Source organism: Nicotiana tabacum, chromosome 3 (genome assembly GCF_000715075.1).
Source record: "Nicotiana tabacum cultivar K326 chromosome 3, ASM71507v2, whole genome shotgun sequence".
NCBI lineage: Eukaryota > Viridiplantae > Streptophyta > Magnoliopsida > Solanales > Solanaceae > Nicotiana > Nicotiana tabacum.
Window position 1 is genome coordinate 205983791 of NC_134082.1, and position 72089 is coordinate 206055879.

Consider the following 72089-nt stretch of genomic DNA (forward strand, 5'->3'; position numbering starts at 1 on the left):
CAAAATGCGGTATGGGATGATTCGTCGAACAACCATATAGTGAAGGGGCAGCTCCCCATTATATTCCAAAGACCTTCAAAATGCCACCACATTTGAAAATATACGATGGCAACATGGACCCGGAAGATCACTTAATCCATTACGTTACCGCATTAAAAGGTAACGATTTATCAAAGGAACAGGTGCCGTCTGTATTGCTGAAAAAGTTCGGTGAAACTCTGACAGGGGGAGTGCTGACGTGGTATTCCCAACTACCAGCACGATTGATATCCACGTTCGAAGAGATGGCAGACAAGTTCGTCACCACGCACGCGGGAGCGAAAAAGGCAGAAGCTAGGGTCAATGATATCTTCGCGTCAGGCAAACGACGGGCGAGAGAATTCGGGATTTCCTAGCCCGATTTAACAGAGTAAGGATGAGCCTACCAAACGTGTCAAAAGAGATGGCAGTAGCAGCCTTTCAAAATGGGCTAAACAGAAACGGGTCAAAAGCAACCAAAAAGCTACTCAGTAGACTCATGAAGTACCACCCTACCACATGGGAAGAGATCCACAATGCCTATTGCGCCGAAGTGAGGGTAGACGAGGATGACCTGAATGGCCCGCTTCAGCGATTAACATCAGTCCAGACCGAGACAAGAAGATATCGCCCCACGACGGGCGAAGGGATCGTCTACTACGTTTCAATCGAGAAAGACACCAGCCTTACATCCAAACATCCAATCCTCCACCTCCACGACATGCGGATGTCGCGCCTCCACATACCGCACCCTCCCAAAATGAAAGAGGTATGCCTTGACTACTATCTGCTCATAATTTTTGTGTTTCCCCCTCAGAAATAGTGTACGCATTGGAGAAGCTTGACACGAAGGTGCAGTGGCCTCAAAAGATGAAGTCGGACCCAAGCACAAAGAGGTCAAACGTCCTGTGTGAGTTTCACCAGGAAAGAGGACATAAAACCGAGGACTGCATAGGTCTGCGACAGGAAGTAGTAAGAATGCTAAATTAGGGATACCTGAAAGAACTGCTGAGTGATAGTGGATGAGCCAACTTCACTCGAGGGGGCGATCGACCTCAAGGACCTCCAAAGCCACCGTCACCAGCTCGTACCATACAAATGATCATTGACGGCGGCGATGACATGGTAATCAACTATGTGAAATTTGCCAGCACACATAAACTCAAACGGACAGTCGCCCACGAACGGTATGACGACCTCGAAGATAGTATCATCTTTGATAAGTCAGATACCGATGATTTGTCTTTCCCTCACTATGATGCTTTGGTTATAACTTTACGCATCGCAGATACCGATGTAAAAAGAATAATGGTGGACGATGGAAGCGGCGCGTGTATTTTTCACCTACGAGTTCTCATGCAAATAAGGCTAGAGGATAAAATAATATCGCGTTACATAATACTAACGGTTTTTAATAATGCAGTAGAGCGAACATCTGGAGAAATAGTGCTATCTGTCCTAGTAGGAGGGGTTACCCTGAAAATAACATTCTACGTCATGAACCAGGAAACGACCTACAATACCATCATAGGATGACCATGGATACACGTCATGCAACCCGTCCCTTCAAGCTTCTATCAAGTAATCAAATTTCCTACCCCATGGGGGATATCTAGTATCCGGGGTGAGCCACGTACTGCCCAAGAAAGCTACCGGATCGCCCAAGATTGCACACACACCAAACAATTAAAAAGGGAAAGTGCGGAAGTATAGCAATCAGCCATGTCGGGAACCAAACCCGACGTACAAATAAAGGCCATCAAAGGCCCGGATATCGTAGAAGCTTGCAAGGCAACCATAGAAGATCTCAATCCAGTCCAATTGGATAACATCGATAGCACAAAAAAGGCTTATGTTGGACACAACCTCTCGGAGCTAGGTAAGTATCGTGAGTTTTTAACTAACAACGTCGATTTGTTTTTTCTTTCCCACTCAGATATTCTAGGAATCCCAAGGGATAACGCCACACACAGGTTGAATGTCGATCCACTTCATCCGCCTGTATGACAAATGAAAAGAAAGTTCAATACCGCAATCAATGAGGCGGTCAGTAAGGAGGTTGATAAATTACTCGCCAATGGTTCCATCAGAGAATCAAAATATCCCCAATGGGTCGCCAATGTGGTCATGTTCAAAAAGAAGAACGGGAAATGGAGAATGTGTGTTCACTTTACCGATCTAAACAAAGCATACCCGAAGGACTCTTTTCCACTACCTCACATCAACCAACTTATCGATGCAACAACGGGGCACGAACTGCTGAGATTCTTGGATGCCTACTTCGGCTATAACCAAATCATGATGGCTGAAGAAGATCAAGAAAACACCACTTTCATCACTTATCAAGGAACGTACTGCTATAAAGTGATGTCGTTCGGGCTCAAGAATGCAGGGGCCACGTATCAAAGGTTGGTCACCAAAATGTTCAAAGAATAACTCGGTAAGACCATAGAGGTTTGCATCGACGGCATGCTAGTGAAGTCGACAAAGAAAGAGGATTACATCGGTCATCTAAAGGAAGCCTTCGAGATATTAAGGCAGTACAGGATGAAACTGAATCCCGAAAAGTGCACCTTCGGCGTAACTTTAGAAAAATTCCTCAGTTTCCTAGTGTCACAAAGGGGAATCGAGGTCAACCCTGATCAAATCAGGGCCATCAATGCAATACCAGAAATATTAACTAGCAAAAAACAGGTGCAGAAATTAACGGGGCGAATAACCTCCCTATCAAGGTTCATTTCACGATCCTTGGATAGATGTCACAAATTCTTCAATATGCTAAGGAAAGACCACAGGCTGCAATGGAACAAAGAATGCATCGATGCCCTGAGAAAACTGAAAACGCATCTATCCTCGCCACCACTACTCGTCAAAGCAGACCCGGGTGAATTTCTACTTGTGTATCTAGTAGTTTCCGAAGTTGCGGTAAGCGCAGTCTTGGTCTGTGAAAATAAAGGTACGCAATCTCTGATTTACTATATCAGCAAAACCTTAATCGATGTCGAAACAATGTACCCTCACCTTGAAAAACTAGCTCTGGCATTGGTCGTAGCTTCACGGAAGCTTAGACCGTACTTTCAATGTTACCCCATATAGGTGGTGACAACATTCCCCCTAAGAGGTATCCTATACAAACCCGAACTATTGGGTAGACTAGCCAAATGGGCCATAGAATTGAGTGAGCACGATATAACGTACCAACCGTGAACTGCCATTAAGTCGCAGGTGCTCGCAGACTTCGTCACTGATTTCAGCACTGAAATATTGCTTGAGGTAGAACAGGAATCACTCTGCACTTCCACACATACTAACCTTTGGGTCCTCTACACCGATAGTGCCTCTAATGCCTCAGGATTGGGACTAGGACTCGTCCTCGAAGTCCCTACAGGCAAAGTAATTCTCCAGTCCATAGAATGCCCTAAGATGACTAACAACGAGGCCGAGTATGAAGCTGTAATTACAGGTTTGAAGTTAGCCCTCAAATATGGCGCTCGACGACTCATCCTCAATTGTGATTCCCAACTCGTGGTGAACCAAATCATAGGGACTTTCCAAACCAAAGATCAGAGACTACAAAAGTATCAGTCGGAAATCCATAAACTACTGCCAGAATTCAATGAATGACGCCTCGACCAAATACCCATGGTATAGAATATCGAAGCAGATGGCCTCGCCAAACTAGCTGCGGCCACTAAAAATACCAACAAGGAAAACGTGGTCACCCTTCTCCATTCCGCAATAGACCACGTCGAGGTACATTCAATAAACTTAACTTAGGACTCGCGTAACCTCCTCATAGCATATTTTCAGGATGGAACGCTCCCATAAGATAAAAAAGAAGCCAAAAAACTCTGGGTACAGGCAGCCCGACACAGCCTTGTAAACGGTGATCTCTATAAAAGAACGTTCGGCAGCCCCCTAGCCAAATGTCTTGGGCTAAATAAAACATGGCGAGTACTGGAAGAAGTACACGAAGGGCACTGCGGCGCCCACATGGGAAACCGCGCCCTCATCTGATTCCTCATCCGCGCGGGGTACTACTGGCCTACCATGAAAAAAGAAGCCGCGGACTATGTCAGGATATGTGAACAATGTCAAAAGTACGCCCCTATAATACATCAAGTAGGGGAACTCCTTTATTCCGTCACTTCACCATGGTCATTCATAAAGTGGGGAATGGACATAGTAGGGCCCCTCCCAGCAGGACGAGGTAAGGTGCGCTTCCTTTTGGTTTTAACTGATTACTTTTTTAAATGGGTGGAAGCAGGTGCATACACTCAGATACGTGAGTAGGAGGTCATCACATTCATATGGAAAAATATAATATGCTATTTTGGCATCCCCAAAGAAATCAGCTGTGATAACGGACCTCAGTTCGTCGGAAAGAGAACGACTGAGTTTTTCAAATAGTGGCATATCAAACGAACACTCTACACGCCATATCACCCTACCGCCAATGGTCAAGCTGAATCTTCCAATAAAGTAATACAAAATATATTGAAAAAGAAGCTTGAGGATGCAGGGCTATGACCTGAACTACTACCGAAAGTATTATGGGCATACCGCACTATGCCAAAAACCAGCACAGGAGAAATACCATATTCACTGGTCTACGGGACTGACACAGTTATACCCGTCGAGGTCGGAGAACCCAGTTTGAGATACTCCAATGAGAGCGGGCCAAGCAACGACGAAAGTAGGCTACAAGATCTGGATGAAGTCAAAGAACGGAGAGGCATGGACCACATAAGAATGGTAGCCCAGAAGCAGCAAGTAGAAAGATACAACAACAAGAGAGCCAAGGTGCGACCGCTCAAAGTCGGAGACTACGTCCTCAAAGCTAAAACACAAGCATCGAAAGACCCTAATGAGGGAAAATTGGGAACGAACTGGGACGGATCATACAAAATCATAGCTGCAGCAAATAAAGGAGCATTCCAGTTAGAGAAAATGGGGGGAAAACTACTCCAAAACAACTGGAATGTCGCCCATCTCAAGTACTTCCACTTCTGAAAGAATCCATCACCTAAGTCATACTCTTTTTTCCCTCAACTGGGTTTTGTCCCAATCGGGTTTTCATGGGGAGGTTTTTAATGAGGCGGCAAGGAAAACGCCTCAAGGATCGAAGTGTTGTTCATTACCTCGACCCAACGACATAATCTCCGGAGCTAAGTAATGAAGGGACTGGATATAGATAATCGAATCTCCATTGTATGTGCAGAGTCGACATGTGATTCTCACAGGAATTTAATCAAATCTCCATCATATTTGCAGAGTCAACATGTGATTCTCACAAGAATTTAATCAAACCTCCATTACATGAACAAAGTTGACATATCTTCCTACGGGAATACGATCAAATCTCCAATAAGAAACAGCCAAGGCCATCAACGATAATATGAGTTCGACCTCGTTCGAACTATGACGGGATCCTACTTCGACAACAGTTCGAAGCAACATCCCAATGGCCAAGGCCATCGACGATAATATGAGTTTGACCTTATTCGAACTATGACAGGATCCTACTTAGATGACAGTTCAAAGCAAAATCCCAATGGCCAAGGCCATCAATGATAATATGAGTTCGACCTCGTTCGAACTACGATGGGATCCTACTTCGACGACAGTTTGAAGCAACATCCCAATGGCCAAGGCCATTGATGATAATATGAGTTCGACCTCGTTTGAACTACAACGGGATCCTACTTTGACGACAGTTCGAAGCAACATCCCAATGGCCAAGGGCATCGGCGATAGTATGAGTTCGACCTTATTCAAACTACGACGAGATCCTACTTTGATGACAGTTCGAAGCAACATTCCAATGGCCAAGGCCATCTATGATAATATGAGTTCGACCTCATTCGAACTACAACGAGATCCTACTTCGACGACAGTTCGAAGCAACATCCCGATGGCCAAGGCCATCGACGATAATATGAGTTCAACCTCATTCGAACTACGACATGATCCTACTTTGATGATAGTTCGAAGCAACATCCCAGTGGCTAAGGCCATCAACGATAATATGAGTTTGACCTCGTTCGAACTACGACGAGATCCTACTTTGATGACAGTTCGAAGCAACATCCTAATGGCAAAGGCCATCGATGATAATATGAGTTCGACCTCATTCGAACTACGAAGGGATCCTACTTCAATGACAGTTCGAAGCAATATCCCAATGGCCAAGGCCATCAATGATAACATGGATTCTATAAATGCAAGAAAGAACAAATCGACAAAATAAATTTTACATTACATCAAAACATTATTTACACTTGCCCTTACAAACAGGCTCAAGTATGCCCCCGCAAAAACTCTAAAACAAAAGAAAATACAAACAAAAACCATGCATCATCCCTAGTGGGGTAAGCATCTTCGTACCACGAATCTAAAGCAAGGCGGTTCGCATCATCAGAGTTGATATCATCCCCGTCAGGTGTAAGGGGGTCGTACCCACATGCCTCACGAGCTGCACGAGCTTCAGTGTGCACGGCCTGAAGCTCTGCCTCAGTTGTCCTACCTTCGGCGTAAAAAGCCTTATACACATCAAGCCGAGCCTTGGCAAGGACAAACAACTCATATAAACAATGGGGCATGACCAGATTAGCTGAGGCATGAGACGTAGAAGGCTGAGAATGTCAACTTGCATCCTCCGCCCTCAGCAAGGCCATTTGTCCATTTAACGCAGCCAACTCTGCCTCCAGTTCTTTGACACACCTCTTGAGAGCTGCAACCTTACAACCAGAGGTCTCCCTCTCTTCAATCATCTCCGACATGCAAACGCGGAGGGCATTCTCCAAAGATGCGGTTCCAGAAATAATTGCCGCCAACTTATCAGCGCCAATGATCAGCTCGCCCTTAAGCCCCTCTACCTTTGCTACCTTTGCATTCAACTCAGCGGTCAAACCGGCCACCTTTGCCTGCAGGTCAGCATTTTCGGCCATCACCCCCTACTCAACTCAAGTTCATCGTCCTTCACCTTGAGTGAAGCCTCGAGCTCACTATTGCGAGCAACATCCTTCATGAGATCCTCATCCTTATCCTTCAACTCTTCGATCTTACGCTCTAGTTGGTCCTCCCGCTATTTGAGCCCCTCACGAAATAACTGAAACTTAGGGTCCTGATGATAAATTTTGTCCATCGCACGGTGCTTAGCATGATACTATTGATATTTGGACGATATCTTCTCATAAAGGCCCATCCTTTTTCTCTTCCTACGCTCTCGCTCAATCTCCATGACGAGGGTCTGACAAAAAAGGGGAGAAGTTAGAAACAAAATGCAGAACGACGATTGCCACACAAACCCAACGACGAAAAGGGGAGGAAAGGCACCCACCTGCAAAGCCATACTGGCGACCTTCTAAGACAACTCCACGTCGCTCATCGCCCTAAGCACCTCGTCGTTCTCAGGGGCAACACATAAAGGAGCTAGAGCATACACCACTTGCTCGCAGTTCAGCAGCAAGTTGTAGCCCCTTAGAATGATTATATGACGATTGACCCTTTCGTTCTGATCTCCACATGAGTATGGCGAACCATGAACTCATTGACATCCTCTGGGTTGACATCCGAGCCTAAGCCGTCACCCTCAACATGGCGACCTCCAACATTGGATGATGCACCGCCCTCAGCTGAGCACACCGAGCCGGTTCCTGGGTAAGCGCCTTCCACTTGGGAAGACCTCCCCGACAAGATGGAATTAGCCATAAAAGTGGGCACGAGTGCCATCTGCGACGTCCTGCTTCTGTCAGCATCCACGACCACACCCTTCCGAAGTTCCATCCTTCTTCTTTTTCTCGATAGCGGCTCATCCCCCTTAGAGGACTCATCCAAAGGATGTGAAGCCGGTACTAAAGAAGCCTCCTTCCTTACGACCATGACTCGAGAGGGACCTTCTAATTGAAAAGGTTGAGGATGCCCCTCTCGTACAGACTCACTCAAAACAAATTGCGCGTCTGTGACAGCAACGACCTGTCGAAATGCAGGGACTGGAGCCCTCCGCTTGGAAGCCCCACGTCCTATCATCATGAAGGGTTGTATTAATAAACAAGGTCGTACGGACAATGAAGTGGTAAGGAAAGTATTTACCAGAAGAGACTCTAGAGTCGTAACATCTCACAAAGGCGGACCAATCACGAGTCTCTGTTGCATGAGGTAACAGACGGGCTACCCAACCCTTGATATCCTCAATAGGGCGAGGCGGATGTCCTAGAGCTACGAACAGGAAAGAAACAAACTTTAAAATGAATACAGATGAAGGAAGAATAAAGTGAGTGGTGACACTTACGAGTCTCATTCCATCGCTTCGGGAACCTGGCGGAATCAGAAACGACATATTCGGTTTTGACATAGAAGTATTTGTGCAAAAACTTGTGGCTTGCCCGGTCATCTATTCCGACCACCAGCCCTTTCATGCCACGAAGCCTCAAATGCACCATGGTACCCCTGTGGAAGACAGGCGTGAACAGGTGCAAAAGGTGGTGGACAGAGACGTTACACTCCGCCAACTCTACATACTTGGTCAGCAGTAGAAGTACCTTGAGCATATATGGCGAAATTTGTACTGGACAAACTTGGTAGAACCTACAGAATTCTTCCGCTAAGGGGAAGAGAGAAAGATTATAACCGATCATAAAATGGTACTCATAGAAAGCGCAGTACCTAGGTCTATGTACATCCACTTAATCTCTCCCTCCTGGAACCATTTCTACATGAGCAGGAATGCCATACTTTACACGAAGAGCATCAATATGAACTTGCTCCGTCTCAGAAAATACGGGGTCCAGAGTAGGAGGGGGATCTTTGAGGAAGTCAATCCGGGATGAGGGATGCCTCGATAGTAACTCCTCCACCGTAGGAAGGCTGTCACCTTCTTCTACCACCGTATCTTCACCGCCAGAAGGGGGTGTCGTGGATAACGGGGTGGCTTCTGGAATCTCTTCATGAGAACGACGAGGCCTTGGCATAATATCGTTAAAAGGAATGTTAATACAAAAGGAAGAAGGAAGAAAAAGCTTCGAAAGAAGAACGTAAGAAGAAACAAAAGGATATGAGAGCAAATTAGGAAGAGTGAAAGAAGGTATCAAAAGTGAAATGGCCAAAGTTTTTTGAAAAATCAAACCCCTCACCTATTTATAGGGTTGAGTGGTGCCAGAATCGAGGCGGCAAGTCACAAATCAACACATGAATTGAAGCATCAAGCCATCAATTCCTACCTTGAAAACCTGCGTGATGATGACACACGTGAAACTGACATCATTTCCTGGTAAAGTGTATCACTCGATGTATTGCCGAACACGTTGACCGTCCCTCGTTGGCCACGTCGTAATGTTTTAACGGATCAAATTTCTCCATAAGAACGCATGAAGTCCGCTCATCGAGGACGCACCCGGTTGCAACCCCAACAAGCGGAAGGACTAACTGTATGAGTCCAAATTTGACCGACCACGACAAGTACGACAAACGACAGGGTCTCTTTGAGTCGGCGTCCCGAGGGTGACGACCTTAAGGCAAAGAAAAAACTGTACGACCCTTGTAATAGTGTAAGCCCATTAGGGGATATTAGGAATATTCCGTCAAATATTCCTTGTATTTTGTCTTTTACAATTTAGAAGAGTTTCTCTCTTAGTATAAAAGGGGAACAATAACCTTGTAACAGAGGAGGGGGCACTTTAGAGAGATTATGATTCTTGTGTGAAAAGAAACTTAAGGACCGTCTTCTCTTTATCTGTTATTCTTTCTAGAAATTATTATATTCAGCTAAGATTTACCCCTTCATCTTTGATTGATTTGTTCAAAAAGGTTTTAATATCTTTTGAGTCAAACATTAACCATACTAATGCATACAGTAACAGTCTTGGTATTACTAATGTCATAATTTTCTATGCATTACTTATACATAAGATAATACCAAGTATGATGTATAACTAATACAAATATTAGTTATACACATTATCAAACAAGGTATTAGTAATGCACAAAGCTAATGCTTGCATTATTTTTTCTAATACCTTCTACTAAATGACCCCTAAGGGTTGAACCGATCAGATTTTAAATCATAAGTTCTTTTTTTATGAATTAGCATATAGAGGGAATAATTAAGAGAAATTAACAAAATGTGTGCTGGGAGAAAAGGTCAACCGGCGTGACCGTTGGGTATGTTGAAGCAAGTGCATAGACCCATGAATAGTAGTATAAAATATTCTTGAATACAGTGAAGAGAAAAGCATATGTTGGTAAAACATGAAATTAAAGAAAATAAGGATAGTTTAGAAGAAATAGAGAGGTATAATTATATTCCCTAAGTTTATTATAACAATTGGATTAGTGAATGGAAAGAAAATAAAAAAAAAAAAAACAAGAAAAGTAAATCTATACTCCTATAAAAGTTTTGGGTACTAATTGGGCGAGGTAAAGTGAAAGAAAGAAGAAAAGTGAAGAAGAAAGGTTAATGTACAAGTCTCTTAAAAGTAAGTATTGTATGGGTCAAAATCTATCTCTAGAATATAAGTTAAAATGATATCGGCAAAGCATCTCCACGCCGCCATGAGTCGAAGTGATATAATCAACAATGAAGGTCGTGATCGAAGAGTCAGCAAAGATCAAAGTTGAGGAGTCGTCAATAATTGATGCCGAGGTCGCATGCCCTTGACAAAGTTATAACGGTTAGCTTTAAGATAAGACCTGAAGGAGAATATTCTAGTGAATATTCTCTGTACTTGTACTATTAGGGTTTCTAAAAACATGTTCCCTATAAAAAGAAAGAGACACAATGATAGGGGACATGTGATATTCATTTTGTAAAGGACACTTTTGACTTGAGAAAGAGAAAATCGTGTTTCAATCATAAGCATACAAAAATAGCCTTTTTTCCTAAGATTCTGGCCTACACTTTCCCATCGGATCCGAGAATATCTCGGGCACTCAAAGATTTATTTATCAGAGAGAATATTCATTACTTCCATCTTGCCTCGGATGACTCCTTTGCATTTGTTTAAATAAATGTCATTTATTACTGTTCATCAATATTCAATATTGCATTACTTCTATTTTAATTCTTGACTATCGACTATTGCAAGGGCAGCCAGAGGGTGAAGCCACTAAAGCGGGGGTTTTAGGCCCCAAAAGTTTAGGGGCCCATATTTTTCTTCAATCACTGTCCGATGTTCGGTATTTGATTTAGGGCCTTGAATAAAGTAAAAATGACACCATGTAGCCACTCTAATGGGATGTATTTAAAAATTAGCCAACACGTCCTGGATTTTATTTTTTCGGTTCTAATTTTCAGGACAAAAATATTTTGAGTTGTCCTGAAGTTAAAATTTCTTGTTTAAAATTTCAGGACAAAAATAAGTACTGGCTAATCCCTAAATAGTATCCCTAAGAATAGTTGTATAGCACTTGCCCTCTTGAGTGATTCGTATTCGTACCATGTAAAGTCTATTAAAGTGAAAACCGCTCCTTAGAAAGAATTTTTTTATTCCTAAGACTCGAATCGAATACCTCCGATTAAGGAAGGATCCTATACAGCCAACTATAACTCTTCTGGTGAGGCTCCAACTTTTTTAGAAAATTTAAGTATTTCAACGTAAAAAGTAAAATGTTTTATATAAAGAAAAGATTACATTTATCAATTAGAAAATTAGTAATACACTTTTAGACTTCATTGTTTATTTCTTGTTTTTACTCAGGTTTTCATCATTTCAACAAGTATATTGGAATATCAAATAATTATATTGATATAAAGTTATTGTATGCGGTGAATCCGAAGGCCCGATTTCCCTGTCATAAGGTCGTCTTGCGATCATGCTCCTCGAGGCCCGAAGCCAAGGTCGAGACTCACCCTCGGGGGTCGTCAGGTACCGGCCTGGAGGGCATTACGTTCTAATGACTATAGCAGGCTATAGCAGGTGAGAGGGGAGTTCCCTAGGCACATGGCTTGATCTGGCAGAGCTGACCTATCCAGAGCTTGTGTCGAGGCGTCACGTCTAACCGTCTCATGTCCATGCTTTTATAATCGATGTATGTTGTACTATAACCGGTTCCCCTCCTATATAAAGGGGATCCTCGCCACCTTGTAAGTGGAAGCGGCTGCTCCAACCTTTCTACACTAGATCAATAATCTCTCTCTCTCTCTCTCTCTCTCTCTCTCTTCTCTAATTCATCTGCTCGAGGCTACTCTTTCATTTCTTGCTTTCATACTTGTTCTTCATTTATTGTTCGATATTGGCCGAAAAGAGCCTTATTTAATTATACCTTAAATGTTATCCCATTCCCGACTATCCTCGATAGCTCGAGCTCGAGCCAGATATCGACCTCAAGGCCTCCCGCCGATCAGTCTGAAGCCCGGGCAACAAGCCCTTCGGTTTGATTACAGCCTCGTTTTAGCTTGTATCTCATCGTTAAACTTTATTCGCCTAGCATCAACTGTTCTAACAATTAGCATAAAAATAGATCACGTATTTTTAGAGTCCTATTTACAAATTTAATTGTTGTTACCATTTTTATGATAAACAATTTGGCACCCATCGTGTGGCTAAAAATAATAGTAATTATTTTCTTGCTAGTTTCATTACACAAATGTAAGTATTTCACACTTTTTCTTGTCCAAGATCTTCGATTTCAGGACAGAGCACCTATCTTGGTGAGCAAAATAGGGAACCAAATCCTTGAAAACAACATAGAGAAGGACACGACTGCCCCAAATATCGGTACACCACCAAACTCAACCCGTGCAGAAGGGAAGGTTCTCCAACATGACGTCCACATGATTATTGGGGGAACCGACGTTCCCCAAGGACCCATGTTCAAACGAATGAGAACGTCCACTACGGAAGAAGGACCGACTCGAAACCGCGTGCCCGAAGACACCCTCATATTCAGTGAGGAGGACCTCGAGGCCATGATGGAACCACACAACGACGCGCTAGTGATCTCGTTTCTCTTAAACAATACCAAGATAAAGCACGTGCTCGTGGATCCAGGTAGCTCGACCAACATAATTAGATCAGAAGTAGTGGAACAGCTGGGGCTTCTCAATCAACTCGTTCCCGTCCCTCGAATCATCCACGACTTCAACATGACCGACAAAGTAACGAAAGGGGAGATCACCCTCCCGGTCAACACGTCTGGCGCAATCTAGAACACTGAGTTCCAGGTCATCAACAACGATATGAGGTACAATGCGTTATCGGCAGGCCTTGGATACATAACATGAGGGCAGTACCCTCAACCCTGCATCAGGTGATAAGGTTTCCCATGAGGGATGGCATCACAACCATACATGGAGAACAACGGGCATCTAAAGAAATGTTCGCGGTCCACCATGAGGCGCCAACCCTCACATGCCCGGTCTCGGACGGGGAGAGAAACATACAGACCTTCAAAGACGACAAAGAAGATTTCTTCGCCCCCGAACCTTTATCGCCCCCGAGAATCGGATGCGACCAAATCAACAGTCGAAGAATTGGAGCAGACCATTTTAATCGAGCACCTCCCAGATTGTAAGGTATACCTGGGAACGGGGTTGACCCCCGAACTCAGGACAAGGCTTATTCAGTTTCTCAGTAACAATATCGACTATTTTGCCTGGTCCCACATAGATATGACAGGAATCCCGCCGAAAATAACCTCCTACAGGCTGAGCGTTGATCCCAAATTCAAACCCGTAAAGCAAAAGAGAAGACTACAGTCCGAGGTAAAACATGCCTTCATCAAAGAGGAGGTAGCGAAACTTCTTAAAATCTGATCCATCAGAGAGGTAAGGTATCCCTAATGGCTGGCTAACATAGTAGTAGTACCCAAAAAGGGGAACAAGCTAAGAATGTACGTAGATTATAAAGACTTGAATAAAGCGTGCCCTAAAGATTCCTTCACATTGCCTAATATCGATCGTCTGATCGATGCTACGGCCGACCACGAGACCTCACTTTTCTCGATGCCTACTTGGGGTATAATCAAATCTAGATGAACCCCGATGATAGGGAAAAAACCTTGTTCATCACAAAGTATGGTACATATTGCTATAACGTAATGCCCTTCGGGGTAAAAAATGCAGGGGCAACGTACCAGCGCCTAATTAATAAAATGTTCGAGCATCAAGTAGGTAAATCAATGGAAGTATATATTGATGATATGTTAGTCAAGTCCCTGCGTGCAAAGGACCATTTGACGGAAACTTTCGACATCCTCAGAAGCTACAACATGAAGCTCACCCCCGAGAAGTGTGCCTTCAGAGTGGGTTCAGGAAAATTCCTAGGTTTTAGGTTTCAAACAGGGGGATCGAGATTAATCCTAACAAGATAAAAGCCATCGAAGAGATCACGATAGTGAACAATGTAAAATCCATCCAACGGCTAATAGGGCGGATAGCGGCCCTGGGCAGATTCATATTAAGGTCATCAGACAAAAGTCACCATTTCTTCTCTCTACTCAAAAGAAAGAGCAACTTCATATGGACTCCAGAATTCCAACACGCAATAAAAGAACTAAAACGATACCTGACTATCCTGCCTTTTCTGCACATACCTAAGGAGGATGAAACGCTATACCTATACCTGGCCGTGTTCAAAATAGCGGTAAGCGGTGTACTAGTTCGAGAGGATCAAGGTACATAGTTTCATGTTTATTATGTAAGCCGAACCTTGGGGGATGCCGAAACCCGGTATCCCCATTTAGAAAAATTGGCTCTCGCGCTGATAAGCGCCTCGCGTAAGCTGAAGCCTTATTCTCGCTATCACCATATCTGCGTTCTGTCAACTTATCCCCTTTGGAGCATACTGCATAAACCCAAGTTATTGGGTCGATTGGCCAAATGGGCCATTGAACTCGGAGGATATGATATCGAGTATCAACCTCGAACGACCATCAAGTCCCAAATCCTGGTGGATTTCGTGGTCAATTTCTCGCCATCCCTCGTACCTGAGGTAGAGAAGGGAATTTTATTGAAATCGGGAATGTCCTCCGGAGAATGGACCCCGTTCACAGATGGTGCCACAAACATAAGAGGGTCCGGGCTCGGTATAGGCTTAAAAGCGCCCGTTGGCGACATAGACAATCCATAAAAACCGCAAAACTAACTAACAATGAAGCCGAGTACGAGGCTATGATTGAAGGTTTAGAATTGGCCAAAAGTTTAAGGGCCGAGACTGTCGAGCCAAAATATGATTCGCTCCTCGTAGTAAGCCAAGTTAACGGAAGCTACGAAGCTCGAGAGGATAGGATGCAGAGGTACTTGGACAAAATCCAAGTCACATTACATCCCTTCAAAGAATGGACCTTAGTCCATGTACCCTGAGAGCAGAACAACGAGGCCGATGCTATCGCGAATATGGGATCTTCTGCTGAAGAAGAAGACCTACTCCCCGGAGCTGTTGTCCAATTGTTCAAATCAGTGGTCGAGGAAGGTCACGCAGAGATTAAATCCACTAGTCTGACATGGGATTGGAGAAATAAATATATTATTTATCTAAGAGACGGGAAGCTGCCCGCATATCCAAAAGAATCAAGGGCCTGCGAACCAAAGCAGCTCGATTCTCGCTCGACGAAAATGGGACTCTGTACAGGAGAACTTTTGATGCCCCCCTGGAGGTATTCTTGGGACGGGGCGATACAGATTATGTACTCCGAGAGATCCACAAGGGCACCTGCGGAAATTATTCTGGGGTCGATTCCTCAGTCCGAAAGGTCATAAGAGCGGGCTATTATTGGGACAACATGGAAAAAGAAGCCAGAGAATTCGTCTGAAAATGCGACAAGTGCCAAAGATTTGCTCCCATGATCCACCAGCTCGACGAGCAACTACATTTTTTTTATCACCATGGCCATTCATGAAATGGGAAATGGACATTGTCGGCCCTTTGCTGACAACACCAGGTAAGGCCAAATTCATTTTGTTTATGACTGATTACTTTTCAAAATGGGTTGAAGCGCAAGACTTTAAGAAATTAAAAGAGAAGGAAGTCATCAATTTCATATAGGATCATATCATATGCCGGTTTGGAATCCCATCCGAAATAACATGCAATAATAAGCGGCAGTTCATCGGGAGTAAGGTAACACAGTTCCTTGAAGACAAAAAAATCAAGAGAATCCTGTCAATGCCTTACCATCCATGTGCAAACGGCCAGGCTGAATCTACGAATAAAACCATCATTCAGAACTTAAAAAAGAAACTGGAGAGCGCCAAGGGAAAATGGAGAGAAACGCTGCCCGAGGTGCTATGGGCATATCGAACAACTTCAAAATCAAACACCGGGGAAACACCCTTCTCTCTAGTGTACGACACCGAATCATTGATATCAGTGGAATTCGGGGAACCGAGCGCCAGATTCCAGCACACTAATGAGGGCTAGAACAATTAGGCCATGACAACGGCCCTCGAGCTACTCGATGAAAGGCGAGAAGCCTTGCTGATTCGGATGGCTGCCAGAAGCAAAAAATCAAAAGATACTACAACAGGAGAACAAATATCCGATATTTCGGGATCGGGGACTTGGTCCTAAGGAATGTTACTCTCAACACCCGAAACCCTAATGAAGGAAAGCTGGGCCAGAATTGGGAAGGACCTTACCGTTTCCTCGGGATAGTTGGCAAGGGATCCTATAAGCTTGGCACCATGGAAGGCGAATAACTTCCGAGCAACTAGAATGTATCGATGCTTAAGCGGTATTACTGCTAGGGCATCCGATCGGAAAATCTCGCAAATATTCTCGAGCAAGCGTTGCACTCTTTTCCTTTGACCGAGTTTTTATCCCGAAATGGGTTTTTGCCGTCAAGGTTATTAACGAGGCAACGACCACACACTTCCTAAGAAGGACTTAACAAATCTACCGGGTTTTATTTGCAATCAACCCTGTGCCGGGAAACGTCAAACGAGGTTCCAATAGGAAATGATGTACCGGGCCAAATGGTCGGCCGAACCATGTCCGCATAAGTCGAGCTTACGGCAACACAACGACATGTATTTACGCCAAGCAATCAAAGAATATATTTCGCCAAAGGCATCTCGTACTCCAAAAAATATCCAGTGTGCTCATGACAAGGATCCCCCCGTCGAATACATCCCGAGATACTTGGAGGCTTAGCATCAATAATTTGGCACCCGCACGACCTCAGGGTCGGAACTCCGGGCTCATAAGGCCCCAACAAGGCAATTTCGAGCTCACGAGTAACGATTTTCTGGCCTAAGCAAACTCGATGACTCGGAGACTACCGTCAATCACCATTCACTGGAAACCCGAGGCTGTAAGACCTCGAGCAGTCAGACTCGGTCTAGCCAGATCTATTTTATGCAACAACAAAAATTGTAAGACCTCAACAGGCATGAAAAAACTGTAAGACCTCAACAGGCATGAAAAAACTATAAGACCTCAACAGACATGAAAAAACTGTAAGACCTCAACAGGAATGAAAAAACTGTAAGACCTCAACAGGCATGAAAAAACTGTAAGACCTCAACAGGCATGAAAATTTTGTAAGACCTTACTACAGGCATAAAATTCAATCTTGAAGTTTAGGCTATACATCGCATTTGTAATATTCCCAAAAAGGGCATACCCTCGATGTAGACGCCTCAACTATTACTCAGGATCAAAAATGGCTCTGGCCAAACCCATATGACTACGGTCAGAACGGCTGCACTAGCCAAATTAACGCGACTCTGGGATGCCCGACCATCGCTAACAAAATCACGCCATTACTTCGAATATACTTCGAAAAGAACCGGTTAAAATAGGCTACCCTCAACAGGAAAATGAGCTTCGACCATGTCAGCTCCAAATCACAAGGCTTCGAGCTACTTAGCCTACGAGCCAAACCTTCCGAGGTGCTCGAACATCGCTGCTAACGACTTGAAATCGAGGTTCTCCCGAACCGACGACGGGTCAGGCAAAATCATTTCAAAAAGTCCTTAATGAGAGGAAAACAAAGCCTACATATGCCCACGGTCAAAAGTGTAAGAGCCATTGTCGCCAGCCAAACGATCCTCAGGGCCGCACACTAAAAGGTCGCAGCGACCAAAAACGTAAGAGCCACTGTCGCTAGCTTAAAAAATTGAAAACTTGAGGATTAAAATGAGCTCGAGTCGTAACCCGATTCGGAAACCAGATCCAAAATAGTTAACTATACATGCCTAAGGGTACAACGTAAGAGCCACTGTCGCCAACTTCACGAGCCTTAGGGCCACTTACCTAAAAGGTCACTTCGACCCAAGGCGTAGAAGATCCATTATCATCCGCCCATGCAGGCACAAAAGATTGAAGGTCGAGTAGGCTCGAGTCAAAACCTGACTCGGAGACTCAACCCAAAACAGTTGAGCAAAAGTAAAAGAGTTCTGACGGCAGTTTACATTAAAGGTCGCATCGACCAGGCATGTGAAAAACCCCGAGCCGGCCTAAACAAGCCACAGTGCCATATCACGGGTCTAAGGTTTCTAGCTAATTCTTGCTGAATTTAGGACAGAAAGGGGAATAAGGGAAACAAAGCCGCAAGATTCACTTTATACATATGCCAGAATGAAAGTACTATATACAGACAGGAAGTTCGACAGGAAAATCAACAAAGATCCTAATCTATTGCCGAATCGGCATCCTCAATGGCTCCCCAAGGGTTACACCCAGGCAATTACGAGTCCCCCGATGGCCCCTTCTCAATGACACCCTCTCTCCCCAGGAATCCATCCCCATTTTTAGCACCCCTCAGGCTGCCCACCAACGCGCCCCCAACGGTCTGCTTTCGGGAATCCGGCCAGGCATGATCCGCAGCTCGAGGTAAAATCAGGCTAGCTCGCTCAAATGTCCTCTCAACGCAAAAAATCTGCGACAACTGCCCCCCCCCCCCCCCGTGTGAGGATACAAGCGCCTTGGCCTGGGCTTTGATCCAAAATAATACAGCCACAAGTTTGGAATGGAGGCCTTTGTACTTGTCACTATCCTCCTTCATATCCTGGAGCTGACGCTCGATCAAGGTTACCTTCCCCTGTAGGATGTCTCTCTCGGAAGCCATCTTGCTCCGGTGCTGACTAAGCTCGGAGATTTCAGCATCTCTGACCCGAAGCTCCCTTCTCAGTAGGGCATTCTCCTTCTCAAACTGCACAAATTAGGCCCGAGAAGTTAAAAGCGGTGGAATCTCACAAGGACTCAAATAATAGTAAAAACATGGGATGAATAACCCGCTCGGCAAGATAGGCTTTATCGCATTCGCGGCGGCTCACCTCATCCTGATACTGGGTGAAAGCCTAGTTATAAATCACTTTAGCTTCAAACCTCATAAAGAGACAAGTTAGAAAAATAAAGATCGAAACAGCCCAGAGCGGCGAACATGGTTAGCAAAAATTACCCGCTCACGAAGTCCGCCCATCTCACCAAAAATGAATGAAGCATCAACCTCAAAACCGCCCTCGAGAATGGTCGGTGATCTCTCGAGTGCATCTTCGCCTTTGACTGGTGCTCCTGCCTCAGAAGGCTCTTCACGAGGGACGCCTTGCACTTCGTGAGACGGAAGGATCTCTCCTTGAGGAGAATCGACAACAATCAATGGGTTAACAAGATCAGCTAAAATCTCCGTCCTTTGTTCACCCTGAATCCCAGATTCGGGCCCATCCAAAATGCCCGCCAAGGGCGTCCCAGCTCGAGAATAATTCCGGCCACTTGCCAACTCGGGGGTAGTGCTCGATACTCCATCCATTGCCTCACCGCCACAAAGCTGGGCCACGGCGGCATTAGACTCTGGTCTGGGAGCATCCATCCCCACGGCCCAAGGGTCGACCAAGTCTATACACTCTTCGGGGGCTGTTGAGAAGCTGTTTTATCCCTCACCTTCAGCCCGAGGGTTTCCCATCACCTCGGAGGTCAGAAATGTTAGGTCAACCTTGGAATCTTCCACTTTAACCCTCTTGAGCTCCGAAGGCCCAATCGGTAGACTCCCTGCCTTTTCTTCTCCTCGTCGAGCACCAGAGTGTCCCCTCTAACGAACAGTGCCTCCTTTGTCAAAGAGATTTCCCCCAGACCTACATAAATGCAGAGGTTAAATGCAAAGGATGAAGAACGCTACCAATAACAATCTACGTCAAAATATGCGGATGCAACAAGGCTCGGGGCTCACCGTGGTCGTTGGCTTCCCACCAAGCTCGGGACAAATCTCGCCATACTCGCTCGGTATACGGGCAAATTGAGTATATGCGGCCGACCCAACCTTGGAGATCTGACACCGCACCGGGGTAGATCGTTACGGTTGAAAATACAAGAAAAGCAGAGTTAGATGCGTGGGGAGATATCATCAAAAAGGAGCAAAAACGTCACGTTTACTTACGCCTAACATTCCACTTCTCAGGGAACAACATCTTTTCCACTGGAATAAGGTCAGACGTCCTCACCCAAACAAATCGGATTACCCATACCCCATCCCCGAGCTCCTCGGTGCAGGCAAAAAGGGATCTCGGGGCATGGCAATAAAGCTTGATTAAGCCCCCACGAAGAAGACGGGGACTATACATCCGGATCAGATGATTAAGAGTGAAGGGCATCTCCTCTATCATGTTCGAGTAATGCCTGATCATATAAACCATGCGCTAGAATAAAGGATGAATTTGGCCCATAGTTACTTGATAACTCTGGTAGAAGTCGAGAATCACGGGGTCGATCGGGGGCGAGGATGGCCCCACCGGCCCCAAGGTAAATGGGTAGGTATATACACTCAGAAAACCAGCTTTATGAGCCGTAATATCTTCCTCCCGAGAAGGAATCTCCACGAGCACGGTATCCCTCCAGCGACAGTTGGCCCTCACTCTCTTGACGTCCGTTATAGAGATGATATACCGAGTTACAGGCTCACGGCGCCCTGGCTTCGAGGAAGGTCTCTCAACCTTGAAATCGGAGGTCATCGCAAAGGATCCTGAGACGCATTCCTCATCACAAGGGGAAGAGGCCACTTTGCCTTGAGAGAAAAATGAAGAGGATGAGCCCACAACCTCCTGGGAAGCAGAAGTGGAAATTTTCGCCATCCTTGGGAGATTCTAAATGAAGAAAAAGAGTTGCGTTCCTGAAAAAGAGCTAGAACGAGGGAGGAACAAACCTTATTAGTTTTTTTGGCACGAAATAGGGTCTAAAAGGAAAGAGGGGAGTATTTATAAAAGCACCGTGTAAACATTAAAGGAATCCAACCGCCGTAGTCAATGCGGAAACCTACGGGAACAGTGCACACGCTGCATCTTGGCACCTCGCAGCCGTTGCCGATTGCAAGAACATCGAAGGAAGCAGAACTTCAGGATCGTTTCTTATCGTTTATTACCACTTTCACTCTAAAAAATGCGGAGACTATCTGTATGCGGCGAATCCGGGGGATCGATTTCCTCGTCATAAGATCGTCTCGCGGTCATGCTCCTCGAGGCCTAAAGCCAAGGTCAAGACTCACCCTCGGGGATCGTTAGGTACCGGCCCGGAAGGCATTACGTTCTAACGACTATAGCATGCTATAGCAGGCGAGAGGGGAGTTCCCTAGGCACATGACTTAATCTGGCAAAGCTGACCTATCCAGAGCCTGTGTCGAGGCGTCACGACTAGCCGTCCCATCTCCATGCTTTTATAATCGATGCATGTTGTACTATATCCGGTTTCCCCTCCTATATAAAGAAGATCCTCACCACCTTGTAAGTTAAAGCGGTGGCTCCAACCTTTCTACACCAGATCAATAATATCTCTCTCTCTCTTTTCTATCTAGTTCATCTGCTCGAGGCTACTATTTCATTTCTTGCTTTCATACTTGTTCTTCATTTATTGTTCGATATTGGCCGTAAAGAGCCTTCTTTAATTATACCTTAACTGTTATCCCATTCCCGACTATCCTCGATAGCTCGAGCTCGAGCCGGATATCGACCTCGAGGCCTCTCGTCGATCAGTCCGAAGCCCGGGCAACAAACCCCTCAGTTTGATTACTGCCCCGTTTTAGCTTGTATCTCATCGTTAAACTTCATTCGCCTAGCATCAACTGTTCTAACAACTAGCATAAAAATAGATCACGTATTTTTAGAGTCTCATCTACAAATTTAATTGTTGTTACTATTTTCACGGTAAACAGTTATTAACTTTTTTTAAAGGGTTCTACTACTTAAGATCAACGGCAGGAGAGATTAAATGGTTTATGCAAAAAATTTATTAAATTTTTTATTTTGAAAAAGCTAGAGAAATCTACTTCCAACAAAAATATATAGTATTTTTTTTAAAATAAGGCCTCTCATTAAAGTTTGGCTTTAAGCCACCAAATTTATTGAGTTATTGCACATTGTCATATTTGTTGGAATAGATATGCGCATCATTTGTTACACTACTAGGATTTTCTTTTTAGGATATTATTGTTAACAAAGATTAACCTTCATTTATATAAATTTAATTAGTTAAACCAAGATTTACATTTTTGGTCAAACAAGTATCAATTGAGAAAGGTGAGTGGAGAAAAAAAGAAGAAGAGAAGAGTGAAGAAGAATAGAAAAAGTTTCAAAATTCTCTAAGTTGATGTACCAACTCGGGTGAAGGTGAATAGAAGAAAGTAAAGAAAAAATGTAAGTGTAAAATTTATGTAAATACTAATTGGATGAAGTTAATGGGAAGGAAAAAGAAGAGTAAATGGAATTGTATAAAGAAATGGAAATGTATAACTCTCCAAATTTGAAGTTATAATGGGGTAAAGTGAAAACGAAGAGATGAGTAGTTATCTGAGAACATTTTTTCCCCAACATGTAACAAATAAATTTTCTCCTACCATTTTGTTTATTCCTTCCCTTGACCTCTTTAAGGCCCCGTTTGAACATAATTTTTTATTTTTAATTTTTTCGAATTTTTTTTATTTTTTTCGGAATCAGTGTTTAGTGATAAATATTTCAATTTTTTTTGAAGATTAGAAAAATTCCAAAAAGTTATTTTCAAAATGTTTACCCTTAAATTGGATAACAATTGAATTATACGTGGCTTTAAGAATACGTGAAATATCTTGATACAAATTAAGAAAACAAATTAATATTGAAATTAACGATAATAAAATAGATGCAAACCACAAAATTGAACAACCTTAACTTCTGAGTTTGACCACCCTCGAGCCAAGAAATGTCTCAACTAGTATTAGAATTGAACAACAAGATGATAAAAACTAGAAATGATCAGTATATTGTTTTTTTTTTGCGTGCTACAATGTATCATACAAATAATCAGAACCCTCTTTTATATAGTGGGGGTGTTCTACTTTTGGTACAATTCTATACAAGGTAACAAATCTCATTATTTGCTAATCAATCGGCCTCTTCTTGATACGTGCTGAGATTTCTGCCCTGATCCTTGACCGATTGCGGATATTTCGGCTTTTCGTTATTTGGCTCGGTAAATTTTCCTCGATCTTGCTCGGTCTCTAGGTCACGAGCTCGACGATCTAACTTTACGCTTTGGTTCGATATAACCCGAGCTCGAACTTTGACCTGCTATGTTTCAACCCCCATTGGACGAACCCGATTTCGATCGTATACACAAAAATTTCACTTTAATCACATAAAAATAAAGTGTTGAGAACTCAAATTGTATTCATGTCCAAACACAACTTTTATTTTCAAATACCATTTTCACTTGAAAATTTTGTTCACTTTTTTTCGAAATTTCACAATTCTTATGTCCAAGCGCCCACTTTTTTGCACTCCCAAACATGAACAAGTAAGTTCCATGTAGTCTGTTTACTTATCTTTTCTTTGCCAAATTTTTTAAAAAGAAAGCTGAAAGAAAGAATAGAAATACGAAAATGAAATGAACCAAAAATAGTATCATCAACGAAAGTGATGCGATGAATATAATCTCTTTACTATTATTTAGAGAGGTTTCCGGTTTCAAGTCTTTGGCAATAGACAAAATGCTAATAGGAAGGGTTCTATTCGACAGATGTTAAAAAGTAAAAAAAACACTAAAATTTGCCAAGAAAGACCAAGTCTAAAGTAAGGTTCATTGACGACCGTGCAACAAATGTACTATCATTTAAAAGCCAAAGTTGACCAATGGTCTTGCCTCCAACTTGTATCTTATGATACTATTAACATTAAGATGGTGGAGAAAAAAAAAAAGAGGTAAGGATTAAGAAGCAAATTAGATCATGGATTTTATTGTATGTATTTATTAGTAATATTTTGAATATATTTTCTGAAAGGACTTCCAGAAAATAAATGGTTAAAAGATTTAATTTGAACACATTATTGCATTTCTTGACACATATTTATTTAATCGAGCATTTTTCTTAATCAATGAGTATTTTACAATGAAACACAATCTTTCTTCTTTTTTGTTGGTTCAAAACACAATCTTTCTACAGTTGGTACGCTTTTGTTTTCAACGACAAGGATGGCTTATGTCATCATTGGTGTTACCACTAAACTCCAAGATGATTAACAATTTTAAAACTAGAGACATTTTATGTTAGAGCGATGTGGCCTAACAGGTTTGGGTAAGGAAGTGTGCAGGCACAACGTTATGCCTGTGCCGAACGATTAGGGAGGTTGTTTCCGAAAGGTGAAAGCCAAATCCAACATTCTTATTTATAGACCAATCTTTTCATTCTAGATTTGGTAAAACAAATAAATTTCCATTTTTTCCTCAAGAAAAAACATAAGAGTAACCAGCTTTGATAAAAGATGAAATTTGGGAAAGAATTTGCATCTCAAATGGTCCAAGAATGGCAAGAAGCTTATATGGATTACAATTATTTAAAAGGTGTATTGAAAGATATCTTGAATTTCAAGAAGAGGAATGCACCTATAGCAGAAGTTGCAGCCACCCCAAAAGGTTCTTTAAAAAGAAGGTTATCTATGTATAGAGCATTTAGTGGATTACAAAGTAGATACAACAGTTTCAAAAGTTCATCTGCGAGTAATAATAATGACAAAGATGATGAAGTTATATTAGTGAATTCAGTACAACAAGAAGGATCTGAAGGTCATTATCAAACTATGTTTCTTATGTCATCTGAAAATGGTGGAGAATATGAAATGGTTTTCTTTAGAAGATTGGATGAGGAATTTAATAAAGTGTTAAATTTTTACAAGAAAAAAGTAGGAGAAGTTAAGGCTGAAGCTGATGAGTTGAGTAAACAAATGGATGCACTTATTGCTCTAAGAATTATGGTTGATAAACCTTCAATTGAAATGGAAAGTGCCCAAGTCAATGATCCTACTCATTTTAGAAGTCCAAGTAAGTCCAATCTCATCTGCTGTTGGCACTTGCTTTGTTTATAATTCCATGATTTGCCATTTAATTTGATTGAATTCTTGATTTTACACTGCCGGAAACAGCCTCTCTGCCTTTTTAAAGGTAGGTAAAAGGTATGCGTACACACTACCCTCTCCAGACACCACTTGTGGAAATACGCTTTGTTGTTGTTGTTGTTGTTGTTGTTGTTGTTGTTGTAATTCTTGATTTTACACAATTATAGGTAGGTTACATATGGAGGCCATTCAAGAAGTAGAGCTGACAAGTGAAGAAAGTCTGGAAAAGGAAGCAACATCAGAGAGAAGAGATACAGCAAAGATGAATGAATTTAGGCCTGCTCCACTAGAGATTTTGGATCATGTAAGAATCAATGTTGAACCCGAAACACCTATTTCGACTTTAAGAAAAGTTATAAGGAGTTCAAATTCGAACTTATCATTTAGCAGAGAAGAGCTCAGAAAAGCTGAGGAACAAATCAGAAAGGCTTTTGTTGAGTTTTATCAAAAGCTTCGACTTCTAAAAAGCTACTGGTAATGGAACATTTTTTTCCCTCAAATGAAGAATTATAGTATTGTTTTTGTCTTCAGCTCAACTCATACTTAACTACTTAATGTGCCAGTTTCTTAAATATGTTGGCATTTTCCAAGATCATGAAGAAGTATGATAAGGTACTATACTGAAGTTGATCACTATTTGGCAATAGAAAGTACTCCTATGAAGTTTGGCCTTTTAATAACCTTGTAATCTATTGATACAGGTAACCTCAAGGAAAGCTTCTAAATCGTACTTAGAGATGGTCGATAAATCTTACCTTGGTAGATCAGATGAGGTATATTTTCCTTCAGTTTCAGAAACTGCATGTTTTCTTCTCAGTTGCAACTGTAGTTTGAACTTCTCATTGATCTTTGCTATCTTAGGTTTCTAAGCTCATAGAAAGAGTCGAGGCCACGTTCATAAAGCATTTTGTCAATGGAAATCGAAGGAAAGGAATGAAAACTTTAAGACCACAAGCTAAAAGAGAAACACATAGAGTAACATTTTTCATGGGTAAGCATGCATCCTTATTAGCATTAACTGAATCCATTATATTCAGTTCGAACTATGTAATATATATGCAAAACAACAACGTTCAGTTTTAGTAACTGATGTACTTTTCACCTATAGGTTTGTTCTCTGGCTGCTCAATAGCATTAGTGGCAGCTATTGTTGTATCGATACGTGCAGGAAACCTTCTACAGCACAAGGGTCGTGGGCAGTATATGGATAACATATTTCCACTCTACAGGTGAACTAACCATCTGTCTTTTACAAAGTTGTATTGATTCTTTCCCCTTGTCGTTCTACATTAAGCGAAACCATGTTTTAAGCAATACATATGAGTAATAAAGTTGTATCGTTGCAGCCTATTCGGATTCATTGTCCTCCATATGCTCATGTACGCGGGGAACATATACTACTGGAGGCGTTTTCGGGTCAATTATCCCTTCATATTTGGCTTTAAGCAAGGAACAGAACTAGGTTACAGACAAGTTCTTCTCCTTGCTTCTGGTCTTGCAGTACTTGCATTAGCTGCAGCATTGGCCAACCTGGATATGGAGATGGATCCAAAAACAAGAAGTTTTGGGACAGTAACTGAGCTAATACCACTTGCCCTGGTGGTTGTAAGTCTAGAAAAAACATTACTTCTTCTTCTACTTTCATTCTACAACTGATCTATATACAAAACGTTCAAAAAAATTCAAACCCCTTAATGATCTTCACTTTTTTTCCAGGTTCTGCTTCTAATAACTTTTTGTCCTCTGAACATCATATATCGTTCAAGTCGTTTCTTCCTTATAAGATGTGCCTGGCACTGTCTATGTGCTCCCCTTTATAAGGTAACAGCAGCTTATTTAATCGATATACAGATTCACGCGCATTAGTAATATCACAGGAAGTACATAGATACTGAAATGTCTTACATCACTTTGTAGGTTACTCTACCAGATTTCTTCTTGGCAGATCAAATTACCAGCCAGGTTTGACACCAGGCTTTTTCCTTTTAAATTGATAATTCAGTCACTGTAGTGTGCAAATTCTGCAATACTTATCAGAAAGAACTATAATGTGCTCTTGCATTTCAGGTTCAGGCAATTAGAAGTTTGCAATTCTATGTTTGCTACTATGTGTGGGGCAACTTCAGAACAAGATCAAATAAATGTCAAGATAGCAGTGTTTACCAAATCTTATACATAGTCGTTGCAATTATTCCCTTTTGGTCTCGGTTTATTCAGGTGTGAGGATTTTTGCACATAAAAAGATGACCATTGTGACAATAGATATATTGACAATTATTTAATATGGTGCATTGTATGATTCATGATATATACAGTGCCTTCGCCGCCTATTTGAAGAGAAAGATTCGATGCAGGGGCTTAATAGCCTCAAATATTTTTCAACCATTGTTGCTCTTGTTATGAGGACACTTTACGATCAGAAGAGAGGAACTTTTTGGAAAGTAATGGCTGCATCAACTTCAGGCATTACTACAGTTGCAAATACTTACTGGGATATTGTCATAGATTGGGGTCTACTGCAAAGGAACTCAAAAAACCGTTGGTTGAGAGACAAACTACTTGTGCCACACAAGATTGTCTATTTTGTTGCCATTGTAAGTGCAGAAGCAGGTTTAAAATATATTACAAACTCTTCTACTGAAATTAAGCTTTTGATGATTGAATTCTAAATGCAGGTTCTTGACATTATTCTGAGACTAGTATGGATGCAGTTGGTTCTTGATATTCAAGAATTACCATTTCTGCACAAGAAAGCATTTGTTGCAGTTGTAGCCAGTTTGGAAATCCTTCGCCGTGGCATGTGGAACTTTTTCAGGTCAGACACATTACTTATTGAGTTTAACTTCTATGCACTAACACCATTATAGATTACATTTTCAGGTCACCTAAAAGATAACTACCGTCCATAAAAAGTGGTGGAGTAGTAACCTGAAAAATAAGACATGTTACCTGTTACAACATATTTGTATCTGACAGTAGTTGTGCTGTTTTCATTGTTCAGGTTGGAAAATGAGCACTTGAATAACGTTGGAAAATACCGTGCCTTCAAGTCCGTACCCCTGCCGTTTAACTACGATGAAGACAAGAGTATATAACTATGTTTAATTAGCTGATACAAGGAAGTTGGAATCCAGAGTACTCAAGACTCAAAATATTTTCTTTTCTCTTGTACAATTCTTTGAATCATTCGTTAATGGTGTTTATAATATAGTTTTGTTCATGAAAATTGAAAGTGAATGTATAGGACAAAAAGAAAGTTGATTCAAGACTCTTGATTAAGGATTCCATACGTATTAAAAATAAAAAATGACAACAGTACACATCTACCGCAAGCAGCCCGGTGCACTAAGCTCTCGCCGGGAAGGGCCGGACCACAGGGTTTTCTGCAAGAGGCTTGTAACCTCCTGGTCACATCTACTGCAACACTCCAGAAGAAAAATCTATAATCAAGAGGCTGAAATGTTCTTTTTGTTTTTGCTTCAGATTTCTACGTTCTAAAAATTGTTGTGTTTGAACTTAATGCACCAAAAACTGGTTTAGATCCAAAAGATACATTCTTTTAGTCTTAAAGTTCTTGCTCATGAAAAGTCTCAATTGAATCGTGCATGATAATTGGTTGACTCTCTCTACCAAGACGTGCTACAACCCAATGCAGCTTTTCTGGAAAAATTTTAGCATTTTCTTAGGCCCATAATTGATGCATGGAATTAGCATAACCACGCGAAAACAATAGCTGAAGAATACAGCTAATAATATACACGAGTCCAGGTTTCTTCGTCGAAAGAGTTCCAGCTTCAACAACGCAATGAATGTTCCAACTGCAATCGGATACACTTGCTCATGAATAGTCTAAATTGATTCGTGCTTGATAATTGGTTGACTCTCTCCACCAAGACATGGTACAACCAATGCAGCTTTTCATTAAAATTCTTATCGTTTTCATAGGCCCATGATTGATGCATGAAGTTAACAAAACCACGCGAAAACAATAGCTGAAGAATTAATACAGCTGACAATATTACACGAGTCCAAGTTTCTTTAACAAAGCAATGAATGTGTGAGGTCCCATATATTTTCAAAATACACATTAATCAGTAAAGACGGCCAACATAATACCCTTGCTCTATACGAATAAAGTTTTGAGGCAAAATATATAGTCTACCCATCAACCTTGTAGCGAAATCTCTGTTACACCCCTCTTTTACGAGAAATCTTTTACGCACTCAATCTTTCAAAAATGTGTCTAAGACACACTACTTTTGACCAAACAGCACTTATGTGTTTACACACACAAAAACATGTGAAGCCCATAAAAAATCATATTTTTTGTCTCCCTCCCCACAGGAACCCCTCCCCCTGCCCCTGGTCTTCTTCCTCAGACCACTCTCCCCCTTATCTTCTTCCCCAAATTGAATTTTCGAAAGAACATATAATTTTAGATCTAAAATTGAGCGGCTTTCGTTGGTTTATTGTTCAAATATTGTAAAAATTATTTATTTGTGATAGATTTAAAAGTTTTAACAGTAGTAATAAAGGTTTGGTGAAAAAATCGGTATAGAAAAAAGCTTGAAAATTCAATTGGGTTTTGTTGAACTCAATTTGTTGCTCGATTATTTTCGACTAGTTGTTTAGACAGTGTGGTTGGATTTTGGTATTGTTGGAAACTTTCTCACAAACAATCACGATGGCAGCAACAATGGTGCTTAAAAAAGAAAATGGAAAGAGCAAGAAGATGGGTTTTAATTGTAATTTTTAATATTTTTCCCCCTTGTTAAAGTAAATGACACGTGTCACAACCCTATTAGGGTATGACTTTCACGTTATCTAAAAATTGGTAAACACAAAAGTAATGTATTTAAATTACTTTTAAAAATTTGACAGAACCCAAATTAGATTGACAGAAATTTTGCCAGAAGTGAACCTTTGTGGTATTGAAAGACCTGATTTTGTGGTTCTTGGATTAAAGCAGCGAGCTTTCTCGAAGTAAAGCAAACATTAAATAAACGGTTTCAAAATTAAATGGGTCGAATTGGAACTGAGAGAAGCAGCCATTGCTTGGTAAATTCTGCCATTCCTCCTCAACCCAATTTCTCACCATTTTCTCCAAATTACACCCTATTGGTAATTACGTCAAACACCTAGTATGCACTCTTTTCCTACCCGTAATTCACCACCCTTTCTCCATCACAGAAGTAGCTAAATCCTCCCTTCATTTAACCAACTCCAACCTGAAAACCTCAAAACCATCAGAATCATTAGTATCCATTTGACAAATTTGAAAATACGCAGAAAATTCAGGTAAAAGGCTCAAATATAATCATGAGGCAAACCCTAATCAAACTTGAACCTTCCGATAACACAAAAAGGAAGTCTTTTAGCTCTTGTGAGCATCAGTAGCTTCGCTTATCTTTCTGCTAAATCTTTACAGTAATGTGAAAGATTAAGAAAAGGGTCTCATCTGTATAAAAATTGTGCATTAGGAGTGAAAACAAAAGAGGTAATTTTGAAGGAATTTGAGGGCAGTAGTGGGAAGATTGAGAGGAGAAATGGTGCGAAGATTTATTAAACCGTGCATTTGCTTAATCAATACTTATTTTACAGTGAAAAACAAATCTTTCTACAGTTGATATGCTCTTGTTTTCAGCGATAAAAGACGGTTTATGTCATCATTGGTGTTACCACTAAACTTCACGAAGATCTAGGGAACTTTCCTGTTAAGTGGTGTGGCGTTCAACAAAGTAGGTGAGAATCATGAAAGCTCAAAATTTTAATCTTTGCATAGACAAAAAAAACATAATGTGATTTATTAGCATATTGTCTAAGTCTTGATAGATAGAATTATCCGATATTTTTGCTAGTAAGAGACAAGCATGTACCCACTGAGTAGTCGCCGGGACCAAACATCACAAGTTGTTATTTGTTGGGACGTCGGGTGCCTTTAATAGCAGTTCAAAGTAGGCCACCTTTGTAGTTCTGTGCATGAGAGAACAAAACCAGCTAAGACATAGTCCCTTTTAACAACTTGATTCTTGACCATATTCTCTTATGATGGCTAGACGCCAAATCCTCTATAAAAGACCAATCTTTTCATTTTTGGATTTGGTAAAGCAAATAAAGTCCCATTTTTTCTCTCAAGAAAAGGCATAGAGTAATCAATCAGCTTTGATAGAGATGAAATTTGGGAAAGAATATGCATCCCAAATGGTCCATGAATGGCAAGAAGCTTACATGGATTATAATTCTCTTAAGAATGAGTTGAAAAAAATCTTGAAATTCAAAAAGAAGAATGCACCATTACCACAAGTTGCAGTCACCCCAAAAGGCTCTTTAAGGAAAAGGCTATCTATGTACAGAGCATTTAGTGGACTACAAAACAGTTTCAAAAGTTCTCCTAGGAAAAATAATGAAGATGAAGTGATAGTAGTGAATTCAGAAGGTGATTTTGAAACCACTTTCTTTGTGTCTTGTGAAGAAGGTGGAGAATGTGAGCTGGTTTTCTTTAGGAGATTGGATGATGAATTCAACAAAGTGCTAACCTTTTACCAGGAAAAAGTAAGAGAAGTGAAGGTTGAGGCTGATAAGTTGAGTATACAAATGGAAGCACTTATTGCTCTAAGAATCAAGGTTGATAAGCCTTCAATTGGAATGCACACAGCCCAAGTGATGGATCCTTCAAGCAATGATAATAGTAGTACCTTGTCTCCAGCATCAGTGGATCCTATTCATTTGACTAGTCCAAGTAAGTGCAGATACTTTGGCTACTATGTTCCTGTTCCATCTTTTTTGGAAAATATTGGGGGGAGGGGATTACCCCTTGCTATATTGAGTATCTTTATTTTATCCTTCGTTATATTTAGGGGTGGAGCAAGCATGTTAAATACGGGTTCAGTCGAACCCAATAACTTTGGTCTAAACCACATATTTGTCTTAAAAAATCCTTAGTACAATATATTAATTTAGAATCCAGTAGCTTAAACGAACTATAATCCCAAACCCCATAAACTTTAAATTCTGGTTACGCCTCTGGTTATATTTGGGGTCATTCATACCTCTGTCGCAACAAAATCATTCCGCATTTGCTTTTGAAAAAAATGGAGCTTCAACCTTTTAGTATAATGTAGAGTGACTTTAAACCATAGTCAAAAGTAGATGTACAGTTTGACATCCCAGCTGTTGGCACTTGCTTTATTGCTAACATCCAATGATTGCCCTTTAATTTGTTCGAATTCTTGTTTAACCCCAATGTAGATAGGCCAGAAATGGAGGCAATTCAAGAAGTTGAGATGAACAGTGAAGAAATTCTGGAAGAGAAAGCAACAAGAAGGGAAAGAGATAAATCAAAGATGAATCCCATGGGTTTTAGGCCTGCTCCACTAGAGATTTTGGACTATGTAAAAATCAATGTTGAACCCGAAACACCTGTCTCGACTTTAAGAAATTGCTGCATGACTTCAACATCAGAATTATCATTCAGCAAAGAAGAGCTCAGAAAAGCTGAAGAGCAAATGAGAAAGGCTTTTGTTGAGTTTTATCAAAAGCTTCGACTTCTAAAAAGTTACCGGTAATGGTGCAATTTTTTCTCCCAAATGAGGACTTATAGTTTTGTTTTTGTCTTGAAATCAACTCACACTTAAGTATTTTAATGTGCCAGTTTCTTAAATATGTTGGCATTTTCCAAGATCATGAAGAAGTATGATAAGGTACTACACTGAAGATTTGGCAATATAAAGTACTCGTATAAAGTTTGGCCTTTTTAACCTTGCAATTTATTGATACAGATCACCTCAAGGAAAGCTTCTAAATCATACTCAGATATGATTGAAAAATCTTATCTTGGTAGCTCAGATGAGGTAAATTTTCTTTCAGTTTCAAAAGCTTTTTCCCTCTCAGCATTATTCCACTTGCAACTATAGTTTTAACTTCGCATTGATCTTCACTTTTTTAGGTTTCTAAGCTCACAGAAAGAGTGGAGGTCACGTTCATAAATCATTTTGTCAATGGAAATCGAAGGAAAGGAATGAAAGTATTAAGACCACAAGCTAAAAGAGAAACGCATAGAGTAACATTTTTCATGGGTAATTATGCATCATTATTAGCATCAACTTCCTCGTCCTATGTAATCAGAGGTCAAAAGGAGGATTTAGGGTGGATTCTGCCGGTTCAACTGAACCATTGTTCAGTTTGAACTATGTAACCATATGCAAAATAAATTTGTAAATGTATACATATAATTATATCATACTCATTTGAATCAATCAACTCTAGATCCTTGATCGCCTCTATCAGAGGTTACAAAAAGTTGGCTTAGTGCATCATAACCAGAGTTTTAAGAGACATCTGGATTGACCTGTCATCTCACTTTCATCAGAACCATATGTTCATTTTAGTGGCTGATATACATTTTACCTATAGGTTTGTTTTCTGGATGCTCAATAGCATTAGTAGCAGCTATTGCTGTATCAATACATTTAAGAAACCTTCTAGAGCACAAGGGTCGTGGGCAGTATATGGAAAACGTATTTCCACTGTACAGGTGAACTGATTAACATCTGTCTTTTACAAAGTCGTATTGATTCTTTCCCCTTGTGTTTCTACATTAAGTGAAACCATGTTTTAAGCAATAAATATGAGTAATAAAATTGTATCGTTGCAGCCTATTTGGATTCATTGTCCTCCATATGCTCATGTACGCGGGGAACATATACTACTGGAGGCGTTTTCGGGTCAATTATCCCTTCATATTTGGCTTCAAGCAAGGAACAGAGCTCAATTACAGACAAGTACTCCTCCTTGCTTCTGGTGTTTCAGTACTTGCATTGGGTGCTGGACTCTTCCACCTGGATATGGACATGGACCCGAAAAAACGAAGTTTTGAGACAGTGACTGAGCTGATCCCACTTGTCCTGGTGTCTGTAAGTCTAGAAAAACATTCTACAACAGATCTATACACAATGTTTCAAGTTACAAACCCCTAATGTTTGTAAATCTTATTTTTCCAGGTTCTGCTTCTAATAACTTTTTGTCCTCTGAACATCATATATCGTTCAAGCCGTTTCTTCCTTATAAGATGTTCCTGGCAGTGTCTATGTGCTCCCCTTTATAAGGTACCAAAAGTTTGCGTGAGAGATATAGAGATGCGCATTAATATCACAGGAAGTACATAGTTACTAAAATGTCTCTCATCATTTTGTAGGTTACTCTACCAGATTTTTTCTTGGCAGATCAACTTACCAGCCAGGTTTGACTCAAAATTTTTCTTTTTAAATATGAAACTTCTATATTATACCTAAAGAGGATTCAAGAAGTTGATAATTCAGTCAGTGTAATGTGCAAAATTTGCATTACTTATAGGACTATAATGTTCTCTTGCATTTCATTTTCAGGTTCAGGCAATTAGGAGTTTGCAATTCTATGTTTGCTACTATGGGTGGGGCAACTTCAGAACAAGATCAAATAAATGTCAAGAAAGCAGTGTTTATCAAATCTTATACATAGTCGTTGCAATTATTCCCTTTTGGTCTCGGTTCATTCAGGTATTATAATTTTTGCACACAACAAATCATCATATTCCCATTTCCCACTATATATATCTTGACAATTATTTAATATGGTGCATTGTATGATTTCATGATATATACAGTGCCTTCGCCGCTTATTTGAAGAGAAAGATTCGATGCACGGGCTTAATAGCCTCAAATATTTGTCAACCATTATTGCTCTTGTAATGAGGACACTTTATGATCAAAGGAGAGGAACCTTTTGGAGAATAATGGCAGCATCAACTTCAGGAATTACTACAGTTGCAAACACTTACTGGGACATTGTCATAGATTGGGGTCTATTGCAAAGGAGTTCAAGAAACCATTGGTTGAGAGACAAACTACTTGTGCCATACAAGATTGTCTACTTTGTTGCTATTGTAAGTGCAGAAACAGGTTATATCATAAAGCTCTTCCGGTGAAAATTAAGTTTTTTAATGATTGAACTCTAAATGCAGGTTCTTAACATAATTCTGAGACTAGTATGGATGCAGTTGGTTCTAGATTTTCAAGAACTACCGTTTCTGCACAAGAAAGCAATGGTTGCAATAGTTGCCTGTCTAGAGATCCTTCGTCGAGGCATGTGGAACTTTTTCAGGTGGAAAGCATTATCTATTTGAGTTTAACATATATTCAATGACAGTGTAAAGAAACTTTTACATAATCAAGTCATCTAAAAGATAACAACAACTAACTGTCCATAATAGTATAGCAGCTATTTGATGAGTTAGCCAGCTACTTGTGTATTTATTTGACATTTTGTAAAAGATAGCGTGCTTCTATCTAACAGTAGTCTGCTGTTTTCATTGTTCAGGTTGGAAAATGAACACTTGAATAACGTTGGGAAATATCGTGCCTCCAAGTCCGTACCACTGCCTTTCAACTACGACGAAGATAAGAGTCTATAGCTATGTTTAGCTGATACAAGTCAAAGGAACCCAGAGTACTCAAGATAAAATTATTTTCTGTTTTCTTGGTTGCCCTTTTCTTGTACAGTTCTTTGATGCATTCATCAATGGTGCTTCTAATATTAGTTTAGTTTTCTTCGTGAAAATGCTATAATATAGTTTAGTTTTCTTCATGAAAATGCTCTTTACGTTCTGTATCAAAAACATGAAAACACACCAGATGATCCACACCACTTCACATCTATTGATCAAAAATTATGACACAGAGTCAAATTTACAAATAGGACACGTAATAAACTAAACACACAATTAATAGAAATGGTAGCACGAATAACTAGAGTGCTCGAGATTTGTAAAGACTAACTTTGATGATCCTAAACATCTTCCGCTGAATGTATATCTTTAAAGGTTTTGCCCTCTAAAGTTCCAAACAAGAATTCTAGATAATCAAGCTTTTGCAATGTCACGTTAGTGCTAAAGTTACAGATGGAGCGAGCAATTTATTCCAGAACAGTCGTATACAATGAAGAAGCAAACCATTTTATCTCCCTCGGTTAACAACAAACCACTGAGCAAAGACCAATAAGCAAACTACAAAGGTGAATTCTATTCTGGTGGATGGGAATCCTCTTGATCTGTCTCTTTATCATTCTGAGAGGCAACCAACTGGTCTGAATCAGAGTTCTCTGCCGTTATAGCGCCCGTGCTATCATTATCTTGGTCACCAAAGATATATGAGAATGATAGTGGATTATATGTGGAGCTTGCCTTTTTCAGCCCCTGAATGGCTTTGATTGCAGCAAGTGTACTTCGATATATATCCACATTTTCTTCCCCAAGTGGCAATGCCGGAGAAATGTTTGAAGCATAAGAAGTAGTTCCTCCTGTTGGCCCTTCTGCAGTAGCATCTGATTCAACAACTTCCGCTTCCAAAGGAAATAGGAGTTCGAGATTTTCCTCACACTCACGGACTAATCTATTTAGAGGCTCCGTTGTAAAGAAGGGTTGATCAAGAGCAAGTTGTGTGAAAGGAAGACGCAACAATCCCCCAGTTCGTTTATCAAACTTCTTCAAAATCTTAACAAGACCTAAGTGAACAAAACAATTTGTTTTAGAAGGCTGACGGTACCTACCTTCATAAAATTGGAAGAGACTCTACTTCAGGTTGTTATTCTGCAAAAACTAGCAATACGACACTTGAAACACAAAAGCCTGAGCAGTGATAACTAAAATGTATGCATAAAACAGTGTAAAAGCTACAGTACCTGCAAAATTTAGAGAGCTGTAATTTTTCAGAAGAACCATCTCCCCGTGTATGGCAACAAAGTCTCTACGTATCCCCATCATCTCATCACTAAATTCACTGTCTTTTGCGAGAACTCCATCTCTGCCACTCTTCTCCTTCACTCTTTCAATTCGCTCCTTCAATTCCTGGAAGAGAAGTAGATGAAATTGGATTAATTCCCACACTAAAACAATTACGATTGATACCCACATATTTGAATATTTAATTTATTTTTCCACTTTTGAAGCTTCACGTGCTTACTTTTGGGCATATTTTCTTGACCAATCCTTTCCAATCCCTACCTCTTCACCACCAAGAAAAGAGAGAGAGAAACAAAAATACAGTACCTATTTTCAGTCCCCTTCTGAAACCCCATTTGAGAGATTCAATCCAAGTTCAAATGAAAAGAAGTCCCCTTAACAATTTCAGACCAAAATACATTTCCTCACTCCTCATCTACCGCCACAGTTTTTTTCAAGTGGACACCGCAAGCGTCTTCATCCTCCACAACATAACAACAAACCCAATTCCAAACTTCAAAACATCATGAAACCCCTTAAATCGACCATATTACTGTATCGCTACCTCCACAGAATACCAGCAGTGCTATTATTGTTAGATTGGTAACCAACATGTTTTGCTAGCACAATCTAAAGCATATATGATGATCAAATAGGCAGAAACTTTTATATAATCAAATATTAAAAGTTAGAGTATGGTTCACTGTTATTGTTCAAATCAGTGGTACTGTCACTTTAGTTGAGATCTTATAGCAATCTGTTATTGTGTTATCATTGAGGACGGGTTTTTTTTTCACTTAGCTTTTCATGTTCCACCTTCTGTTAGGGATTACTTTGTCTTATTTATTTCCTTTTAAGAAGCTCTTGATAGACAAAGAATCAGGACTCGCATATATTATTTAGGATTTGGGTTCTCAGATTTCTCTTTGATAGAGTAGATTTGAACTTTGTAATCATTCAACCATTTGTTATTCATAACATTATGCCATTTAGCTTTCAAGTTCTTTTCAAGAACTTCTTAGCACAATGTTATTTCTGACTTGATGGGCACAAAGGCCGGAAGAATGGGGCTACTAGAATCATGCATAGGGTACTGGAAAGTAAAAGAATGAACCATCAGCATGCTAAAAGCACAATACATGCACATGTATAAATATCATATATCATTTTTTTTGGTACATGAATAAATATTATGTATCACATAACTCCTTAGTCCTTTCACCACCAAACAATCCACATAAAAGACTAAGGTAGGTATCAATTTTCCACCCAAAGCGTGAAACAACTAAGAGTAACTAGGGAAATCAACTCCATCCTTCCAAAATTAATCCTATTCTGCTTAATACAAAGAAAAAGGAAACAACTAAGCTCATTATGACATCCCACCAAAAATCGTTATCCAGACAAAACATAGCCTCAGCTTGTGACAACTTGTAAAAAGCTAGCCTTATGGAAACTGAGAGACACAACTTAATCAAATTAAAGAAAAAAGGGAGAGATTGACAAGCATTAGTTATAAGAGACTGCAAATGAGGAAAAATCCATCCCAATTAATTGATGCTCATGCAAATGATAAAGACAGACTTCAAATGTCTAGCGTATGGCTCATACTCTTCACCTTGAGTTCTTTTTCTCTACGACGAGTGCTTCAATTTTAAATTTCAAATGTTTACTTCTCACCCTACAATAGTTTTATATAGGCTGAACACATATGGAGGCACTTAAAGTTGGCCTAATTTTTCGTTTAGACAACTAAACTTAGGGGTGTTACTATTAAGTACTTACAGTACCAGAAATTTGTTCTGGTTAAGCACTTCTTGCTGAGTTGGCACATCGAGTGAGTTTAACTCAATATAAGCGCGTGAGGACCCCAAAAAACAGATTCTTTTTTTTTCCTTTTTTTCTCTCCACCACCACTTCCACCATTGTCTCCCCCATTTTTACCGTTGTTGTGCCTCCACCATTGATTTAGCTCGAAAGTTTGAACCAACAATTGTCCCTGTTGATTGGAATTGAAGTGAAACTGTGTTCTTTCTTTGAAATCAAACACCATTAATGGGGCCTTTAGAAAGCCTGAAGGTTTAAAATGGGTCACTTGATTTGATGAAAATTTGAGAAATTAATGTTAGTGTTGTCTTCGGGTCTTCGTGGGGAATCTTTAGCTGAAGTTATAACAAATTTGGAGGAGTTTCTCTTGAAATTTTGGATTAAAAGCGTGGCTCTGGAACAAGAACACGCATGAAGATAGTGAAGAACACCAACAACACTGATTTCAAGAACACCAATGTGTCCTTTTCTTTCTTCTCTTTTTAGTTAATAATGTGTCCTTTTTCTGATGGGCGTAAATTATGTTTTTTTTTTCTTTTTGAGATTTTATTTTTCTTTTTGTTTATTAAATAGATTTTAAAGTAGTTTTTCTTTTTCTTAAATTCAAAATAATATATGTCCTTATTTAATTCATCATTTGTCATGTCAGCAACAAGTGTATTGCACACACTTGGTAAGTTTGGCCAATTGTCAAAAAGGTGTCTAATTGGAACAAATTTCGGGGAGTTTACGTGCTCATTAGAAACACCCCTAAGCTTAGGTGTCTAAATGAAAAATACTCCAACTTTAAGTGTCTCCATGTGTTTAGCCTTTTATATAAAGAATAGAAGTTGATAGATGCAGCTTTTAACTCCACAAGTTGTGCTCAACTTTAATGTACGGCAGCAAACTTGTAGATTTAAATTGCCAGTACAAGTATCCAGGGACCAACTAGTGTATAAAAAAGAATCTGCTAGACTGCAACTAGCATTGACTCTTAACATGACTCATCACTGACTTTTAATATGGGTTTAAAAACTAACAGTGACAAGCCATTAACAAATGTAAGCAACTTGACCATAAATTTAAGCCATCAAAACATTGATACAGTTGCTAGTATATTCATGTGTCAATTGTTTCGAGTATATTGAACTTTACAATAAAGAAGCATTGGCAACACCTAAAGAAGCGAAGTCTACAATATAGACAGCACCATCCCATTGTGATTGAATTGAATTCATAAGCAAGTTCAAATTGTATATTCAATATTTAGGTGTCTATCATTCTTAATCCAATACTTGTGCCCACCTGAGACCCATGCTTATTAACAAACAAAAATTACAGTTGAAAATTGGATAATGAACAGGCATATGTGGGAGTGGGACAAGAGAAAATAAACCGCCAATCCCTTGCCAAACTGGGCAATATCATACAACGATGAAACTATACACAGAGGCAGATCTACAATTTGAAGTTTATGGGTTCATACAACGATCTCGAGTTAATATATAGTAATAATTGAGTTCACGACAAAATAATCAGAGGTATATATATATATATATATATATATATATATATATATATATATATATATGTATATATATATATATATATATATATAATGAATCCATATGTCGTACTCTAGCTCTATGCTAACTGGCAGCACAATCAAATTTGGAGGAACTTTTCTTAGGCAACCAAAGTTTAGGGATGCATGTTGCACCCATTTGCAACACATGGAATTTCCTATTTCCAAGTCCTCCTTTTTGGGAGAGGTAGTTGTGAGAGGGGGAAACCATATGAGTGGCTCCATCAAGTAAGTCACCGGTTTACTCTTAGAATTTCGTGTCTTTGGTGTTGGATGAATACTTAACATTTGGGACCCAGTGGCGGACCCACCTTATAGGAAGGGGAGTCAAATGACACCCCTTTGCAGGGAAAATACACTGTCTAGGTAGATAAACAAAATCATATGCATATATATTATGTGTTGACGCCCCTTAATTTTCTCGTATGTTTACTTTTATATATTTTGATACCCCTTAATGAAAATTCTGGCTCCGCCACTGTTGGGACTAAATTCATTTTCTGAACAATCTGGTCATGCAAGTTCATAATTCCAGACTTCTTGTGGTAATTGATGCTAAACCAGTGGCAATAATGTGATCTACCTTTTTTGTTTGGTTTGCCCAAAGAAATGCTGAAATGTTTTCGTAAATGAAAGTTTTGTCTCCAGAACGCAAACTAATATAGGCTATTATGTGATACTGCTTCAAACTTTCTGTGCATCTTACCGCTAATCTTTCCATATTACCAAATGTAAAGCAATATTTTTAAATGCCTTTTGGTCAAAATCGGTATAACAATTTGTTCAAACATGTTACTTTAACAATTAGAATAATATGCACCTGAATAGAGTAGAATGATATAGATGATTCATACACCTGATTTGAGAGAAAGGCACAGTGAACGATGGATTGACCGACTTATTGTATGCTAATTAACTACATAAACCAAGGTGGGTCATGTTGATTAAGCACCCAAGGACGTGGCCAAGTGATCAAAGAAGTGAGCGAAAACCTTGGGGTCAGGGTTCACTTCCAGCAAAAACAAAAAAAACTAGGTGATTTTTTCCTATTTACCAAAGTTTTGGCGGGTAGAGTTATATATATTTGTGCTGGTGGAAGCTACTAGGTATTCGGTGAAATCAACGTGTGCGCCGACTGTTTTGGACACCACCTTTATAACATACAAAAAAAAGGTAGGTCGTGTTGACTAAGACAGGAGGAGTGTATAATTTAAGACATGTAGGGCCATTTCCTGAAAACAGTTCAACAAATTGGAAAGGCACTTAGGTGGAATATGCCATCAATATGCTCTTATGCTTCAGCTTAACTAAGAATATTCCCCAGGTAGTTCCTACGATACCTTCTCCCTACACCACTAATTTATTTGTTTCTGCACATATATATCTCCTCTCTCTTGCTGCAGCTATCTATGGCAGGAACACACTATTAAGTTCTTGTCACCCCTCTCAAGCTTTTCATGATCCCATTTCCATCTATTTCTCTTTTTTGTACTTCAAAGTATGCCATTAATTTTCCATAATTTCAATTGATTGAGCCTTTGCTGCATTCAAGCTTTTATTTTGTTGCATTCAGATGAGACCTCAACAATAATGATTTATCATACTCTTGGACCACATAAAACTCCATTGTAACAAGCAGTACAAGTAAAACCCTACTTGACACCTAATCATTCTTCACATTCATGATCCATCAAAAGTTAGAATCTAAACTCAATAATGGAAACTAAATAGTAAATTGAGATAATCTGCAGTAAAAAGAAATAATTCCTTCCAAATTTAAAGTAATCACGAGTAAACAGTAAATATCACACCTAATGCGAACGATTACAGCATTACTAATGTAAATCAATAGGTAAATAAAATTCAGCAAACAGAAATTCTAAAGAACTACAAAGAAATTGGAGCGAGAAGAGCACAAAACAGAGGATTCATATAGCCGATCTCAATTATTAATTGACTGACATACTAACATACGTATCAGTAATTAAGAAGAAAAAAGAAATTAACCTGGAAGCGAATAATAAATTCCTCCTCTTTATCGACGTAGAAATCGTTGAATTTGTCGAGTTCCTCATTCAGAATTCTAACGAACCAGTCCTGCAAGTGCGGCGGAGGAAGAGGAGGGGGATTGTCACCGCCGTCGGGAAGATTATCGCCGGTAGCCGGGATAGAACGGAGGTGGTGCTTGAGAAGCTTCTTCAAGGGCTTGTAACACAAATACTTGTCCCTCCATTCGGGTAGGGTTTCTTCTAAATGCGTTGTAAATTCTTTCCCGAATTTCATAACAAGATTGATCACTCAATTTTTTTCTCAAACACAAAACAATCAATTTTATTAAACAACTGATCGAATAATTTTATTGGGAATAATCTGATGTGATCATGTGATGAAAGAATAAAAGACGTTACGAATATTTTATTGAAAGATACAAAGGGTATGTAGCAGAGGTAAACGCTGTGATTATATTTTGGCTTATTTTGATTTGCTTTTTGGATTTTTAAGAATATAATCCAATAAAGATAACTATGAATGATACCCAGATGCGAGAAATTGTAAAACCTTTGTTTATTCTGTAGGCAAGTTGTGGAGTTGGAATCTTTTCTTTTCACAACCAACCAATGAGCAAACTGAAACTATTATTTTCTAGTATTTTCATTTTTCAGTACTGTGACGAAAAAAAAAGGAAAAAAGAAGCATCTGAGTTTTCAAAAGGAAACCAAAACGCAGATGCTTCGTGTTGGAAAGTCAACTTGGGAATTTCGTACTGGCTTTTTATGTGCAAGAAAGAATATTCATTGTATTCAAATGAAGATTCAATTCAACAACTAACCTGGCAGTTTAGCCGTGTTTTTGTCCTCTCAAACGGGGCAACCCATGTTTCTATTTTCCTTTTTTTTTTTCATGTTTCTATTTTCGCTACACCATTTATCAAATTTGTTATGTCACATCAATTGAGGAGTGTCCAAAAAAATGCTGGAGTTAAAATTATTTCCATAAAGTAAAACGAATTAAATTAATGGATAGGTCATAATCTAATTAGTAGTACAAAGTTTGTTCAAGATGGTTTGAACAATGAGTCATAACTAACTCAACTAACTTTTAAAAAAATCCTTTTCTTATCTTTCCTAACTTATGTAAGTACACTATTGTGTAGCTCCATAATTGAACAGAAACCTTAAGACGCTGATATGGACTATATAATTTAATTCTTACAGTGGTTTAATTTGGAGAAGTAGTTTTAATTCAAGCTGATACAATCCGTTAAATGGGTTGATTCGAAGTTTTGAACAACCTACTTTATTCCTTGAATTAAATTTGTGTCAACGAACTTTTTAGTCTTTGCTGGTTGACTTAATTTTATCTGAATTTCTTTAGCTTGTTTAGATTCCTGTTCCATAGATATTTGGGATTTCAAAACAAATTGACCTGCTTCATTAACTTTATAACATATAAAAATGTGCAAAGGGAACACTTAGCGCCTGGCATCTTCTTTCATAATGTCTTGTTTAAACCACCTAGCATCAAACACTTCTGGGAATCTCGGTAAGCTTCAACTTCCAACATCCTAGCGGCAAACAGGTATGGTCTAAGAGTTTCAAAGCGAGTCTATATAGAGACCTTTCCTTATTTATTTATTTGAGAAATTAATTCCAAAAATCAGCTTAATGGTTTTCTCATGTTGCTAAGACAAGTACCTAAACATGTGTTTTCATAATGACTGAAGCCAACTTTGGTTGGTTAATTCAATCAGTTCATCGATGGTTGGCGCAAATATGATCGTTTTCCTCCTTGTTAGTACAACAGCAAACTCTGGAGAATCAAGAACCCGAATGGCACGAATAAAAAACAATAGAACACATCAAATTGATTGATCACCTGTTTGATGATCCTTTCATTACACTTTCATGATTGTCCGAATAACTCAACAATTAGAGATGACACGGAAGTTCAAAGAATAAAAGCTAGAGTAGAAAGAAAGCAAAAGAAAAGCAAACTGCGTTGCAGGAGAGACAGCCTATATTGAGTCCAAAGCCTGAAGAATATCAGCTTTCAAGTCATCAAAATCTTCCACACCAAAGCTGAACCTAACCAAATTGTCCATGATGCCATACTTGGCTCTATCTGACTGGCTAAGATCCCTGCTTTTCATGTGAAAGAGCACGTTATACACATGTATGAAAGTCTCATATTGAAGGACTGTTTGCTGTAATATAACTACTCTGTTTTGGTTCTACTTTAGCTTGCTTTCCCCAGTATATCGAATACTACATGGCAGGTAAGGTAAAAACCCCTAATTGCCACATGATGGACCTTTTAGGTGTATCAATTCTTGAATGTCACCACTTCCAAAGTCTCACTAAACATATTCAAGAACAGTACCAGGAAAGGGAAAATGAAACACAGACAACCACAGAATAAATATCAACATACCAGTAAGACATTATTGCTGGTTGGTCCACAATGCTCTCACAACCTCCAAATGATGGAGCAATATACGGAATTTTCAGAGCATCCACAAATTTTGCGGTTGTAAGCAGGTCTCCGTCAACCTAATTGTTAATAGACTTTATCATGAACAATCCAGAGTACAGGACTTGAGAAGAACATGGTTGCCATCTTAAGGTAATAGATTAGTAGGATACAGACCTCAAAACTGACCACACCACCAAAACCTGTCATTTGTTTCTTTGCAATGTGATGTTCTGGATGACTTTGCAGGCCTGGATAATAGACATGTCTCACCTGCAATTCATTTTCCTTAGATATGACAGAAGTTGCAACAGCAAAAAAGATCACAATGAGACAGAAAATTCAAGGCTAATGGATTCTATTTAACTACAAGAAGAAAAGCAAGAAGCATAGTGTATCATTGTTTCTGTAATCCAAAAACCAGCAAACAGTATAGTAGATATTCATTACCAGATGTCTTAAGGATGGATAATGAATATAAGAAGAATAAAAGATATCCAATTGTAGCCAAGCAGGAAGGGAGAGGTTCAATGACCAACCACTGACCTGCACTATCTGTATGCTTTTTTATCTTCCCTTTTCTTTCGCATATCAACTTTTTTCTTTGTGACTGTGGTGTTCGGACCAGCTTACGCACACGTCAACTGTTCCACTGGGTGCATATAATTTTTTTTTTATAGGGAAAGGATAATAAATCTTCCTAAAGTTGCAAAATGGATGCAACATTTTAAATTTATTTATCAAAGAATCAAAAGAATTATAGTGACATCTTTCTGACCCAACAAGGACGCAACATCTTTATCCATATTAACCAAAGAATTAAAGAAAGAACACAGTATAGTTACATCTTTCTGACATCAGAAGTACATTCTCAAGGTGCATAAGAAGTGTCAGAAAGAACTGTCCAGCTTATATGGCCTAGAGAAAATTAATCACTACAAGGGAGAAAACAAGAGACTGTGGCCTTGTTGCTTCCATGTCTTGATTATTTTCCGCATGCTTTAACGTCTAAACCAGTAAGAAATTACCAATATCTAGACCATGCTGCAGGTAACAGGCTTACCATAAGCCTTTTCAATTTTAACACAGTAAGTTGAACCTCTTCATTTCTCTAGTAAATACAGAAACTCCATTAGATTAGTTTGGTTACTGCTTTGCCTCAGATGTGATTCGTAATCATGCCAGTAAAAATTATGGCAAGCTGAAACTACCTTGGGATGAGCCTCTAAAATCTCGGCCATCCTCAATGCAGTTGAGTTTTGTTGCTGTACACGAAGATGCAACGTCTTCATGCCTCGGATAATCAGATATGCGGCATTCTGATACATGCAAGGATTAAATTAGATTTGACAAAATACAAGCTCAAACTACAAAACAAATGTCTCCATGTACTTTAGCCACCCCAAATTCCATGATTTTTCAGGAGTCCATCTTATTTTCTTCACCAAAATTGAGCTAAAGCATAGAACTCTAGAAAACATAGTCAAGCAAAACATCAAAGACAACTAACCGGATTGAGAGCACCACCCAGGATGTGATGCAGGTTACGTATTTCTGAAACTAACTTTAAAGGACCACTAATGCAACCTGCGAGAACCTGCATAAATAAAATAGCCTGTCAGTTCGATTGCCTTTAGTAGGAGCATAATTGTTTGAATTGCCGAAACACCAGTTATGGTTACCATACATCATTATGTCCACCAAGGAATTTTGTTGCAGAGTGCAGAACGAGGTCAGCCCCAAGGGCAAGGGCCTTTTGATTAAGAGGAGTTGCAAAAGTCCCATCTATGCAAACCAAGGCTCCTTTTTCATGACAAAGCTTTGAAACCAGCTCAATGTCTACACATCTGAGGAATGGATTTGTTGGAGACTCGGTAAAGAAAAGATTCACCTGCATGGAACAAAGTTGCGAGTTGAGTAGTCCCTTCATTATTCTGTCATTATTAGTTCAATATGTATAGACTAACAGTAGCAAACTCACTTTCTTCTGATTTAGAGCCAACTCCAGAGCTCCAACATCGGCTGGGTCAATGACCGTGGCCTGTGAAATGAATAAAGGAATGAGAAGTTATAACCACTAAGAAAACACCTTGGTATCATTTTATTTCCTTTCACTGAATAAAAAACAAGAAATGCTCTAGCCGGAAGAAATCATCACTGCGTGTTATCTCCATCAAAATCAAAATTCATTAATATCATTCACTTTCATTAACAGAGCAAAACAATAGCAGACTTGCGGGTCCCATTTTCTTAATATGTCAAGAAATCCCGTAATATATGTAGATATGCAAACTAGAAACATCAGCTATATGAAAAACTAGGATTAGCGCAGTTACCGTAATCCCCATTTTAGGAAGTATAGTTTCAATAAAGATCCGGGTCTTCCTATAGCAGTCTGTGGTTGTAACAATATGGCCTCCAGCAGGAACCAAAGCCAACAGCATTACAGTACTGGCGCACATTCCAGATGCCATTAACAAGGTTGATTCAGCACCCTCCAGTGCGCTGTTGCAAAAACAAATAACACATTATCTCTTAAGTACCTACCACAAAACACAAGTGGAGAAACAAAAAAGAAAATACAGAAAAACATCAAAACCAAAAACCAAAAACCAAACTCGCCTTATCTTCTCCTCTAAAACAACAGTAGTTGGGTTCCCATAGCGCCCATATTCAAAACTTGCGCGTCTTTTCTCCTGCCAAGTTATAACAGAGAAATCAGAAACAACAATATAGATAAACCTAAAAGAAGTACTTTGCATGCTCTTTCCAATTCAGTGAAACTACACAAGCACATATATGATAATTCATCCAGACAACGGATGGGCAAATCACCTCGCTTACCATAATATTATTATGTTATTAGCCTTTCAGTTAGGATCTTCAGAAAAACAAACTGAGCAAATCTACATTGTAGCTCATACACCATAAGAAAGTACTTACTCAATGGCCATATGCAAATGTAACTATAGCAAATACCTTAAAATCAATGAGCTCAGAAGTCTTGTTGAAGAAATAAGCAGATGTGTTAACTACTGGGGTAGTAATTGCATCCGTAACGATGCCACGTCCCAATCTTTCACCTGAAAGAAAAACAAATGAGGCCTCGGAATTCACTGAGCAATATATAAACATTCATAAGAAATCAAATTTTAGAAACTTGACTAGCTAAAGGTGGCAGGTTCGGAAATATACCGGCATGAATAGCGACACTCCCATCAGAATTCAAAAACGAAGCGTATTTCATACTTGGCAAACTGTCAAACTGTACATTTTGATCATTACAAGTCTCATTTTCCACCAACGCCACGTCCTCGTTAACTACCGTGGTATCAACAGGAGCAATAGCGGCGGCGGCGGCGGCGGCGGCATCGACGGCCTTAGCCACCGGAGTGAAATCAGGAGATGAGTTATTGTTAGACCACGAAGCCGCCACAACTTGAGCCACACCGATGTTGCTGCAGTTCCTCCGAGCCTTAATGCTCAACTGCCTAACAAAGTTCGGAGGAAACCTATAAATAAGAGAAGACAGGCCGTGAACGGACGATCCGTGACTCAAAATGCTGGCCTTGCCGGAGTTAGGAATGTCGTGGCGAGGAATACCGCCAGAGAATTCGGCATCCGAACGGCACTCAAAGGATGGAAAAGCCCTAGCACAGCTTGAGACCGCCATAGGGTTCCGATGATGTGACGGCGAAGGCCTGCCTTCTCTGGAAAAAAAAAAAGGAAAATGAAACAGAGAAGCCGGAAATGTTGGTTCAAAGAATTTGCGTCCTCTGAACTTTATGATAAAAGGAATCTGTGAACACGCGGGTTAGATTTGTCGTCTTCTGCAAGCTGGTCCACAACTTTAGAATTTGAACCGTGGTTAATGTTTACCTCTGGTTGGATTCTTATGGTTAACAGAAGTTCGGATTGCCTACGTGGATACACATCAGTATAGATAGACTGACGCCAACTCTGAACTTAGTCCAACGCGGGGAGCAAGTAGGTATTGTACTGTGTGCTTTTGGTACTTGTACTTCTTTTAGCATTCAACTTAAGTTCTTTTCTTTTCTCTTATAAGTACTAATTAACTTTTGAATAAAAAATGAAGAAATTTTCAATTGTGATTAAGATGCAACGGTGTGATTTATATATCACATGTTCAAATCGTGAAATCAACATTAATATTTGTATTAGGATAGGTTATCGTTACTCTTCTTAGATTGCGGCCCTCCCCCGACCCAACTTTTGCTATTAAGATGCGTAAGAAAATCAAAGGAGAGATTATTGAAATCACATCATTCTAAATTTTCATTAAGTATTTAAATTAGCAAGAGAAAGAAGTTGCTAGAACTTCAATAAAATATACACTTATCAATCAGTCTGCCAGAGATTGGGCCCCTTTTATGTTCTACTTTAAAGGAAAATCACAATATATACGACAAGTTGATGCCTACCCCGGAGTAGCTAGTGGAAACTAACATATCAATGTAGCCATTTATGTTGCTACCTTGTTCTGTCCAGTTTGTAGCCAATCATTATTTTTTTTTTATTTTCCACGTGGTGTCCAGTACTCGCATTGAGATTCGATTAAATTCGAATTCATGTCGGAAATTCTCACATTGGGGGATAAAATGCTCCCTAACAAAGGTTACTTCATGCCAGGGGCTTGAACCCGAAATCTCTAGTTAAGGATGAAGGAATACTTATTACTCCGCCACAACCACGTTGGTTGCTATTTCTATCAGTATCAGTATCACTAATGTTGTTCACTTATTGCTCTCTTCTTTGTGCATTTCCGAATTCTTAAAGTCGTTGGGGGAGAAAATGGCAAGGAAAAGGCCCTGCCTAAATGGACTCAATGATGGAGACATTAATAGATAAAGGTAAGAAAAGAAAAGGAACTGTTTAAATGTTTGGTATACAACATATAATCAAATTGCCTTTCTATAAGTGTTAAACAAAATAAAATAAACAACACCTTGTCCTATTAAGATTGCTTTTTCCCCTGAAATTAGTATTTCTTATCTACACTTCACTGTCTTCACTTATATAAATATAATGCGGAAAAATTGACACCAAATTAAACATTTGATAACATGCGAGTGATGTGCACCTTTTAAAAACTATCAAAGGTGAGCGCTTAGTTAATTGGCGAACTTCATTTAACACATTACATGGCAAATAAATAACTTTATTGAACACACCATTTGGCAAAATAAATTACGGATGGATTGAATTCTTTGTCCTCTAATGGATGAGTCCAGTTAAGGGTGTTAATCGGGTCGGGCTGGCCCGTTCACAACCTGGTTTGACCCGATTTAGCCCGGGTCAGTCCGATACTGTAGCGTTTGGGGGCGGGTTGGGACGGGTTGTGCGGGGAGCAAGTTTTAGACGAAAAGTTTCTGGATACCGGTGTATAGGAACCCGCTAAGCCCGATAACCCGTTAACAGGTATTTACCGAGCTACAGCCCGTTCCAGCTCGGTTTTCGTTACAATTTTTTTATTTTATTTTCTGGACCATTGCCAATGGTCAAATTCTAAAATGATTGTTGGCCAACTGCCCTTTTTGCAGAAATGGCTATTTCAGCCTAGCCCCTTAAGAAAATAGCCTCCACACCCACTAATATTTGATAAATTATAATTTTAACCTTTTAAAAACTATAAATAGCCCCCTCCCCCCTTTTCATTCACTCTCTTGCTACTCTAATTCTCTCTCAATTATCTCTTGATAATATTGGCTATTATTCTTAAATTCTCAATTACTTATTATTTCAAGTTTCATCAAATATTTAGGTTAGCCATTACAAATTATTATTATCAAATATTAAGTATTCGAGTGAAGTGTGGTATCAAGTATCAACTATCAAGTATTGGTCTATCAATTCAAGTTTGATTTTTTATATCAAATTTAGTACGGCATCCGAAATCCCGGTACACTCGTTCCATTTCTTTCTCTTTTTTGGTGTATATTTTTATATTATTATTTAGAATTATTAATTTAATTTTATAATTTAATTTACATAATGGGTATATTAATAGCAGCCAAAAAAGCGTGCACTAGTAGAGGTGGTAGTAAGAAAACTTCCAAAAGATCAAGAGGTGGTGTTGGTTCTTCTAGTAGCTCTACACATATTTCTGAAAGTTCACCTGAAAATTTAAATGTAGATTATGAACGACTTCAAGAAAATTATGGTATAGATGGTGATTTAGATGATATTCAATGACCTGATAATCTTGAAACACCACCAGCTACACCCGGTAATGCTAGTCAAACTTAAAATATTAGGGGTGGAGGTCGTGGTAATACAAGTAGGTCTCCCCTCCCTATTAAGAAGAATTGAAGATTAAGAAGTAAGTGTTGGAATTTTTTAAACAGACTAGAAGAAGATAAAAATTATGTAAGATGTAGAATTTGTAAGGATGTTTATAAGCATGAGACCGGTAAGGGAGGGGGAACGGGTCAATTTCGTGGCACATGGTAGAGCTCCAACCTCTTGATTGAGGAGTAGATGAAGAAGATGGATAACAAAAACTTAACCCGGGTACTGGGGGTTAATGGCTAAATACGTTACTAAGAAAGATCGGGAAGAATTAGCTAAAATGATTATTTTAGGTTGTTTACCTCTTAGTTTTACTTCTTCACCATATCTTGTTACTTATATTCAAAGAATTTATAACCCTTTGTTTAAAGGTATTCCTAGAAGTACTTGTAGAGCTGATATCTTTAGGCTTTTTGGAAAATATCAGACATATATACGTTATTTGTTCGCCAGTCTTTCTTGTAGAATTTCTCTTACTTCTGATATTGGTCGTGCTGTAAATGGTAATGATTATTTGACTGTTACATGCTATTGGATAGATAGTAATTTTTGTATGCAAAAATGTATTATTACTTTTAAATATGATGAAAATCAAAGTCATACTATTGTTGAATAACGTATTATTGCTTTTAAATATGATGAAGATCAAAGTCATATCGGTGCATTTATAAGTAATATTATCCATAAAATTGCTATATTTTATAATCTTGCATAAAAAAATTGTGTATGTCATTTGATAATGTTTCTAACAACAATGTTGTTATTACAATATTAAAATTACATCTACACCCACCACTTCCTGAAATATTTCATGTTAGATGTGCATGTCATATTTATAACTTGATTGTGAATAGTGGCCTTGAATTATTTAGAGATGATATCACTTTAGTTAGAAGAGTTATTGGTGTAATTCAAGAAAATAATAGAAGCTCTAGATTAAATGCATTTAAGGAAAAATGTGTACACTATGGACTAAAACCAAGTCTCATGCCCGAAGAAATAGTTACTAGATGGAATTATACTTATTTATTCTTAAGATGTTGTTATAAATATAGAATCTATAACTGAAGTTGCAAATTATCATTGTACCGATCCTAGCCGTTTGTTAACATCTAGAACTTGGGATGTCATTGAAGATGTTGTAAAATTTGTAAAAATTTTACAAAAATTGTATATGGCTACACTTGAGTTTTCTGGAGCTTAATATCCTACTATTGAAAATGGTTTAGTTCATATTGCTGAAATTTCTCTTTTACTACATAATTTGAAGAAGAAAGAAGGATATACTTCTGTTGTTGAATCTATGCTTGATAAGTTTAAAAAATAATTCTACCCAATTCCCTCTATTTACCTAATTAGTGCTATTTTAAACCCTTATATCAAAATGGCCATTTGTCGCCAATTAATCAGTGTTTTATATACTTATATGGATATGGGGCCAACTAAAACTCCTGATATTGACACTTGTATTTTGATCTACACAAATATTTACAAATTTTATATAATTATTATGCTAACATTGTTTATGTTCTTTCTGTTGTAGATGCAAATATTCCTTCAAGTTCAGTTTCAACATCTGGGACCGGTGCTTCGGATAATAATAATGGTGTTGAAGATTATTTGATTTGGTCTACACTAGGAGAGCATCAACAAACAAGTAGCAGGAATATTGATGAACTCCAATTCTACTTGCAAAAGTCACTAGAGCCCCGCACAAAGGAATTTCTACCGCTAGGTTGGTGGAGGAGCAACTCAAATCAATTTCTTGTTCCTTCGACCATGGCTCGAGACGTGCTAAATGTGCCGATTTCAACAGTCGCATCAGAGAGCGCATTTAGCCAAGCAAGGCAGCAACTAAGAGATACCCTTCATTCATTGGGCAACAACGCATTGGAAATTCTAGTGTGCTTCAGAGATTGAATAAGATCAGAACTGCGAAATCAAGGGCGTGACGAGGTAGATAAAGCGGAGGACCAAGAAATTGAAGATATAATAGTTTATAATTCCGATTCAACCAATGCCGGAAATCAAGAACCTCATGTTGCCATGGATGAACTTACAAAAATGATGCAAAGCATGTGATGTACTATTTCTTATTTTTTATAATTGTGTTAAACTTTTAATTTGCAAGTTCAAAAAAAAAAAAAAAAAGGAACTTGCAAATTAATTTGAAGTATTATATATTATTCAATAAAAATATCAAATAAAAGCCTTCGGAGTTTGATCCTTACATATTGCCTATTGGTCTTATTAAATAATTTTTTGTAGTCACTTACTTTCAAATTTTAATTTTAAAATTTTAAAATTCAAATTTCAAATTTGAAAGTTGAAAGTTGAAACTTTAAACTTCAAAGTTTAATTCTAAGCCTTGAAAGTTTGCAAACACTTAAGTATCAATAACATTGAATAAGAAAAATAAAATTTACTTTAAAAAAAATAGCTCGGCCCGGCTCGAACCCGTTAAGCCCGGACCCTGACGGGCCCAAAAAAACCTGAAAATGTACAACTCGCTAACAGCCCGTTAACTCAACCTGCTAGTCAGTGCAGAACGTTAAACGGGTAGGCTATTTTTTTGGTGTACAGCCCGTCCTGTCCCGCCCGTTGAACACCCATAAGTCCAATCCATCAAATGGATCAACAGACTTAGGGGGGAAAAATTGTAAAAGTTTCACCGCGTGCATAATTTGGGCATTGCCATTTAAGTTGTTTTTAATTTTTTTTAAATTTGTATCCATTATTGGTAAACTTCAAACAAAAGCGCTACCCTTTTGGGTTTGTTAGATTTGTTATTTTTTTGACAAATTAATATTGGAGTTTGTTCTTTAAAATATTTTGAAACTTGTATATTTCGAGCTCACTTGAAGTAGATTTGGACATTGAATCATATGTTAAATTGTCAAAATTCGAAAAATAAATTTATATTTTTTAGCGAAAAATTGAACATTAATGCATAGATTTTAGCCACAAATGACTGAAGTCTGTGTAAAAAATGGTTGAACTTTAGTCACGTATGGAAAAAGTGTATATTGTTGCTCCCAAACGCACACGCAAGTATATGTGGTCGTACAAGTAGTAGAATAATAAGTCGAGTGTCGAACCCACAGAGACTTGTATCAACTACCCACTAATTCACCAATATTGTTATTCAACCAAGCTAAATTCGAGTTCAAGAATGTGATTATACTAAACTATAATTCTAAGTAATACTAAATTATCAAGCAGTAAAATGATTGTTATGTATTCAATAAAGACAAATATTCCAGGGTTGTGATCGATTCACCAATCCTATTGCTAATTAATCGATAATTGTTCCCTCTCATACAATTCACTCATGGTTGCTAATTAATCGATAATTGCTCTCATAGCATTCTCCCGAAGTACTACTCGCCTATTCAAAATAGATTAATGCCTATATTCCTATGAAATCAATCTATTAATAACGCATTAAGAATACGATATTTAATTAAGCACGGTGACTAGGTATATTCCTATCCTAACCACAAATCCCCCCCCCCCCCAAGGGTTAAGATCGTGCTCTCTTTAATTCTTCTCTAATCTAAACATGACTTTCCCAATCATAGCATAGATAGTAAATAGAACCTAACTGTTGGCCAGACAATTAAGCAATTAATCACAGAATTGAAGAAACACCCATATATTAGTGAATTGTAATCGAGTTTAAGTCAACGTTAAACAACAATATTCATGGCTAAATCACAACCCGGAATTATGGGTTTTTAGCCGCTCATGATACTAGCAAACAATTTCATAAGATTGGATAATTGAAAATACTAAGAAAAGATGAAGAAATCTTTGATGTTCTTGCTCCCCGATGTTTCTTGTGTGTATCCTCTCTCAAAAGTGGCGTCCCTCTTTCACAAATAAGTTTAGTCTTGCTTTTATACGTGTTGGGTAGGTTTAGGGCCGAAATAACCATGTCCCAGGCAAAATTGTAGAAAATTCACATCACTAGCGCCCTAGCTAGCGCCCTCCACGACGCTGCCAACTTGAGTGTTTTGTTTCTGGCACCACAGGTAGGGCTAGGCGCTGCCTGTAGCACTACACTGCCCAACTTTCCTGTTTTCATTTGTTTTGGCTCTAATTTCGCACATATCGCCCCCGATTGCTCCCGGATCATTCCTACACATAAAAATACATCAAATTAATATAAATTAATACATTTCACATCCTAAATTCATGAAACAAAAGTAAAATATGAGGCGATATACATACAAATATATATACTTTAAGCTAAACATCAACACCCCACACTTAGACACACTTTAAGCTAAACATCAACATCCCACACTTAGACTCTTGCTCGTCCTTGAGCAATGGGACTATCAAATAAACCTCCAACTACGTACAAGTCTCAATTATAGAGGAGTGCTTTAAATTTTAACCACACACTATACCCTTTACCATGATCAGTACCGACACACAAGCATGAACATACAAAATTTCACATTCTTCCTGTTTAAGCCTGCCTAAGTATAACCTTTCAATTCAATCAATTCCAATAACCTATTTATCACCACCCAACCTCAAAAGTCGACTTGTAACCACTAAGCACCCTCAACTCACACACTCACCCAACAAGAAAGTTTACAACATTACCAATCATTCATGAGATCATGTGCCCTCACTTACAAATAAAAGAGTGAATATAGATTAGTCCACACATTCAAATATGCTTTTGAATATAGATTAAAGACATCACACTATTGAACAAAATTCGCTCACTCTCACAAAGAATTTATATGCATCTCGTGGTCGTACCATAAGCTTGCCTGTAGTGTATATCTCTACTAATTTAAGCTAGCTAAATTTAGGATCAATTAGGACTTTAAGGTGTAATGTTGGCTATGTGTTTTTAACTAACTTGTTTTTAAATTGAATTCTGCGCTCCGAGGCCTTGAAAACCTCATTTAGCATCACCTTGATTTGCGTGCACAGTCCGGGCATGTAACCAGAAAGCCTAAATGTGAAAATCTATGAAAAATAATAAATTTTGACTGTAAAATGAATTAATTTGACTTCGGTCAACGTTTTGAGTAAATGGACCCGGACCCGTAATTTGACGGTCCCGGAGGGTCCGTAGGAAAATATGGGACTTGGGCGTATGCCCGGAATCAAATTCCGAGGTCCCAAGTTGGAGAAATAAATTTTTAAGAAAATTATTTTCTAAAATTGTTTAAATGAAATTGCAATAAGAATCCCGGCAAGGGAGCAACACGTCAACAATTAAATCCCGGCAAGGGAACAATATCAATAACATCAACATCCCGGCAAGGGAGATAACAATTAAATCAACAATAGCCCGGCAAGGGTGACAACATAATGATCTCTTCTCTTTCTCATTTTTTACTTCACGATTCACTTCATAACTCGAGCCAATGCTCTAGAGGTTCAATTATCACTTATACCTTCACAACTCATTTCACAACTCGAGCCAATGCTCTAAAAGTTCAATTGTCACTTATGCTTTCACAATTCGTTATACAACTTGAGCCAACGCTCCTCAATGTTCATAGGTCACAATTCTTTTCACAAACTTTATACAACAAATAGAAACCAACACCAAGGCATGAAAGATACAATGATGTCATGATAATCACAATATAAAGACTCACGGGCATGCGAGACACCAACGTATATATACTCGTCACCATGCCTATAGATTGTACTCAACAATTACCACATAGCAAATAGGACTCAACTCTTAATCCCTCAAACTAAGGTTAGACCAAACACTTACCTCGAACTTTCACGGCCAACTCAACCCTCAAACACCGCTTTTCCTTTCGAATTTGGCTCCAAGATAATCGTATCTATACATAATCGACTTAATAACATCTATAAATGCTAAACAATCCAATTCCAATACCTAATTATAGCTTTCTAATTATTCTTTCCAAAAAGTCAAAAATTGACCCCGGGCCCGCTTGGTCAAAACACGAGGTTCGGACCAAAACCCGATCATTCATTCACCCATGAGCCCGAATATATAATTTATTTTCAAACCCGACCCCAAAACGAGGTCTAAATCACAAATAATCAAAAAGCTCTAACTCTAGCCAAATCCCTAATTTTCTACCCTTAATCACATGTTTTAGGCCTAGAAATCTAGTGGGTGTTGATAAAAAATGGAAGAAAATAAGTTAAAGATTACTTACCCAAGAGGTTATGGTGAGGAAGTTCCTCAAAAATCGCCCAATAGGTGTGGAGAAGATGAAGTTTGTGAAATATAATGAAAATCCCGTAATGTGTTCTATTTTTGGAACATAAAATAACTGGGCGAAATTACTCATCGCGTTCGCGACAGGTCCATTGCATTCGCCATGGGTTAGGCCTACTAGGCCTTCGCGTTCGCGGAAGATGGCTCGCGTTCGCGGAGAAATGACCCCTCGAGCCTTCGTGTTCGCGTCCATGTGGTCACGTTCGCGTAGGTTTAATGCCCCCACCCCCTGCCCAGGCTCAATTGGCCTTCGCGTTCGCGTCACCAGGCCCGCGTTCGCGACCTGGGTTACGCGTTCGCGACCTGGGTTACACGTTCGCGACCTGGGTTACACATTCGTATTGAAGGAATTTCCTTCAGCATAATTAACACATCGCGTTCGCGAGGGTCCTCCTGCGAACGCGAAGAAGGAAATATCAGAATACCAACAGCTAAAAATCTGCAACTTTTTAAGAGTTTAAAACCTTCTGAAACACATCCGAAACTCACCCGAGCCCTTGGGGCTCCAAACCAAACATATGCACTAACTCAAAAACACCATATGAACTTATCCGTGCGATCAAATCACCAAATTAACATCATTAACATCGAATTAAACCTCAAAATCAATGAATTATTTCAAACTTCTTAAAACATCAAAATTTGCAATTTGGGTCCGAATCACATCAAATGACATCCGTTTCTTATCAAACTTCACAGAGTTATCTTAAATCACATATAAGACCTGTACCGGGCGCCGGAACTAATATACGGGCCCGATACCAACATGTTCTAATCAAGTTTTATTTCAAATTCCTTTAAACAATTTCAGAATAATTTTCTTTAAAAATTCATTTCTTGGGCTTGGGACCTCGGAATTCAATTCCGGGCATACGCCCAAGTCTCATATTTTCCTACGGACCCTCCGGGACTGTCAAATCACGGGTCCGGGTCCGTTTACCCAAAATATTAAAACCGAAGTTAAATTAATTCATTTTACAGTCAAAATTTATCATTTTTCACAGATTTTCACATTTAGGCTTTCCGGCTACGTGCCCGGACTCCGCACGCAAATCGAGGTGATACTAAATGAGGTTTTCAAGGCCTCGTAACGCATTCAATTTAAAAACAAGTAATGACCTTTTGGGTCATCACATTCTCCACCTCTAAAACAACCGTTCGTCCTCGAACGGACAGAAGAAGGAAGTACCTGAGTCGGGGAAAAGATGGGGATAACGGCTCCAGATATCGGACTCGGACTCCCAGGTCGATGTCTCAGGAGGCTGACCTCTCCACTGTACACGAACAGAAGGAAAACTCTTCGATCTCAACTGACAAACCTGCCGGTCTAGAATATCCACCGGCTCCTCCTTATAAGACAAGTCCTTGTCCAACTGGATAGTGCTGAAGTCTAATACGTGGGATGGATCACCGTGATACTTCCGGAGCATGGACACATGAAACACTGGATGCATGACTGATAAGCTCGGCAGCAATGCAAGTCTATAAGCCACCTCTCCCACTCGATCAAGGATCTCAAACGAGCCAATGAACCTAGGGCTAAGCTTGACCTTTTTCCCAAATCTCATTACGCCCTTCATAGGCGACACTCGAAGCAATACTCGTTCACCGACCATGAAAGCCAAATCTCGAACCTTGCGGTCGGCATAACTCTTTTGCCTGGACTGAGCTGTACGAAGCCTATCCTGAATAATCCTGACCTTGTCCCCGGCCTCCTGAACCAGATCCGTACCTAACAACCGAGCCTCTCCCGGCTCAAACCATCCAACCGGAGATCGACACCGCCTACCATATAAATCCTCATATGGAGCCATCTGAATACTCGACTGGTAGCTGTTGTTGTAGGCAAACTTTGCTAAGGGCAAAAACTGATCCCACGAGCCTCCAAAGTCAATGACACAAGCTCGGAGCATATCCTCCAAAATTTGAATAGTCCGCTCGGACTGCCCGTCCGTATGAGGATGAAATGTTGTGCTCAACTCAACCTGTATGCCCAACTCTTGCTGAACTACTCTCCAGAAACGGGAGGTAAATTGCGTACCTCAGTCCGAAATGATGGACACGGGCACACCATAAAGACGAACAATCTCTCGGATATAGATGTCAGCTACCTCTCGGATGAATAGGAGACTGCTACAGGAATAAAATACGCTAACTTGGTCAGCCTATCAACAATGATCCATATCGCATCGAACTTCCTCCGAGTCTGTGGGAGTCCAACAACGAAATCCATAGTGACCCGCTCCCACTTCCACTTGGTAAGCTCAATCCTCTGAAATAAACCACCGGGCCTCTGATGCTCGTACTTAACCTACTGACAATTCAAACACCGAGCCACATATGCAACGATATCCTTCTTCATTCTCCGCCACCAATAATGCTGTCGCAAATCCTGATACATCTTCGTGGTGCCCGGATGAATAGAGTACTGGGAACTATGGGCCTCCTCTAAAATCAACTCTTGGGGCCCATCCACATTAGGCACACAAACTCGACCCTACAATCTCAAAACTCCATCATCATCTAAGGTAACCTGTTTGGCACCTCCACGCTGCACCGTGTTTCTAAGGACACACAAATGGGGTCATCATACTGCCGATCACGAATGCGCTCTAATAAAGAAGAACGAGCGACCGTGCAAGCTAATACACGACTAGGCTCAGAAATATCCAACCTCACAAACCGATTGACCAAAGCCTGAACATCCAACGCAAGCGGTCTCTCACCGACCGGAATATAAGCAAGACTTCCCATACTGGCTAACTTCCTACTCAAGGCATCGGTCACCACATTGGCCTTTCCCGGGTGATATAAAATAGTGATGTCATAATCTTTCAACAACTCCAACCACCTCCTCTGCCTCAAATTCAACTCCTTTTGCTTGAACAAATACTGAAGACTCTTGTGATCCGTGAACACCTCAAATGACACGTCATACAGATAGTGCCTCCAAATCTTCAATGTGTGAACAATAGCTGCCAACTCCAAATCATGAACCGGATAGTTCTTCTCATAAATCTTCAACTGCCGCGAAGCATAGGCAATGACCTTGCCATCCTACATCAACACTGCACCAAGCCCAATACGAGACGCATCACAATAAACTGTGTAAGGCCTTGAACCTGTGGGCAAAACCAACACCGGTATCGTAGTCAGAGCTGTCTTGAGCTTCTGAAAGCTCGCCTCATACTCGTCCGACCATTTGAACTGGGCCCCCTTCTGGGTCAACCTGGCCATCGGGGCTGCGATAGATGAGAACCCCTCCACGAACCGACGATAGTAGCCTACCAATCCCAAGAAACTCCGAATCTTTGTAGCTGATGCTGGTCTAGGCCAATTCTTGACTGCGTCAATCTTCTTCGGATCAACCCGAATACCCTCTGCTGATACAATATGACCTAGGAATGCAACTGAACTCAACCATAACTTACACTTCAAAAATTTAGCATACAACTGGTTATCCCTCAAATTCTGAAGAACCACTCTAAGATGTTGCTCGTGCTCCTCTCGACTGCGGGAATATATCAAAATATCATCAATGAAGACTATCACAAACGAATCCAAATAAGGCCTGAACACTCGGTTCATCAAATCCATAAAAGCTGCTGGGGCATTTGTCAACCCGAATGACATCACCAAGAACTTATAATGCCTGTATCGAGTGCGGAAATCTGTCTTAGGGATATCGGATGCCCTAATCCTCAATTGATAATAGCCAGATCTCAAATCAATCTTTGAAAATACCTTGGCACCCTGAAGCTGATCAAACAAATCATCAATCCTCGGCAATGGATACTTATTCTTGGTTGTAACCTTGTTCAACTGCCAGTAATCAATACATATTCTCATCAATCCATCCTTCTTCTTAACAAACAACACCGACACACCCCAAGGCGAGACACTTGGCCTAACGGAACCCTTCTCAAGCAAGTCCTGCAACTGCTCCTTCAATGCTTTCAACTCAAGTGGGGCCATACGATACATCGGAATAGAAATGGGCTAAGTGCCCGGAGCCAAATCAATGCAGAAATCAATATACTTGTCAGGTGGCATACCCAGCAGGTCTGAAGGGAATACCTCAGGAAACTCACGAACAACGGGCACAGAATCAATAGAAGGAACCTCAGCACTAGAATCACGAACATATGTCAAATGGGCCAAACACCCCTTCTCGACCATATGTTTCACATAGGAGATAACACTACGGGTAGAATGACCAGGAGTCCCTCTCTACTCTAAACGAGGCAAACCCGGTAAAGCTAAGGTCATAGTCTTGGCATGACAGTCCAAGATAGCGTGGTAAGGTGATAACCAGTCCATCCCCAATATAACATCGAAATCGACCATGTCCAGAAGCAACAAATCTACTCGAGTCTCAAGACCCCAATCACAACTACACAAGAGCGATGGAATCGATCTACCATAATAGAATCACCCACCGGTGTAGACACATAAACAAGAGCACTCAAAGAATCACTAGGCATGACCAGATACGATGCAAAATAAGATGACACATACGAGTATGTGGACCCTGGATCAAATAACACTGAAGCATCTCTATCACAAACCAGCACAGTACCTATAATAACTGCATCAGAAGCCTTAGCCTCGGCCTGGCTGGAAAAGTATAACATCGGGGCTGGGCCCCACCACCCTGAACTACATCTCTGGGACGGCCTGCTGCTGTCTGGCCTCCACCCCTAGCAGTCTAAGCTCCACCTCTAACACCTCTACCTCCACCTCTAGCATCTCTACCTCCTCTTATAATACCTTTACCTCCACCTCTAGCTAACTGAGTGGGCTGGACGAGTCCCTCAATGAACCTCCTCGCTCTCTCTCTCTCAGTGGAAAGTATGATAAGAACATGACGTGCCGAGTCGATGAATCTGATCTCATACTGAGTAACAGTCATAGAACCCTGCTGGAGACGCTCAAACTGCCTCCAATAGACCTCTTTCTGAGTGATGTAGAGAAACTCCTCCAGAAATAGTTGCGTGAATTGTTCTCAAGTCAAAGCTGATGACCTAACTGGGTGAATAGGTGATCAGGTTTTGGTCCGAACCTCGTGTTTTGACTAAGCAGGTCGGGGGTCAATTTTTGACTTTTTGGGAAGAATGATTAGAAAGCTATAATTAGGTATTGAAATTGGATTGTTTAGCATTTATTGATGTTATTAAGTCGATTATGTATAGATTCGATTGTCTTGAAGCCAAATTCGAAAGGAAAAGCGGTGTTTGAGGCTTGAGTTGGTTGTGAAAATTTGAGGTAAGTGTTTGGTCTAACCTTAGCTTGAGGGATTAGGAGTTGAGTCCGATTTGCTATGTGGTAATTGTTGAGTACGACGTATAGGCATGGTGACGAGTATCTATACGTTGGTGTCTAGCATGCCTGTGAGTCTTTCTATTGTGATTATCATGACATTGTTGTATCTTTCATGCCTTGGTGATGGTTTCTATTTGTTGTATAAAGTTTGTGGAAAGAATTGTGACCTATGAACATTGAGGAGCATTGGCTCAAGTTGTATAACGAATTGTGAAAGTATAAGTGACAATTGAACTTTTAGAGCATTGGTTCGAGTTGTGAAATGAGTTGTGAAGGTATAAGTGATAATTGAACCTTTAGAGCATTCGCTCGAGTTGTGAAGTGAATCATGAAGTAAAAAAATGAGAAAGAGAAAAGATCATTATGTTGTCACCCTTGCCGGGCTATTGTTGATTTAATTGTTATCTCCTTTGCCGAGATGTTGATGTTATTGATATTGTTCCCTTGCCGGGATTTAATTGTTGACTTGTTGCTCCTTTGCTGGGATTCTTATTGCAATATCCTTTATTTCCTTGCCCTATTGTTTGTGATTGTTGTTTGGGTGAGGAAGAGAGTTAAAGAACTAAGGGTGATGCCGCACATTGTTTGTTTTGTGAGGAAAGAGTGTAAAGCACGAAGGGTGATGTCGTGCCGCACGATGTACCATTCCGTGCCTATTATATTGATTTCATGGTGAGGAAAGAGTGTAAAGCACGAAGGGTGATGCCGTGCCGCACGATGTACCATTCCGTGACTATTATATTGTTTCTTATGGTAAGGATGAGAGTAAAAGCACTAAGGGTGATGTCGTGCACTTGTCCTTGATTTTCCCTGATTCTTGCTGATAATTGAATTATGTTGTCCTTTACATTTATTTACTGATTTTCTGTTGTTACTTGATTTTATTTCGAGGTTATAGATTCCCTTACCCTATTTGCCTTGTGATTGTTGTTTGGGTGAGGAAGAGCGTAAAACACGAAGGGTGATGTCGTGCATTATTTTGGTGAGAGAGTGTTAAAGCACGAAGGGTGATGCCGTGTATTGTTTTGGTGAGAGAGAGTAAAAGCACGAAGGGTGATGTCGTGCACTTGTCTTTGATTTCCTAATTTTTATTGATAACTATGTTACGATTTCTCTACACTGAATTGCTGATTTCCTATTGATACTTGTTGTACTCCGCAACATGATTTCCCCTTCCTATTTTCAATTGAACTGTGGTGATCCTCATATTTATTTGTTGCTCTTCTGTTACTACTCGATGTTTCCCCACAGTATGTTTTCCCCCTCCCATACTTGACTAGATATGACTGTTTCTTTATGTACTTCTTTTCAGCCGTATATAGTTAAATTGCATATGTTTATTTGGTAGTCTGGTCCTAGCCTCGTCACTACTTCGCCGAGGTTAGGCTAGGCACTTACCAGCACATAGGGTCGGTTGTGCTGATACTACACTCTGCACTCTTTTGTGTAGACCCCAGTGTTATAGACTTCGGACCGCAGTGGGATTGTTGATTGTTGCTCATTAGGCGACCCGAGGTAGTCCTGCAGGCGTCCGTAGGCCTTGGCGTCTCCTTCTATCTACTTTCCTGTTTCTACATGTATTTCTAGAGACAATGTTGTATTTAATTCTTTCAGACCTTTATTTGTAGTATTCTTAGACCGTCTGTGAAACTGTGATACCAGTTCTGGATAGTCGATACTCAAGCAGTTGTACTAGATATTCATGTTCAAATAACTTATTATTATTTTCTTCCGCTTATGTTAAATTTCGTTGTTTAGATGTTACTACTTTGAAAATTGTTAATGGATATAAAATGGGTAAAAATGCAAATTGTTCATGTAATTAGCTTACCTAACACACAGTAGTTGGCGCCATCACGATTTCCGAGGGTGGGAAATCCGGATCGTGATACTAAGGGACGGGTATAATATATTTAGAAATAGTGACTAACCCTCCTAAGCACTTTAATACACTATATTCACAATTCAAGCACACATTCTTCTCAACCAATTCACTTGCCGCAAACCATATGCAACATAGCCCTTACTTTTATTAAGCACTTCAATACTCCCACTAGCACAAATTATTAAGAATTGAAGGCGTGTTTTTTTTTCTACATACTTTCACTATTATTTTTTCTTTTCTTTTCTTGCAATTTTTCTTTCTTTTCTTCTCTTTTTTTTCTTCACACGCTCCATACATTAAAGTTCATCAGTTAGTGACTTTTGATTTCAACTTTAGTGCACCAACTGGCCCCTCCATGGTTCCACTCAAAAACTACTCCCTAATATCTCACCTTACTTCCTTTAGCTACTAAGTGCCTTAGGGGGTAAATGTTCAATCAATATCAAATTAAGAACGAATTAAGGGTATAACTTGTAATGTGGGTGCCAAAAGAAAGGTCTATAGGCTCAAAGGGGCTAGCAACGGAAAAATTTATTTTTTTATATGACAAACACTTCTGTGATCAAGCAAGAAAATTCTTATGTCATCTCCTAGATTAGAACAACTTACAATTTCCCTTCAATTAACACACGGGGCAAGTTCTAGACTACATAGAATAGCATAGAAAATCACAAATCCTCACACGTTGCACATGACTCAATCAAGACGGTTCTGTTCAACTCTCAAGTCAAGCAAGCACACATAATTGAGAAATTTAAGCAATATTGCACTATGTGGCATACAAGTCAAACAACTAAGGGAAAACGTTACAAAATAAGCTATTTACTTCACTTAGACGTCACAATTCAAACCAAATACACCAAAAGATAGAATGTATGTCATAGCCTAATGTGGCAGCATCAACCATGTTAATGAGTATCTCAGAGCGACTCGATTTCTTTCTAAACTACTCTTAAAAAAATAAAGTACCTGGTTCGAACTACATCCTTGGAAAAGAACCAGTGCCCAGAGAAAAACCAAGGAATACTACCTAACTATTTTTTCAAAAAAGAAAAAAAATCTTTTTGGGGTTTTTAATCGGATTTTATCCTTCAAGAAAATTGTCCAAAAGATCCATCGTCGGAAAAAGTCCGAGGTTTTTTATTTATTTTTTTGTATTTTTTATACTTTTTTTTCTATTGTTTAAAGCAACTAGACTAAAAAAACAAAATAGACTAAATAATAATAATAAAAGAAACACATTAAAACTACTAAAAAAAATTAAAACAATTTGATACAAGATATACAGATACAACACAGGTAGTATTCCTTCCACCCCATACTTAAACTATGCATAGCCCTCGATGCATATAAAAATGTAAAATAGAGTAGGGTGAAAAGAAAAACTCTCTATCAGTCGGAGTCCTCCTCCGCAGCATGCCCTCCAACAGCTGCTCTGGGCCCATCATCATCCGGTCCTAGAGGCACCAAAGACATGGGCCTCGTAGCACCATCCCCATCCTCGTCTTCAGTGTCTGAGCCCTTGACAGAGTTGGCGCCCTCCGATGAGTGAACGGGGCTGCCAGGTGCAATCCCCAACATCTTCTTGGATGTGCTCGACAAGTCATTGCGTAAATATATACGCTCCTCGTCTGAAATATCTGCTCTACTCATGAGTAAGTTCAACGAGTTATAGAGGTACCTATTGAAGTTCTCGTCTCGTTCAATTCGTGCTGCGGGACTGAGTTTTGATGATGTCTCCAACAAAGATGTGATGTCCATAAGCCTTGACGGAGCCTCCACCACCTCTCATATCTGGGGTACTCCGGCACTCCTCGGAATATCATTTCCTGGGTGAGTAAATTGCCGAAGAAGAACCGCTTAATATGTCACCCAAATCTCGTACGGGCGATCTCACTGGGCATAATCTCACCCATATTAATGTGTTTGTCGGTCATCAAAAAGAAGATGACACACACTCGAGCTCGAGTGCAGTCACTGCTGTGCTCCACCGGCATGAGTATGGCTTGCACAAAATTCTACCACACTTTGTCAGTCATGTTGAAATCAAAGCGAATCATAGAAAGGTGAATGTTGCCTTGCTTCCTGGTCCACTTAGCGTAGGAATTCACGACACAAAGAGTGTGACGTATCAACAGATATTTCGGGCTTCTGACAAATTGTTGGAATCTCCTCGGGTTAGCATTCTCAACCCCCAAATATGTACATAAAGACTCTATATACATCGGCACGTCCTCCCCCCCTACATGTGCAGTGCCCCATCCAGCATCCCAATTAGCATAAAGTTCTCGAACCATGCTCAGGTTTGCATGCCCTGGGCATACGAAGGACTTGTTCATATTTAGTGCATGTAGTCTGCCAAGTACCTCCAGGAAGTTTCTTTCGAAAGCCTTGGTATTAATCCCCATCTCGGAGATGTATCGTCCAGATGGCATGAAGTCCCTGTGACATGCAATAGCTGCATTATCGACCAAATCCAAACGAGGCCATGGTCTCAATGGCGCCTGCTGAGATCCCTCGGCAACATATTTTCCTTTGGATTGTTGTGAAGAGCCTTCTCCCTGCTTTCGCTTTTTGGGCGCTGGGGAGGTGGTGGATGTCACGCCCCAAACCTGGGGAGGCGTGGCTGGCACCCGATACCGTAGTGGCCTGAGCAAACCAATCTATAACTCATTCATTCCTTTTGTAACTATCATGGGCCAACATGGCCACAACTCGTAATGTACAATTATAAGTGGAAAAATATTGTATCACTGAATCACTTTTTATTTAAAATATGAATACATATGGGTTGTCAAGGCCTCTGATATACTGTACAATTTGAATCTTTGTCAACAAAACCTCTACGATTATTTGACATCAAATGGGACAGGGTACCGGCCTACCCATAAGTCTGTAGCAAAACTCTAACACGATGACTCATAGGCTCGGCTATACTCCAAATGAGGTGGAGCCTTACCGATCCTTCACTGAATGCTAATCTCGTCTGCTATGAGGGCTCATAAACTGATTATCTATACCTGCAGGCATGAATGCAGCGTCCCCAACAAATGGACGTCAGTACAAATAATGTACTGAGTATGTAAGACATGTAAATCAATATATAAAGAACATGGAAGAAACATGGAGTAAAGGACTCAACCTGTAAATCTTGATAACTCTGTAAATCATGAAATATTTATAATGTCATGCATATGCATATAAATGTCATGTAATGCATATGTCTGTACATACATAACATCATCAAGTCCCTGAGGGCATCCTATCATCTCATCCCGGCCACTGTGGGCAAATCATCAATGTATATCAGTTGATCAGGTGGTGGTGCGTATATAACGCCATAACCTTTCACATATACCATATAAATATATATACATATATACGCTATATAACTCCGTCTGAGTCGTGGGTAAATGCGCATGTATAAATGAATGCAATGCATAATGAAGTAAGACAATATGATCTCTTGGAATGTTATGAGACCCATCAGTAGACAATACGGTTGTAGGACATATGGGAAATCAGGAACATATTTAGACTTGCTTGAATATCACTTTATAGGAATGAATAATGTAGATATCCTTAACTTCTAAGAGTAGAACTACTTATGGAATAGTACAACATTTACGTATCGTTACTTGGATCATGCCAAAAAGAAAGAAGGATTAGCCTTAACATACCTGAGTCGATTCTCTTGACAATCCTCTTGTTAAAGTGTAGGGCACAATTGCAGAAACTCCCGATTAGGTGCCATAACGTACATATGATATTTTCTAATTGAAGAGGTTTTGGAATCTACCCGTACTTGTTTATTTTTGGGGTCTTTTGAAACAGTGAGCTCCTCAACTAGTGATTCCACTATATTGATGTGTGTTGACCTTGCCAATACCCAACTTTGTGTAATTAAAATGCAGTTGGCTGATGATGTATCTTTACAATCAATTGTCATTTCATTTAAGGAAATTATGATGCGGATGAATTGTTTGATGTGCCATAAAGAAAATACAGTATATTTCTAAGATAAGTCAAGGGAGTTTATATCTATAGACTATAGGATAAACATGCGTAGTGTAGAGCTCAGCGTCTAATTTGAGATTAATGTGAGAACTAAAAACCATAGCAAATCAGTCTAACATTCAAAATAAGAATTTTCAGATAGCAAAATTAGTAAGTAGAAAGAAAAAAAACATTTTGGACAATGGGAGAGCTTAAGCAATAAAGCTACCTATTTAAAAAAAAAAACACTGATTTACTCAACTCAAGGAAAATATAGGGAAGTATATTCTGTCATTTTTTTCTTGTTGGAAAATATACTCCAAAGGAGGGTCACAAGTGGACAGAGAGCGTATTCAACTGGATGGCAAAAGCTAAAGGCTCAAATTTTCATCTCAAGAAAAGAATAACATGGGAAGGAACAACACCTGTATTAATAATGCATGAGTAACAATTGTTTAAGGCAAAATTTCCACGTTATATTCTTATCCAAAATATTTTGGATAATTACCAATTACCCGCATAATCAAGAATTATCTAAAAGTACTTAAAATATTACTCACTTTTAATACACTTTATACACCTCACTATACTATACTTTACTATCGTGGTCATATGGTACCATATAAAATCAATACATGCATTATTATTTTATTAAAATATCCATGTAAAAAAATACACATATTTTCTCAACTTATAATTTTCCTAATCTCATAAAAAGAGTACAAATTTTCCTACGCTCAATTCTTAAAATGGTAAAAAGGTAACCTTCTTTTCATGTGGGAAAATAATTTATATCTTTACAATAAAGAAAATCTCGTAAACTTTGTTATATTATGAGTATAATTTACCATATCCGAAAATAGTAATAATGGTAACTATAAAAAATTATACTTATAAAACTTTTACTAAATACTCCACTAAAAGAAAATACCACACTAACATAATAACTAACAGAATCAAGGTTGTTAAACTTACGGGGTGTAACATCCTTCTCCCCTTTAGAACATTCGTCCTCGAATATTAACTCTTAAAGATTTTCAAATTTTCACTAGGGTATTGGTCGAAGCCAACCCTACACCACGACAAAGTGGTGAGAGAGGTCGAAGTAGATTTTACCCGAGATGGTCGGGATCGAATCCACAGGGAGTTAGAAGTGGGAATTGGATTCCTATCTAAACTAGAGATGCATAGTGCTCTTAATTACTCTTCCAATCATCTTTTGGTTGAATATTACTTCTAATATTTATGCTAATGATAAGCTAAATTAAACAAAGAATGATTGCTTGTAGGGTTTTCTAATTAGTTAAAGAGGCACTAGGGAGGTGACTTTATCCTAGGTGAATACTTGACGGGATCTAAAGCCTAAGGCAAGGACGTTATGTTGGGGATTGTGATATAGCCAATGCACGGAATTACTCACTCTATACCTCTCTGTAGCTTGAGTGACTTTGCCTAATTGACTTTCTCAAGACCAATTGGGTGTCAAAATTATGCAAGCAATATAGGCTCAAGTCGGGTATTACTATCTCTAAGTTTAACCTTTTAATTGGGGTTATCAATCTCTTGATCCAATTCCTTGTTGGACTGATTTTCCTAGACTCAAGCTCTCTTTCTTAAGAAGAGCCCAAGTCAAATAGGCACAAATTAGTGTTTGCAACCACTAATTCAACATGAAAAACACAAATCAGTCCAAATATCAACTACCCATAAATATTAAAGCCTTAAATCTAAAGACCCATCAAATACCCACACTAGGATTGAGCCACAACCCTAGCTAATGGGTCTAGCTACTCATAATAATGAAAGAAAACTGATAAATAGATGAAGAATAACTCATAAGATTTAATTACAAGCTAATAATTGAAGATTCAATGATAAACATACTATAAAATTACTCAAAATAGTCAATAACCACCGTTCACGTGCTCAGCTCAAAGTTAGATTACAAAAGATGACCTAAAAATGAGAAAAGAAAGTATTTATACTAGGCCGAATTTTCTGGACAAAAATACCCATGCGGGGGTACCGCGGACCGCAAGAAATGGAGTGCGGCCGTGGTGAGGATTTTTGGCTTCAAGTCTCTGCTCTCTGAACTTGGCCACCGTGGGCCGCATAAAATGCCCACGGCCGCGGTGGCTTCAACTGTGGTCAGCACAAAAAGGACTACGGACCGCATTGGCCTTAATCTCCAAACTTCCAACTTTCTGAACCCCCATCTTTATGGACCGCACAAACTCGATTGCGGCCGCGGTGAGGCCATTGCGGCCCGCACAAAATGGTTTGCGGCCGTAGTGCTTGAGTTTCCAAAATATGCACCTCTCTGAATCCCCTCACTGCGGACCGCACTAATTGGAATGCGGCCGTAGTGGATCTGTTGCAACTGTGCTTGGACTTGTTCTTGGTACTTGTGCATGTTTCACTCCTTTTTGAGCTGGTTTTGACTAATTGTCACCTTTTTTACCAAACCCTGCAAACAAGTACAACATGTAAGTCTTTGGGACTATTTTGTATACATTTTTAATCAAAACTCAAGTAAAAAGGAGTGTAAAATGAATTATAATCCCTATTTATCAACTCCTCCAAACTTAAGCTTTTGCTTATCCTCAAACAAACAAAACAAGACCCACCTCCTTAAGAGTAAATCCAAGAAAACTCAGCTGACCTAAAGTGACCTCATCTAGCATCAATTGGGAGTAACAATTGCCCTTAATTCAAATGAATCATTAACAACATTTGACCTTTTAAGCACCATGGATTTAGTGTGACACAAGAGCATCAAGAATTGACTCAACACATCAAGGAAACTCTTTCTACTACTTTGGTCATTGTGGAACCCAAACGCATACTCCTTAACTCTCCCTAAGCAAACCTCACTTTTAGATTGTAACACTCAGAACGAGGATAGTGGAAAACACACTCATCTCTCTCAAAGAAAGGTTACAAGTCCAGCTCTAAGTACCATAAGCTTGCCCCTTATGTGAGCCACCACTAATGTAAGCTTCATTTAACTCAAGATCATATAGGCTTTTGTGGAGATATAGTGAAGGCTTTTGGTTCAGTGTCGGAAGTATTTGGTCTAAGTAGGTTTCATCTTCCCTTAAGCACTTCATTTTCATTTTGGCACACATTCTCTTGACTTTTTGAGTCATCAACTTCTTTCTTAAGGGTTAGAGAGACACACTGTTACTCTTTCTTGTTCATTTTAAACCTTTTTTCTCCTTTCTAAACTTTCCACACCTTTCATCTTTTACTTTTATTGAATCCCTTCATTTCTTCAACATTGTTCATTCTTTTTGACTTTTTGATTTTCTTTCTTTTTCATTGCCTTTTCTTTTCTTCATTTTGTAACTTTTACCACTTTGTTGCATTCCTCGTCTCTCCCCCCAAACTTATGATTTTGCCTTGTGCTAAGGAAAG

At 39.5% G+C, this 72089-nt stretch overlaps 4 protein-coding genes across 5 annotated transcripts; 2 read left to right on the forward strand and 2 right to left on the reverse strand.

The window, feature by feature from the left end:
- The first annotated feature begins 4587 nt into the window (after positions 1 to 4587).
- LOC142178823 (uncharacterized) lies at positions 4588 to 5031 on the forward strand. The gene has a single exon (XM_075248563.1). The coding sequence runs from the start codon at positions 4588 to 4590 to the stop codon at positions 5029 to 5031; it is 444 nt and encodes a 147-aa protein (XP_075104664.1).
- A 19436-nt stretch (positions 5032 to 24467) lies between these two features.
- Positions 24468 to 35899, forward strand: LOC107822632 (phosphate transporter PHO1 homolog 9). Its single transcript, XM_016649176.2, has 22 exons — positions 24468 to 25232; positions 25474 to 25780; positions 25870 to 25918; positions 26008 to 26079; positions 26168 to 26297; positions 26415 to 26535; positions 26653 to 26911; positions 27023 to 27127; positions 27224 to 27268; positions 31853 to 32045; positions 32555 to 32867; positions 32958 to 33006; positions 33085 to 33156; positions 33252 to 33381; positions 33719 to 33839; positions 33960 to 34218; positions 34306 to 34410; positions 34500 to 34544; positions 34690 to 34839; positions 34947 to 35225; positions 35304 to 35443; positions 35660 to 35899. Exons 1-22 carry the CDS (start codon positions 24677 to 24679, stop codon positions 35751 to 35753), a joined length of 3594 nt encoding a protein of 1197 aa, XP_016504662.2. The 5' UTR covers positions 24468 to 24676; the 3' UTR covers positions 35754 to 35899.
- Positions 35900 to 35974: 75 nt separating this feature from the next.
- On the reverse strand, positions 35975 to 43162 carry LOC107822635 (SPX domain-containing protein 4-like). Its single transcript, XM_016649180.2, has 3 exons — positions 42460 to 43162; positions 37019 to 37184; positions 35975 to 36841 (listed from the first exon to the last, which is right to left on the reverse strand). The coding sequence occupies exons 1-3, from the start codon at positions 42733 to 42735 to the stop codon at positions 36360 to 36362; spliced, it is 924 nt and encodes a 307-aa protein (XP_016504666.1). The 5' UTR covers positions 42736 to 43162; the 3' UTR covers positions 35975 to 36359.
- Positions 43163 to 44283: 1121 nt separating this feature from the next.
- LOC107822634 (cystathionine gamma-synthase 1, chloroplastic-like) lies at positions 44284 to 48747 on the reverse strand. 2 transcript variants are annotated; one of them, NM_001326100.1, is given in 11 exon segments: positions 44305 to 44591; positions 44884 to 45002; positions 45100 to 45195; positions 46134 to 46241; positions 46433 to 46519; positions 46610 to 46813; positions 46904 to 46963; positions 47259 to 47427; positions 47545 to 47618; positions 47902 to 48005; positions 48118 to 48683. In NM_001326100.1, coding segments are annotated over 11 exon segments (1623 nt in total). In that variant the 5' UTR covers positions 48596 to 48683; the 3' UTR covers positions 44305 to 44467.
- Positions 48748 to 72089: the final 23342 nt, after the last annotated feature.

Bases quoted from the DNA above. Each gene is read 5' to 3' on its own strand.
- LOC107822634 (XM_075240556.1), bottom strand. From the start codon at position 48,595: ATGGCGGTCTCAAGCTGTGCTAGGGCTTTTCCATCCTTTGAGTGCCGT. The intron at 48,006-48,117 runs GTATATTTCCGA...TTTTTCTTTCAG, and splicing joins GAGTGTCGCTATTCATGCCG to GTGAAAGATTGGGACGTGGC. The intron at 46,814-46,903 runs GTGAGTTTGCTA...TGTTCCATGCAG, and splicing joins TGGCTCTAAATCAGAAGAAA to GTGAATCTTTTCTTTACCGA.
- LOC142178823 (XM_075248563.1), top strand. From the start codon at position 4,588: ATGCCAAAAACCAGCACAGGAGAAATACCATATTCACTGGTCTACGGG.
- LOC107822632 (XM_016649176.2), top strand. From the start codon at position 24,677: ATGAAATTTGGGAAAGAATTTGCATCTCAAATGGTCCAAGAATGGCAA. The intron at 33,157-33,251 runs GTAAATTTTCTT...TCACTTTTTTAG, and splicing joins ATCTTGGTAGCTCAGATGAG to GTTTCTAAGCTCACAGAAAG. The intron at 34,545-34,689 runs GTTTGACTCAAA...TTTCATTTTCAG, and splicing joins CAGATCAACTTACCAGCCAG to GTTCAGGCAATTAGGAGTTT.
- LOC107822635 (XM_016649180.2), bottom strand. From the start codon at position 42,735: ATGAAATTCGGGAAAGAATTTACAACGCATTTAGAAGAAACCCTACCC. The intron at 37,185-42,459 runs GTTAATTTCTTT...CTTCTCTTCCAG, and splicing joins AATTTATTATTCGCTTCCAG to GAATTGAAGGAGCGAATTGA. The intron at 36,842-37,018 runs GTACTGTAGCTT...TTGTTCACTTAG, and splicing joins CAGCTCTCTAAATTTTGCAG to GTCTTGTTAAGATTTTGAAG.